This window comes from Carcharodon carcharias, chromosome 4 (genome assembly GCF_017639515.1).
Source record: "Carcharodon carcharias isolate sCarCar2 chromosome 4, sCarCar2.pri, whole genome shotgun sequence".
In the NCBI taxonomy this organism is placed as follows: Eukaryota; Metazoa; Chordata; class Chondrichthyes; order Lamniformes; family Lamnidae; genus Carcharodon; species Carcharodon carcharias.
The window spans coordinates 2,069,510-2,141,598 of NC_054470.1; the positions used below are offsets into that span (position 1 = coordinate 2,069,510).

The window sequence follows — 72,089 nt, forward strand, 5'->3', positions numbered from 1 at the left end:
ATTTAATAGTTTTCACTGGTCACACTGAAGGTTACTTTGCACAATTTTAAAACTGTTATAAAAGTGTTAAACGTATTTTAAAGTTTGGAAGTTTTAAAAAATGTCCTAATTGTTTTAGAGTATTATAAATCATAAACTTACCTGTCACTGAGCTGAAGTGGCATGTATTCAGCTTGTGACGGCAAAATGGGGCATGGCTTCAATGGCAGTAAACCATGTTGAAAGCTCTTGTTGCTGGTCCCTCCCAACAGTACGCCCTGCTGATGAGGGAGCTTTCCCTATAGACTACCAACCAATTAAGTTTCTATTTTTTGTACAGCCTATGGTGTAAGTCACAGCTTGGCTGCTGACAGGACGATCCAGGGCACTATATACTGTAACCCTTTTCTATGATATGGTCCCAACTCCTCAGATACTGAGGCTGTCTATGCCTGCATGCAGCAAGACCTGGACAACAGTTGGCTTGGGCTGAAAAGTGGCAGACTAAAACTATTTCCAAAGAGAGAAGATAACCACCTCCCTCCCCTTGATGTTCAACAGCATTCCCTCACTGAATCCCCCGCCATCAACATCCTGGGGAAGGGGGGTTCTATTGACCAGAAGATAACCAGTCACAAAAATACAGCAGGTTAGAGGCTAGGAATTCTGTGGCGACTAACTCACCTCCTGACTCCACCATCTACAAGGCACAACGCAGGAGCATGATGGATTGGTCTCCAATTGCCTGGATAAATGCAGCTGTAATAATACTCAAAAGGCTCAAAACCATACAGGACAAAGCAGCCCATTTGATTGGCATCCCATCTAGCACCTTAAATATTCAGTCCCTCCACCACTAGCACACAGTGGCAATACAATGCAGCAACTTGCCAAGCTTCCTTCAATAGCACCTTCCAAACCTGTGACCTCTAGCACCCAGAAGGGCAAGGGCAGCAGATGCATGGGACGACCACATCTGCAAGTTCCCCTCCAAGAAACACACCTTCCTGACTTGGAGCTAAACTGTGTCCTTCACAGTCACTGGATCAAAATCCTGGAACTCCCTCCCTAACAGCACTGTGGGTGCACCTGAACCACACGGACTGCAGTGATTCAAGATCAAGCTCATCACCACCTTCTCAAGAGCAATTAGGGATAGGTAACAAATGCTAGCATTACCAATGATGTTCACATCCCATTAACAAATAATATTAATTATTTGTGACAGGAAAAGATAAACATAGCAAATCCAGATAAATAAAGTGGAGTAAATGTGCTTTGTTCCCATAAAGCGGAAGCTATTTGTGGTAGAGATATATGAAGTACAGAGAAAACTCTCAAATAGACTCTCAAATGGACAGAAGACTGGCTGATCTTCCCTCTACTTAGCCCAGGAACACCAAGATCAATGTTAGCACGCCTACTGGTATGTCAACTGAGAATAGCTAGCAATACTGATCAAATTTCAGACTTATCATCTTTTTGGCTTTGTATCAAGTTAGAGAGTAGATTTGCCCTCTAAGAATTTGGCTTGCTTAATTTTTTCCATGAAGAAAAAGTTAGCACAAAATATTTGATCTTACCTGATCCATAATGTGCATTACCTATAAATGTAGTATAACTGTAGCTATGGGAAGATGGTGATGTAACTGTAATGTCACTGGACTAGCAATTTAGAAGCTCAGGCTCTTGCTCTAGGGACATGGGATTATATCCCCACCATAGTGGCTGGTAAAACTTAAATTCAATTTTAAAAATCTGCAATTGAAAGGTAGTCCCTGTAATAGTGACCTCGATACTATTGTCAATTGTCATAAAAACTCATCTGGTTCACTAATATCTTTTAGCAAAGGAAATCTGTTGTCCTTACCTGGTCCGGCCTACATGTGATTTCAGAGCAAGTCACTCAGTTCAAGCACAATTAGGGACGGGCAACAAATGCTGGCCTTGCCAGTGACACCCACATCCCATGAACAAAACAAATAAAAGCACTTTTGAAATTACACTTAATGTTGACTTTGAATATTTATTGAAGAATTCCCACTAAAATAAGCACAAAATCGTGTTACACTTGAGTATATGGGGTATAACAGTAAAGCAGTTGAAGGTCACATTTTCAATAAAACATGTACTTTTATCATAAAGCAATCTGTATACATCTGCAAAGTGCCACTAAAGTACTACTTGGCTAGTTACACAACTAAATTCTAATCAAACATAAATTTAAACACTGTAAATAATGAATACATGCATCAGCATTTAACAATCAGAAACTGGAATAGTTTAGAACAAGCAGGAAGGCCTGCATGGAAGGAAGAGCTATGAAGACATTAAAATATTTCTTAAGGTGGGCTTTCAGACCTTATCAAACACAGCAGCACCTCATACTTGGTGGTAATATATGATTTTATTTTAAAAGGGAGCAAACACAAAATAGCAAACATCCTTTTCTCCCCACTTTTTCCCTCTGTTTGCAATGAGTATTTAGACCTTTCGTTCTTCAGCAAAAATGAAGAATAGTTTCTTTGGGAAAATAAAAACAAATCTGGGGATAAAATCGACACTACGCCACCTTTGTTTCCACAATCAGCTATCCATTCAACTGCATTTACTGTTCAGCTTTATAGTATTTTCCTGTGGGTTGGCAAATGTTCCACGGTCGTTATTGGTACTAAGACTGTGAAGGTGTCAACTAATTTTTTCTTACATGTCGTTTATAACTATAATTGCCTACCTGAGAAAAAGGAAAGCCTCGCAGAGATTGGTATAGGCCTATTTAAGATAAAAAGGTTGGCACCATGAATAATATACTACTGACTTGGTGAGAGTTGCTCTTGGAACTAATAAATCTGGAAAAAAAAAGTTGGCTCTAATTTACTGAATTGTGGCAAGAATGGAACTGATTCTCGTGTAAAAAGAGAGAATTGGGTTCTGTACACCCCACTTTTGGCAATGCATTCTTCTGCGCCATTCACTTGCTGTCAAAGAAAGGGTCTTCTATTGGCAAGTACTTCTTTCTCAGAACATTTATATTTTGTTATATTATATTCTATGGATATAACCCTAATACTTTTCTCCAGTCACATTACTTTCAATCGCCTAGTTTTGAAATTATTGAAACGTAAAATACCTTAAGCTTACTTTATGGTCACATTTAGTGTGTTTTATCCATTAAGGACGTAATTCAAAGCAACAAAATCTCTTGTCTCAACCTGCAGCTGAGTATTTAAAAATGCATTTTTAAAAGATTTCTTATAACTATGAAAGAAGTACCTAAAGGGAAAAAGTAATTTAAAAAGGTAAGGTTGCAATGCTGCAATTGTCCCTTTATCACTCAGGCACTTTCATGCACCCAGGTTACTATAACTCAACTCTTCAGTCAACAGGTACTGCTCCTAGCTTAATAGGTTCAATATGAAAGTCACCACACATTCAGAAACAAGTCAATCCAGTCCAAAAAATGAAAGCAATCAGTAAAGCATCAATACCCTCCCAGAACAGGGAAAATAAAAATAAAAATCCATCAGAGCTACCTTGCCAAGGAGCATGTTTAAAATCCAAAATAGCACCATTCATCAGTGTCTCATATCCTGTGGCAGCACCTCAATCACTTACCACAAGGAAACAATGCATTACATACTATTACAGTATTTCTATACATAAAATTTACATGGCTAAAATATGAGGTTACATAGGCGATTGAAGATTTCAGACATACATTATGAATAACAAGCTTAATACATTAAAATAAAATGTAAGGGACTCTCAGCCTTTGTATTCTATTTGTTAGTAATGAGAAAGTCACATGTAAAAGAGGAAACGCTTTGGTTGTTTACTTCCAATGGAATAATGGAAGACAATGTGGTGCATGGTACGAAGAGGCCTGAAGGCCCACCTGTATTGGTTGTAAACATTGTTGTTCACAGTGTGTATATTTTAGAGTTTCCAGTTTAGTGAAACTGATATTTGTTGTTTTGTGGTAATATTGTCCATGGTACAAATCAGCCAGGTTCAGAGTCCCCTCAATTTGTTTTATCTAAAAATTAAAATAAACACAAACTCTGAAACTGTGCCATCTCATCAAAACCCATACACCAAGTCAATACACATGGAAGAATAATGATTGAAAATAGAGTGACTCCATTTTCTTTTGGCAAAACATGAATCTGCCTCCAGTGAAGGAGTCAGTCCAAGGACTTCGCTCTTCTTGTTCCCCTTCTTGCCGGTATTTTTTCCTGGTGGGAGGCATGAAGCATTCCCTTTAAAGAAAACACAGCATTAAATTCAGCTCAAACCATTTATGTACGGCATAGTTCCTCAAGCAGATTTTTAGATGAGAACATTGTACAAAAAATTATTTATCAGGAATAAATGTAAAGTGTAGCGTTAATTAAAGATGAATCCTTACTTTCACAAAACCATCCAATAATTAATCACTGCCAGTACTAGAAATTTTGTTAAAATAAATTGCACCAACAAATAAGATTTTTTGATGTTTATTATCTTTATCCCAAGAATGTTCCCACCCCTTCAAGTTTAAAATGCAGCGTTTGTATTTATTCCCTGTTAAAATTCCTCATCAAAACCACTACTTTCTCTCACCCTAGTCATTCCAGTGGCATACCTCTCATTTCACTCCCTTAAGTCAAAGGTATGCGGATTTCACAAAATTGTTACAGTTCCGAAGGAGGCCATTCAGCCCACTGTGTCTAACCCGGCTCTCCGAATAAGCATTTACTTAGTGTCATTCTCCAGCCTTTTCCCTACAGCCCTACGTTTTCATGAACGTCTTTAGCGGACAACTGGTTTAGTTATCCATCGCCAGATCTGGTTGGACCACGTAAGCATTATTGGGTCCTGCTCTCCATTACTAAAACTGCTTACCCTTCAAGGATCATCCAGGAATACAAGGATCATTCAGGAATACAAGGGTAACCCCGCCTTCTCTTCACCACAAATTGTCTTCTGAAATCATCTTCCCCTGCCTCCTCCACCCTCACCTCTAACAAATAGTATGAGGAACACATGGACTTTTTTGCCACAAAGATCAAGACCACCTGTTCAGCTCTGTCTTCCCTCCCTGTCCCTAACCCATTGGGCCTAACCTTCCTTTACATTCCCCACTACCCTAGCCCTAATTCATATTTTTCTTTAGATTCTGTTTCCTCTCCTGCTTTGTTCTCTCCAAGTTCATCTTGTCCACGAGACCCACCGCCTGCTCCCTCAATCTTATTCCTACCGAACTGCAACTTCCCTTCCTGGGTCCCATGTTAGCCGACCTCTCCTCAGGTATCATCTGCTGTCATCACCCTCTCCTCAAGACACCCACCCTTGAGCCCTCTGTCCTTTTGTCCATCTCTAACCTCCCCCTCCTCTCCAAACTTCAAAGTGTGGTGTTGTTGCCGTCTCCCAAATCCATGCCCATTTTCCCCACAATTCCATTTTTGTATCCCTCCAATCAGCTTTCTGGCCCTGCCTTGGCAGGGAAGTGACCTTTATCAAAGTCACAAAGACTGTTCTCCGTGAACAGTGCAAGACATCTGCTGCCATTTTTAAATGCTCAAAACATGCAGCAGATAAATCACTCACCAAAAGCCTTGGATCGAAAATATGAACTTCAACTGACCAAATTACTCCAATGTGGTGGTGATGGTGCATTAGATTACTCAGGGAGTCCGAGTTGCTCTGGCAACGTGCACCTTTACATCCCTGTTTAGGCTGGACCTATAGATAGTGATGGTAGAGGCTCCAACATTTTTTCCATCACATGACTGACCAGGAATCTCGCCCGTTCTTACTGCCTGCAATTGGCATGTGTTGGCAGGATAATATTCAACCTATTTGGCTGCATTACGAATATACCTTCCTTGGCAACCAAGTCCTGGGGTGGGACTAGACCCCAGGGCTCCTGGCGCAGAGACCGGGACACTAACCACTGCACCACAAGGCCCCCCAACTCAAACATAGAGACACTGAAATGCTCAAATGTAAGTTAAAGGTAGTAATTTCATCTCAGGACAGGTTCAGAAACTGTTCAAACTTCACTAAGGGCAAAATTTAATCCAGGCGATGGGGGTCTTGCCTGCCGGCTGCAAAGCCAGCAAGAGCCCCACACCACCTCCCTCAGGGGAAGGCCAACTGTCAGTCAGGCACTTAAGTGGCCAATGGAAGGCCATTCCTGGGATCAAAGGGCCCAGGAGTTTGGGGGGGGCGGGGGGGTCATCCCATCCTCCCACCCGAGAGCAGTCGGCCAATCAGAGGCCTTCATTGCAGGCAAAGCCACTGGGTGAGTGGTGGTAGCTGCCCTTCATGCAGCCACCAGAGGCCCAGGATCAACCAGGGACCCAGGAGGCAGGTGGGATGGAAGTTGCACAGAGGGGTCACTGGCTAGAGGGATGGGGACGGTCAGGAGTAAGGACAGGGAGGTGGCTCTTAGCCAATGCATGGTCCCTTGATCAGGCAATGAGTGCTTTTGAACGAGGGCTCCCCCTTGGGAGTACACAACATTTTGAACGTGGCGTGTGGAAACTGTCGCACCCGCTGCTGGCTGAACAACAACAACAGCAGCAGCAGCAGCGGGAAGAGGCCATAAAGTGGGTGTTAACTGACATCGTGGCAGGAAGGCCATCCATGAGCCTTCCTGTTCTGGACTTCTGGTTCCTTAGCCAGCTACCCCTCTACACAACCCCCATACTGTCTGATCCTGGGCCTCTGGTGGCTGCATTAATGGCAGCTACCATCGCTCTCCCAGTGGCGCTGCCTGCAATGATGAGCTGCAGGTCTCTGACTAATCAGGCCAGAGGCAGGAAAGCAGCAGGGTCCCCACGCCACACCCTCTAGCCCGATTAAATGCCCCCAGCCTCCAAACTCACCTCAGAGGAGGTTATTAAATTCCACCCTGAGTTTCAGGTAAGCTAACATCCTTAAATACATTTATTTCTTTTTCAATCCCTCCCTGACATCTAATATTCCAGAAGATATCTATTAAATATTCTTAGCAAATATTAAGTGTTCAGAAGAAAAATAAGTAATAGACACTAAAGTTAACACACATGCTGCATCCTCAAAGTGGTCTGATCTTTCAGACTTTGTCCTGCTGGTCAAGCCACTCAGTCTGTGCTGTGGAATTGCCAAAACTAAACATTACTGCCCCCACCCTATGTATCGCCCACTTCCTGCTAGTCTCCCCACTGAGCACCACGCAGTTTCCCTGGGGCTTACTGCTTTTTATTATAGCTCACACAAGGAGAAAACATTGTTGGCAGAAACACAAGCAGAGTTTTCTTTTCAAGTTTCTAACTCCTTGCTTTAACTCCACCAGCATGGACTACAAATGAAACAAAAACAAAAATTGCTGGAAAAACTCAGCAGGTCTGACAGCATCTGTGGAGAGAAAGACAGAGTTAACGTTTCGAGTCCGAATGACTTCTTCAGAGCTGGACTACAAATGACATCATTTTAACGGAAGGATAGACAGGAGGTTTAAAATGATAGTTGTCATGTTAAATTTTCCTTGTCATAAATTTCAACATGGAGCACAGCAGATGTATATCGGATAGAGTTGAATATCAGAAAGTGAACAATGAACAAAACCTTCAGTTTGTTTCCTAATTCACAGTTCTTGAAGTTTGTAATGTTTCCAGTAGCAAATTACTCTATGTTTTCTGATGAATTTGTTCCCGTTTGCCACTGGATATATCAATACTTCAATTATGTGTAATGAGTATGGTTCACCAGGTAGCAAATTAAAGTGAGTGGTGTAAGCCTTTTACTTCCCTTGCCGCTGAGTCCCACATCCCCCTTTATTTGGACACATTTCAGGGTGGAACTTCCTCCTCCCATGGAAAACACCACTGACCCCAGCTACATTTCCTGCTAACCTAACACCTCACCTCCTACCCCTCCCATATTTCTGATAAGTGGATGATACGTTTGCTATATTTAAATCTGCAGCTGCATGTAATAATTTCATTATATGTCTTGATGGGTTCCATTCGGTGCTCAAATTCACCTTTGTAATGGAGCAGTCAAATAAACTCCCCTCCCTTTATATACTAGGTGAGAAATCTGCCAGGGAGTTCTCTAACACAGTCTACCGCAAGCCTACCTTCACTGGATGATACACGTGTTGAGATTCTTACAGTACCACGTGCTATAAGATTGGCTTAATCGACAACCTCGTAAATAGGGCCCGAACCATTTGTTCACCATGCAAGCTTGATGCTGAAACAGGTCGTGTCAAAGGAATCCTGTAGGATAATGGCTCCCCGGAACAGATCCTTTTACACTGTATATCTCACAAACTCATGGAGAGACCTAAGGCCGTCACTTTCAGCCCTGAAAAGTGCCCAGTCTACCTCAGATTACCATGGAAGGGCAAGGTATGTCAAAACCTTTGAGCAACAGGTGAAGCTAGCTGCTTCACGCTGTGACTATGCAGTAGCAACACGAGTGGTATTCTCCAATAACAGGATGCTGCCGTCAAGCCAAAAAGATGCTCTGGCTGCCACAGGAATAAGCAATGTGGTATGTGAGCTCCAGTGCCAGTGTGATGTTAGATATGTAGGCTGTACGTTCCAAAACCTGGCAGATTGTTATCAAACAGCATATCCCAGCCGCAATTCGCAACGGGCAAGGTACAGACCGAACCCAACCAGCCCGTACTTGCAAAACGCAAAACAGTGTCCAACATTGGATGTGATTCTGCAACTGGACAACATTTGCTAAATAATCCTCAGTGTGCTAAGAATTACACTGACAACCAATGTAAGATTGGCAGTTGGGCTTGCAGTGTGCTGCCTTTGTTTGTATCGGAATCTACATATATTAATCCACAGGGCTCTGTTCTTTGCAGACAGGAAGAACATGTGTACACATTGCATCTGTTTTAGCTAACACAGGCGACAGCCATTTGCTGACTCATTCCTCAGGGCAATGCCTTGACCAATCAGCATCAAGCTGCCTGGTTTAAATTTCAAATGGTTAGCAGTTAATTGTCAGTCACCATCATTGGTGCATTCTCCATGGTAGTGCCTCTACCAGAATCACTTGCCAACTAATCAGCACTCTCTTCACATACAGCATAATTTGTTGTTTTCCCCTTATATTGGTATTCTTGCCAATTGTCCTGATGAGTGCAAGACAAAAAGCTTCGACATATCTCTCTTTTCAGCAATACTCAAGTTCTATACTACCAAACGACTATTCCTGTGCTGTAGACGTTTACACACAGGCATCTCAGCCTTCACTAGAGAGTCATGCCAGTCTAGTGATGAATACTTGCATGATGAATACATGGAGTAAAATAATGTTTCAAAAAGAAGCTTTGACTGCTCTAGGAGTGCTCATGCTCATAGAACCATTGAATAGAATCATAAATGATTACAGCACAGGAGGAGGCCATTTCACCCAACCAGGCCATGGCGACTCCTTGTGAGAGCAACTTAGCTAGTCCGACTCCCAGCCCTCTCCCCATAGCTATACAATTTTCATTTTCCTTCAGGTGCTTATCCAATTCCCCCCTGAAATTCAAGGTTGAATCTGCCTATACTATCCTTTCGGGCATTGCATTCCAGACTGCAACCACTTGCTACATTAAATGAATGCTTTTCTTCAGATGGCTTTTAGCTCTTTTGCCAACTACTTTAAACTTGTCTCTTCTGGTTCTGAACCCTTTAGACAACGGGCGGAATTGTCCATGCCGACTGGCATCAGGTGTGTTGGGGGGGGCAATATGAGTGGACAATATGGTGAGAAGGCCAAAAATTGGTTTCATGACATTGTGAAACTAGTTTGCGATCGTCCACTCAGCCCATTGATAACGAGACACATTTCCCGCCATTGGACACCAGGAACCTCATTGCAACACATCAGCATATCATTATAAAGCTAGCCCGCTGGACTCATCCCCCCCCCCAAGCCCTGGATCACCTGCCCATGTCAGCGTGATTGCAAGCCGACATGTTACACAACAGCAGATAGAACAGCGTGCACTTGGCAGGCTGCACTTTGAGGGGAATTCAGTGGTCAGTGCACAGCGGAGTGGAGTGTCCGTGAGGGACGCCTGTTAGACATCAAGGTTGAGGCACGTTTTGGGGGGGGGGGGGGGAAGTGTCAGCAAAGGCTGCCCTGCGATTGAGGCAAACTTTGTGAGGGGAAGGAGGTGGCAAAGACTGCCCTGCATTTGAAGGTAGCGCACAAGTACCTGCCAGGAGTGGGTGAGGTAAGTGGCCACGCATCAGGGAAACCTTGTATAAAGTGACCATTCCTCTGCAGCTGAGACAGTTCAGACGCAGCCACAATGATATGACTGAAGTCAAGCCTCTAGCTTATCTGCCCACTCAAGCAATGCAGAGCATAAAAAGTGCCACCACATGCTCCAGCGCTTTTCACTCCTTGGACACAGTCTGCAAACTAATGAGCATTCTGGTGAACGACTGGGCACGTTGCACAATCCTGCTAAAGCTGGCCGTGCCGCAGTCACTGGTGGAGGCGCTCACAGCCCCTTGCCATGTCATCATCCCAGCTTAAGAACATAAGAAACAGGAGGAGTAGGCCATTCAGCCCCTCAAGCCTGCCCTACCATTCAAAATGATCATGGCTGATCTGCCCCAGGCCTCAACTCCTCTTTCATGCCAGCTCCTCATAGCCCTCACCTCCCCGATATTTCAAAATCTATCTACCTCCTCTTTAAATACTTTCATTGATCTAGCCCCCATAACTCGTTGGACTAGAGAATTCCAGACATTCACTACCCTCTGGGAGAAGAAATTCCTTCACATCTCAGTTTTAAATGAGTGTCCCCTTATTCTGTAACTATGTCTCCTAGTTCCAGATTCCCCCACTAATGGAAACATCTTCTCAACATCTACCCTGTCAAGCACCCTCAGAATCTTGTACGTTTCAATATGATCACCCTTCATTCTTCTAAACTCTAATGAATAAAGGCTTAACCTGTTTAGCCGTTCTTGATGAGTCAACCCCTTCATCCCAGGAATGAGCCTATTGAATCTCTTTTGTACTGCCTCCAATACCAGTATATTCTTTCTTAAATACAGGGACCAAAACTGTACACAGTGCTCTAGGTACAGCCTCACCAACACCCTGGACAGTTGTAACAAGACTTTCCTATTTTTAAACTCCAACCTCCTAGCAATACAGGCCAAAATTCCATTTGCCTTCTTAATGACTGGCTGCACCTGCATGCTAACTTTGTGTTTCATGCACAAGGACACCCAGATCCCTCTGTGCTGCACTTTTTTGGAGTCTCTCTCCATTTAAATATTTCTACCAAAGTGCCTGACTTCACACTAACCTACATTAAACTCCACCTGCCAAGTTTTTGCCCACCCACTCAACCGATCTATATCTCCTTGCAGATTCCTTATGCTCTCATTACAACATGCCTTCCCACCTATTTTTATATCATCAGCAAATGTGGATACATTAAACTCTGCTCCCTCTTCCAAGTTAATATGGATAGTAAATAATTGAGGCCCTAGGACTGATACTTGAGGCACTCCACTATTTATGTCTTTCCAACCTGAAAAAGACCCATTAATCCCAATGCTCTGTCTGCAGTGTGTTAACCAATCCTCAAACCATGCTAATACACTACCCCAATATCGTGGGCTCCTATCTTGTGCAATAACCTTTTATGTGGCACCTTATTGAATGCCTTCTGGAAATCCTAATCCACTACATCTACCGGTTCCCCTTTATCAACTCTGCTTGTTATATCCTCAAAGAACTCTAGCAAATTTGTTGAACATGATTTCCCTTTCACAAAACCATGTTGACTCTGTTTGATTACGTTACACTTTTCTAAATGTCCTATTTCTTCCTTAATAATTGACTCCAGCATTTTCCTAATGACAGATATTAGGCTGACTGGCCTACAGTTTCCTGCTTTGTCTCCCACCTTTCTTGCACAGGGGCATCACACGAGCAGTTTTCCAATCCGCTGGGACCCTCCCGGAATCCAGTTCATTCTGGAATATTTTGACCAATGCGTCCACTGTCTCTGCAGCCACTTCCTTTAAAACCCTTGGATGTAGACCATCAGGTCCTGGCGACTTGTCTGCATCTAGTCCCATTAGTCTGTCAAATACTTTGTCCATCATGATAGAGACTGTTACAAGAACTTTCCTCCCATTAGCTCCATGCATATTTGATATCTTTGAAGACCGAAGCAAAATATTGGTTTAAATTATCTGTCATTTCCCTGTTCCCCATTATCAATTCTCCAGTTGCATCCTCCAAGGGTCCCACACTCACTTTAGCCACATTCTTTTTATATACCCGTAGAAGCTCTTGCTGTTTGTTTCTGTATTTATTGCCAATTTACTTCCATAATCAATTTTCTCCCTCTTTATTGGCTTTTTAACCATAAAAAATTCCCAAACCTCTGGCCCACCACTAGTTTGTGCCGTCTTGTATGCCTTAGTTTTTGATTGGATACTCTCCTTGACCACCTTTGTTAACCACGGGTGGTTCATCCTTCTCACCGAATCCTTCTTTTTGATCGGGATAAATTTTTTGTTGAGCATTATGAAATATCTGCTTAAATGTCTGGCACTGCTCATCCACTGACCTTCCCCTTAGTCTATTTCCCCAGCCTTTAGACAGCTCTCTCTTCATACCTCTGGAATTGCCCTTTTTAAGTTGACGGTACTGGTTTGAAACCCAAGTTGCTCACCCTCAAACTGAATTTGAAATTCCACCATGTTGTGATCACCACCCCCTTGTGGATCCATAATACGAGATTTCTTAATCTTACCTTATTAAACATTACTAGATCTAAAATAGCCTGTTCCTGGGTAGGTTCTGCGATGTATTGCTCTAATAAACCCCGACACACTCTACAAATTTGTCTTCCATGTTATCCCCGCCAATCTGATTTGTCCAATTAATATGCAGATTCAAATCACCCACAACAACTGTAGCGCCCTTCTTACATGCCTCCATTATTTCCCGGTTTATACTGTGTCCTCCAGTGAGTCAACTCTTCGGGAGCCTATAGACGACTCCCACCCATGACTTATTTCACTTGCTATTCCTAATTTCCACCCAAAGATTCCATATCACGATCTATTGCACCTATATCACTACTCACCACCACACTGATACCTTCCTTTATTAACAAAGCTACCCCACCTCCTTTTCCTTTTTGCCCATTTTTCCAGAACGCCGAATACCCTTGAATATTGAGTTCCCAGTCTTGATCACCCTGAACCAAGTCTCTGTAATAGCCATCAAGTGATATTCATTTATTTCTATTTGTGCCATGAACTCATCTATCTTGTTACAAATGCTGCGTGCATTCAGATAAGGAGCCTTAAGCTTTGACTTTTTACCATTATTATTCATTCTGGTTCTGATTTCTGTTGCACTCTTCTGCTTATATTTTCTGCCCCTTCCTGTTACACTTTGATTATCATTCGCCTCTTCACTACCCTGAACCTCTGCTCTCTCGTTTCTCTTTGATTTTTTTGAAACTTCCCTTCAATTGAACGATGGTTCAAATGAAGCCCTTACCAATGGAACAGCTCGCTCCTTCCCCAGTACTGATGCCAGTGCCCTACGAATCGGAACCCATTTCTCCCACACCAATCTTTGAGCCATGCATTTACCTCCCTAATCTTATTTACCCTACACCAATTTGCACGTGGCTCAGGTAGTAATCCTGAGGTTACCACCTTTGTTGTTCTGCTTTTTAATTTAGCCTTGAGCTACTCCTAGTCCCTCAGCAGATACTCTATCCCAGTCCAGTTCCCCTCCCACTCCAAGTTCCCCTCCAGCCCAGAAGAGATGTCCTTAACCTTGGCACCAGGTAGGCAACACAGACTCTCTGTCTTTGCTGCAGAGAACAGTATCTATTCCCGTAACTATGCTATCCCCTATTACTACTACATTTTTCTTTTCTCCCCCAACTTGAATGGCGTTCTGTACCACGGTGCTGTGGTCAGTTTGCTCATTCTCCCTGCAGTCCTTGCCCTCGTCCACACTGGAAGCAAGAACCTCGTACCTAATGGACAAAGGCACTGGCTGAAGCTCGTCCAAAGCTAAGTTCTGGATCCTCATATCTGCCTCACTCGCAGTCACACCCTCCTGTCCCTGACCACGGTCCAATTTGATGTAATTAATATAAAGGGTGTGACTGTCTCCTGAAACACAGTGCCCTGGTAACTCTCCCCCTTCCTGATGTGTTACAATGTCCTCAGCTCAGCTCTAGCTCATCAACTCTGAGCCAAAGTTCCTCAAGCAGCCAACACTTTCTGAAGATGTGGTCACTGTGATCACACCGGCGTCCACCAGCTCCCACATACCACAGCTGCAACACACCACCTGCCCAGCCATCTCTATTATTTTTGATTAATTTGGGTGTTAAATATTTTAAACGTGAACTTCTTAACTGTACTCTTCAGCTGTAATAATGTCTCCTGATTTAGACCACTTGGCCAACCAAAAGACATGGAAGTGATACTCACCAATTGCCTACCTGTTTTCCTGTGATATCTCACTTTGGCCCTGACAGGTAGAAACAGGTTGAAGGGGCTTTCTGCTGCGGGTTTTTATCTCCTGCCGCTGCTGCCCTTCTCACGCTCTTTTATTCTGTGTCTCCGCTCTCCTCGCGCTTTTATCCTGCGTCTCTGCCACTCTCTTTTATCCTGGTTTCGACCAGTCTCCCCCATGGTTCAAGCTAACAGTGCAGCCTTGCAGTGCGGGTTAGGAGAATGTCTGTGTCTGAGCTGAGAGCACAACATGCAGTCCAATGGGCAAAGCTGCCACCAATTGGTCGTTGGAGTGGGGCGGAGGTGGGTGGGGTTTCAGGCAGCCATGCAGTGCACTACTCTCTGGCTAAGTGGTGACCAACACTCTTCAGAATGCATTAAAGGGCTTCAGGCTTAATCAAGACAGGTTCTTAGCACACCCATGCTAACTAACGCGGCTCTCTTTTTCATCCTGCAGGAGGAGTGCATTAGCATCTTGGAGCCTGGTGAACTAGCTGTATACCTCATGAGGTACAGTGAGTGGAGATAACGGAGAAGAGAGTGACTCAGGCACCTGGCTGTGCAGAGGGAGGAGCAGCATCCTCAGGAAGCAGGGATGGATAGCACTCCCACACACGCTGCTGAAGAGCCACAGCAGGCCATCAGTGGTCGGTGCCTAGAAAGGATCTAAAGACACTGCCTTTCCTTCCTGCCGAAGACCGAGAACCAGTGTCACTGAAAACTGTGCATGTCTAGGGCATCAGTCACTCACATCTGCCACTTACTGCAGGACTTGGCACCAAGGGGACATAGAGGGTATCCACTGCCAGTGGCTGTGAAAGTGACAGCAGTGCTCAATTTCTATGCCAGTGGCTCCTTTCAGGGCTCCACAGGTGACCTCTGTGGGATATCAAGCCTCCACCCACAAATACATCCATGAGGTCACAGATGCCATCTTTGCGAGGGCCACACAACTTTGTGCATTTCAGCCGGGACCAGGGTGCAAGAGTGATTGGATTTGCCCAGATCTCGGGTTTCCCACAGGTGCAGGGTTAACTATGTCAACTGCAAGGGATTCCATTTGCTAAATGTGTAGTTGGTGTGTGACCACCACAAAGGCATCCTGCAGGGCTGCACACAGTTTCCAGAGACTGTGCATGACTCTTACATTCTCAGTTGGTCACTGATCCCTAACTGGTCCAGAGACTGCAGGGATGGCTCCTCGGGGACAAGGGCTACCTGCAGAGAACTTGGCTCATGACATCCATCCGGCAGCCTCAGACTGCAGCAGAGCAAAGGTATAACCAGGCTCATGCTGCAACTCACAGCTGATGGAGCAGACCATCAGGATGCTAAAAATGAGGTTCCGGTGCCTGGACCAGTCTGGAGGAGCCTGGCAATATAGTCCACAGGGGGTATCACACATCTTCATCGCTTGCTGCACCCTTTACATACTGGTGCTACAACAGGGAAGGAGCTGGCTGAGGAGGAGCTGGAGGTCTCCTCCAAGTAGGAGGACGTCAACGGTAATCAGGGTGAGGATGTCCTCGATGATGGTGGGGATGAGGCTCTCGCAGTGGTTAGACGAGGCAGGCACGCTCAGGAGGCCCTCACAGCTGCTAGATTTGTGGAAGATGATGACAACGACAGGCAGTGAGGAGACACCACAGATCTTCACATTGTATCTATGAATGTTTGACTCCAGTCTGGCTCATGGCAGCGCACATACCATCTGTGATAATGCTCCTGTCATGGAGAAGCAGTTGAGGCCCTAATAATCGCTTGATTGCAGGAGGATGATGATGACATGCAGTGAGGACACTCCATAGATCTTCACATTGCCTCTGAGAATATCTGACTCCTGTCTGGCCAAGGACAGCTCTCTTGTGCTCTGCGATCTGGGTCGTATCATAGAGATGCAGCCATGAAACTTTACGTGCATCTGATCCTTTGTCCACCTTCAGCACCTGACCCCTTCAGGAGCACAGCATCACTGCTCACAGATGCTGAAGAGATGGGGGCCAGCCCCACCTTATAGGTGCTGGGAGCACACAGACAGAATGACGGAACTCGGTGATGCCTTCTGGCAGCAATGACCAGCACCATCGAGGTGCAGGTAATGTTTCCGAGGAGCGCAGCAGACATCCCTTCCTGATATTCCCGAGTTTGCCTTTGCAGCTCCAGCAACTGTGACATAACCGAGTCCGGAGGCTTGTCATCTGACTCGGACTCAGCAATGTTCTGGCCTCCATAGTCCTCTGCGTGCCGGGGACCTTGGGAGATCCTGCCTCTGCCTGGTGTGGATCAGACAGTGCAATGTGCTCACTAGATTGTGATCCCGAGGCTACTCTAAAGCTCGGTCCCATCGAAGTGTGGGTGAGTGCTGTGACAAGACTTGAAGGAGGGTACCTTCAGATTCCTCTTCAGAGGTTTCTTCGGGGATTGATTGGAGGCCCTGGGTCATGGACTCTGTTGGCTGTTTCCCAGATGTGTCTGTGAAAGCAAGGGGAGATAATTAGTGCCTGGCAGTGGCCTGTGAAAGAGGACACATCACTCAGGGCATGGTTGTCTGATGGATGTTACACTGCTGGATCCTCACTTGGTAGAGCAGCACCAACCTCACCATCAGCACAGGACAGGTCCAGATCCTCACCGAGCAGCTGGATGGCTCTGTTTTCAAAGTCCGTGAGGACTTTGATTTCAGGCATTCCTCCACCAGTCTGTAACCTCTCCCTGTTGTGTGCCAGCTTGTCCTGCATGAGTAGATATGGACAGAATGTAAGCGGGACGCCTGCTAAGCCAGATGATAGGTATGCCTGATCTGTGTGGGTGGTGAGTGGTCCCATGGACGGGATGAGGACAATGACAGTGTGTGTGTGAGAGTGAATGGTGATGTCCCTTGAACCAGCAGTAAGGGCCCTGTGGATGTGTGATGGGTTTGCGAGTTGAGAATGATGAGAAGAGCGACTTACCCTGGCAGAACAAAAGAGATCATTCATCCTCTTGCAGCGTTGGGTGGCTGTCCACTTTTGCAGGGCATTGGCGCTGTCACCACCTCCCAAGCTGGATTGGTGATGTTGCTGCCCATCTTGCGGCCAGAGCAGGGTTAGAGCAAATCACGGTGAGCTTCCACCACCTCCATAAGGCGCTCGAGGAACCCGTCATTGAAGCTGGTGGCTGCAGTCTTTGTGCTTTTTGGGGCCATCCTGTCTCCCGTGCAGCAGGAGTGGGCTGGAAGCACTGAGAGGTGTGCACACAGCTGGACTTATGACTCCTAGTGTGAAGTGGCGAGGTGATGGCGTGCAAATCTGGGGTGATTCTGCCCGATATTTGAACTGAAAAGAGTTGATCCTACAGCTTGTGCTCCTACTCCAGCAAGATGAAGGAGTCAACCGTTATTTTTTCTCCCCCACAGTATTTCTTTTAACTTCAACAATAGGATTCTGGTAGCAATTCCATTGGTGTCTCTATTTTTTCTTGCTAAGGCCTCTCTGCTGGATAATGGGGTCTAACAGCATTCCTGCAAAGTTTTGCTAGTTTGTATATCGTTATGTGGACAAAACCAGCCCCTGGAAAAGTGCAGAGGCAACTCCACAAGTAGCTAACCACTTCCGCCTGCCCCAGAACAGCTGGAGAGTAGTTTTGGACTCGGGGTTGGGAAGCCTTGACCTCGAATTTCGCCTATGAGTGTATGAGATATTCAGAAATTGCTTAAACTTCAACTCTCAGCGTCAAGTGATCTGAATTTCCTAGATTCACTTACTGCCTTCCTAATACACAATATTATACTACATTTTACTTTTTTTGGGTTACTGTTGATTTAGGAAAGACCACGAAATACGTTGGAGGGAGAGGAACAGCAGAATATAAAATGGGAAACAATTTTCTGGAACTGGTTTCCAAATATTTCATGCTTTTCTAAAAATGCATTTGAAAACTTTCATGCACCAACTGTTCCATTCCTTTTCAACCTCTGTCCTCTGACCATCTCATGACAGCACCCGCATGAGGAAGTAACAAAGAGTGCAATGAAAATGTGTCTATGGAAGAGAGGTCTTGGGTTTGAGGCTAATTTATGACTGAATAATCAAATGATGTTGTGAGAGGCAGGCCAAAGTCTGGGATAATATCCAAGAGGCATTGTGCTGCGCAGTTCCTTTCAGCTGCAAAAACATTTTTGTCTTGAACTTTTTCCATCGTAAAAAGGGTTTAAAAACCCAAATGGTCAGAGATTATAGATTCTTCGGAAGGAGAGGAAGTCCAGCTTATTCATGTGGTACTGTACTAATTTTCAGAATCAGAAAGACAAAGATCGGTTTGTTTAGGAAAGATGCATCTGGAGAAGCCTTGTCCTCAACAGTATACATTTCACATATAGAACAGTCACAGAGTTTGACTGAACTAGCTGTGACCCTTTGTGTCAAAGCACATGAAGAACACAAGTGGGTACCATTGTTGTGCAGGTTCTAAATATCTGTACAAAATGAGTTTTTAATAATCTTAGCATTAAGTTCACCAAAAATAAAACCAACTAAAGGCCATCTAACAGATGCAAAAGTAAATTCCCTCTGCTCTGCCCCAAAAGTGAACAAACTTCTGGGAGAATCTGAAGCATGTGTAAAAAGACAGTTATAAAAAATTGTGTCAGTAAAAAGCCAGGCATCATTTGGTCACTTGTCCCAATATCTTTTTGCTTGGTTCAGCAAGCATTTTTTCTTCCTTCTGCCTCTGTAAAAAGTGCTTGCTGAAGATACCAGAGGTGAATTTCTATGGGTGTTCTCCCGCTCATCGCTATAATAATGGTGGACGAGCTTGGGAAAATGGCATAAGCAACATCTACTGTGTCAGGCATTTTGGTGGTTCCTTCACCCATGTCGATGACAGACAAGTGGAGAATCTCCATGGAGATTCACCCCTTCACAAATCAAGGTGTCGTTACCGCAATATCCTCAATGTTGTTGTTGTTGTTGAGAGGGGACTTCTGAGTTTCTGAACTATGAGGACAGGAAGCATAATTAAGAATGCAGCTGTCCATCTGATGTAATTTTTTTATCCAAGGTCAAAGTCAATAATACTAAGTTAACTGAAGCCTCAGCTGAACAGATAATTTGTTGGCCAACTAGATTGGGTCAAAAAAGCGAACTTGACCACTAACTGAAATAGATCAGTAAATAGGACCCAGGATAGCAAGGATTTTTAAAATGCATTTATTTGTAGTCTGTGGCTCCCTGCACGGGTGTCTAGGCCAAGGTTTGTTAACTTTGGAGCTGGGCCTTGTTTGGCAGCGATGTAACACATCGCTCTGAGTAAACCAATGCCTCCTAAAAAGGTGACAGCTACAATATGTTAACCTCATACTTAAATTTCTTACCAAAGGAATGCCTCCATCCTTGGACCTGGTCTTCAGCAGTCTCGAGGTGACATGAGTGACACCAGGTCAAAACTTTGCCAGACCTTGCAAAAAATCAGGAGAAAAAGACAAACTATTGTTTTCTTAAGCAAATGTCAAAATAATAGCAAAAAGATAAATGTAATCTCTTTTACATGACTGAAAAGAGCAGATATGTATAAAACATTTACTGGATACAATTTGATAACTGCAAAAGTTAAGTGACTGTTACAACACACACAACTAGAGATGCAAGATACATTGGCCAGGATGCCCCGGTGGACATTGTCACAGTGGGACGAGAAAATTTGGACAGCCGTTGACTTTTAACAGCTCTCCAAGTGTCCCCATCCAGCCCATGAAGATGCCCAGTATCAGGGCTAGAAAATCCCACCCATTCTTTGGGATTTGAAGCTTTGCACTGTCAGAATGTTCAGAGTTGTAGGAAACACTTGTGCAAAAATAAATTAAAATCTGGAATGGGATTCTATGAAGGGACAGTGTTTCAAGCCTAACGGAAAACATCAAAAAAAAGGTGTCATAAATTGAGAACAACTCATGATATACCCATTGTTCTGTGGTTTCAAGTAGTGCATTAAGCATTTTACACTTTATTTTGTGAGTTACATCTACGGACACTATCACTGAAGTATTGCTAGCCAATATTTTATGCAATTACCAGTAACTCTGTTAGCTAAAACAGTCCTTTACACCAGGAAAGAGGTCAATACATAACATGACATTTAAGCTGATAAAAGCAAAATACTGCAGATACTGGAAATCTGAAATAAAAACAGAAAATGCTAGAAAAACTCAACAGGTCTGACAGCATCTGTGGAGAGAGAAACAGAGTTAACGTTTCGAGTCTGTAGGGAAAGAAGGGTCATTCAGACTCAAAACGTTAACTCTGTTTCTCTCTCCACAGATGCTGTCAGACTTGCTGAGTTTATTCAGCAGTTTTTGTTTTTATTTTATATTTAAGCTGATAGTTGGAGTAAGCATTAGGCTACAAAAAAATCCCCAGGTGCTTGTCCTCTGGCACCAAGTACAAAGCCTTCGAGTATTTTTACACTTTTAAAAACAAAGGTCAAATTCATAAAATACCCCTCCTCGGTTACCTTGGTGACACTGTTATGCCGCTTCATATAAAAAAGAAATCAAGTCTTCTCATAATGTGCATCCAAAACTTGTGGAATGGAATTAATTCAATAGGCCTACAATTTAGGAATAGTGTACTTAAATGTTTCTTTAAGGAACAGCACATCGCACCTATTGAAATATAAAAAAAAGGACCTCCTGTACTCATTGTGAAGGACTTTACACTCCAGCTGCACTTTGTTGTAAGGGCGTTTGCCTAAACAACTGGCGCTGTGCCAACATAACACATGGAAAAGATGCAACATCTGCAAAAGAATTACATAATAGCAACTTCCTGTTCAAATAAAATGTTAGCTGAACTATATTGTTTTCACATTGAAAAATTAAGCATGCAACACTTATCTCAGTACAGTAGTTAATCTCGAGATGAGAAAAGGTACATTACTGTTCCATAAGGATTCATTCCAGAGTATTAGCTACAGCAGGCCCAGCCAGCTTTCTACAGCAAACTTCACTGATGCAATCCTAAAATTTACTCCAGGCCTGGATGATATCAAGGGAGCACTAAGGAAGTAAAAAGATGTAGCGTGTTGGCATTTTGTTACATGCAGTACAGGGAGAGTACAATAAAGGGAAACAGTACAGCTGCAATAAAAGCCATTCCACGTTAAAAAGGATGTTACAGCAATAGAGTTCTCGGTTTCAGTAACATCATTTGATATAATTTGTAGTCATTTTTATCCCAATCTGTCTGGTTTATTCAGGAATATCAAAGTATACTTCCAAGTTTAAAGCTAGCTTTGCAACATAACTGAAAAGACATCGGTGCATTTATTCAGTTATTACTGTTGCACAATTTAGGTATGTGTAGTTTCCATGGGAAGGAAAGACCAATTTTTAAAAAACAAATACCAACACCATGAACAGTTGGATTTACAAAACAGTATTCAAAGCTGCACCCAATATTGATAGAAAAAGCAAAGCTACGTTTCCACATCAAAAACAACAATTGCTGGAAAGACTCAGCAGGTCTGAGGGCTTCTCTGGAGAGAAAGACAGAGTTAACGTTGAGTCCGAATGACCCTTCTTCAGAAGCAAAAATGTGGTGAAATATATACTGTTTACACCGGCAGGTGAAGCTGGATCGAGGGCCAGTGATAGGTGGAGGCAAAGGAGAGATTGACAAAGATGTCATAAACAAAAGGTGGAAGAGGTGTTGATGGTGATGATACTGACTAAAGGAGGTGCTAATGGTGACATTAAGAGTGGAAAGCAGGATGAGCAAGTGACAGATGGTCTTAGTGGGGGTGGAATTGGGGGAGGGGATGATGTGGGAGAAAAGATCAAAATAGGCTAAAAAGTTGGGGATAAAACAATGAACAGAAATAAATAAATAATTATAAAAGAAAAAAGGCGGGAAAAATATATATATATAAAAAATTTAAAAATATTTGAAAAAAGGGGATCAAAAAGGGACGAGGATGGAGTTCATGATCTGAAGTTGTTGAACTCAATGTTAAGTCCAGAAGGCTGTAAAGTGCCTAGTCGGAAGATGAGGTGCTGTTCCTCCAGTTTACATTGGGCTTCACTGGAACAATGTAGCAGGCCAAGGACAGACATGTGGGCAAGAGAGCAGGGTGGAGTGTTAAAATGGCAAGCGACAGGGAGGTCTGGGTAATGCTTGCGGACAGACTGAAGGTGTTCTGCAAAGCGGTCACCAAGTCTGCGTTTGGTCCCTCCAATGTAGAGACCACATTGGGAGCAGTGAATGCAGTAGACTAAATTGAAGGAAGTGCAAGAGAAATGCTGCTTCAACTGAAAGGAGTGTTTGAGCCCTTGGATGGTGAAGGGAGGGAAGTTAAGGGGTAGGTAGTTGCACCTTCAGGAAATTTCATGGGAAGGTGCCTTGGGAGGGGGTTAAGGTGTGGGGGGGGTTGGAAGAGTGGACCAGGGTGTCCCGGAGGGAACGATCCCTACGGAATGCCGACAGGGGGGGTGAAGGGAAGATGTGTTTGGTAGTGGCATCATGCTGGATTTGGCAGAAATGGTGGAGGATGATCCTTTGAATGCGGAGGCTGGTGGGGTGATAAGTGAGGACAAGGGGAACCCTATCATGGTTCTGGGAGGGGGAGGAAGGTGTGCGGGCAGAGGTGCGGGAGATGGGCTGGACACGGTTGAGGGCCCTGTCAACGACCATGGGTGGGAAACCTCGGTTAAGGAAGAAGGAGGACATGTCAGAGGAACTGTTTTTGAAGGTAACATCATCGGAACAGATGCGACAGAGACGGAGTAACCGAGAGAATGGGATGGAGTCCTTACAGGAAGCGGAGTGTGAGGAGCTGTAGTCGAGGTGGGTGTGGGAGTCGGTAGGCTTGTAATGGATATTGGTGGACAGTCTATCACCAGAAATTGAGACAGAGAGGTCAAGGAAGGGAAGTGTCAGAGATGGACCATCTTAAAGTGATCGGAGGGGTGGAAATTGGAAGCAAAATTAATACATTTTTCCAGGTCCAAATGAGAGCATGTAGCAGCACCGAAACAGTCATCAACGTACCGGAGAAAGAGTTGTGGGAGGGGGCGTGAGTAAGACTGGAACAAGGAATGTTCCACATACCCCATAAAGAGACAGGCATAGCTGGGGCCCAGGCGGGTACCCATAGCCACACCTTTTATTTGGAGAAAGTGAGAGGAGTTTAAGGAGAAATTGTTCAGTGAGAGAACAAGTTCAGCCAGATGGAGGAGAGTAGTGGTGGATGGGGATTATTCGGGGCTCTGTTCAAGGAAGAAGCGGAGAGCATTCAGACCATCCTGGTGGCCCCTTGTCTTCACTTTTCACCCCACCAGCCTCCGCAAAGGATCATCCTCCACCATTTCCGCCAACTCCAGCATGATGCCACCACCAAACACATCTTCCCTTCACAACCCCCTGTTGGCATTCCGCAGGGACCATTCCCTCCGGGACATTCTGGTCCACTCCTCCATCACATCATCCCCTACACCTCAACCCCCTCCCACGGCACCTTCCCATGCAATCGCAGAAGGCGCAACACCTGCCTCTTTACTTCCCCCCTCCTCCCCTCATCGTCCAAGGGCTCAAACACTCCTTTCAAGTGAAGTAGCACTTCACTTGCACTTCCCTCAATTTAGTCTACTACATTCACTGCTCCCAATGTGGTCTCCACTACATTGGAGAGACCAAACGCAGACTGGTGACCACTTTGTGGAACACCTTCAGTCTGTCCGCAAACATGACCCAAACCTTCATGTCGCTTGCCATTTCAACACTCCACCCTGCTCTCATGCTCACATGTCTATCCTTGACCTGCTGCATTGTTCCAGTGAAACCCAACGCAAACTGGAGGAACAGCACCTCATCTTCCGACTAGGCACTTTACAGCCTTCCAGACTTAACATTGAGTTCAACAACTTCTATCATGAACTCTCTCCTCTGTCCCCACCCCTTCTTGATCCCCTTTATTCAAATATTTATTTTTAAAATTTATTTATATATATTTATATAATTTTTTCCCACCTATTTCTTTTATTTTCTATTTATTTATTTCCATTTATTGTTTTATCCCCACTTTTTAAGCCTATTTTGATCTTTTCTCCCACACCATCCCCTCCCCCAACTAGAGCCGTTTGTCACTTGCTCATCCTGCTTTCCACTCTTAATGTCACCATTAGCACCTCCTTTATTCACTATCACCACCGTCAACACCCCTTCCACCTTTTGTTAATGACACCTTTGTCAATCTCTCCTTTGCCTCCACCTATCACTGGCCCTCGATCCAGCTTCACCTGCAGCCCCCCCCCACCGCCCCTTAAACAGTATATATTTCACCACATTTTTGCTTATCTTTCATTCTGAAGAAGTCACACGGATTCGAAACGTTAACTCTGTCTTTCTCTCCACAGATGCTCTCAGACCTGCTGAGTTTTTCCAGCAATTTTTGTTTTTGTTTCAGATTTCCAGCATCCGCAGTATTTTGTTTTTATCCTAGATTTATACAAGTCTGGGCATCAGAAGCTTACATATGGATATGGCATCCAAGTACAAGAGAACTCAAAGTAAGTAAGAAACTTGGGGAGAGATGCTGTCAGGCCGGACAGAGAGGGCCAAGACTGTGGAGGGAGGGGTTACACAGAATGTGCAGCACTGTAACAGATTATTTATGCTCCATACAAGCCCCCTTCTGCCCCACTACGGCTAACCAACTCAACATATCCTTCCATTCCTTTATCCCTCATGTGTTTATGTAACATCTCCTTAAATGCATCTATACTGTTTGCCTCAGCTACCCCATGTAGTGATGAGTTGTAGATTCTCACCACTCTGGGTAAAGAAGGGCAGGATTTCCCTGGTCCAGTGGAGGCAGGTTGGGAGGTGGAGGGTGACAGTCGAGGGGTGTTTTTGTGACTGGATGCCTGTGTCCAGTGGCGTTCCACAGGGATCGGTGGTGGGTCCCTTGCTGTCTGTGGTATATATAAACGATTTAGACTTGAACTTAGGAGGGTTGATCAGTAAGTTCACAGATGACATGAAAATTGGTGGGGTGGTAAATAGTGAGGAGGATAGCCTTAGATTACAGGAGGATATAGACGGGCTGGTCAGATGGGCTGATCAGTGGCAAATGGAATTTAACCCAGATAAGTGTGAAGTGATGCACTTGGGCAGGACAAACAAGGCATGGGAATACACGATGAATGGTAGGACCCTGGGAAGTACCGACGATCAGAGGGACCTTGGTGTGCATGTCCACCGGTCCCTTAAGGTAGCGGGACAGGTAGATAAGGTGGTTAGAAAGACATATGGGATACTTGCCTTTATTTGCCAAGGCGTAGAATATAAAAGCTGGGAGGTTATGCTGGAACTGTATAAAACGCTGGTTAGGCCACAGCTAGAGTATTGCATGCAGTTCTGGAATCCGCATTATAGGAAGGATGTGATTGCACTAGAGAGAGTGCAGAGGGATTTACCAGGATGTTGCCTGGGCTGGAAAGTTTTAGTTATGAGAGATTCGATAGACTGGGGTTATTTTCCCTGGAGCAGAGGAGGTTGAGGGGGGACGTGATTGAGGTGTGTAAAATTATGAGGGGCATAGATAGAAAGGAACTTTTCCCCTTGATGGAAGGATCAATAACCAGAGGGCATAGATTTATGGTAACGGGCAGGAGGTTTAGAGGGGATGTGAGGAAGAATTTTTTCACCCAGAGAATGGTGGGAATCTGGAACTCACTGCCTGAAAGGGTGGTAGAGGCAGAAACACTCATAACATTTAAGAAATATTTGGATGTGTGCTTGCGATACCATGACATACAAGGCTATGGGCCTAGTGCTGGAAAATGGGATTAGAATAGTTAAGTACTTGCTTGACCTATGGGCCAAAGAGCCTTTTTTTGTGCTGTAGACCCCAAGACTCTGACTCTATAACTGGCAGGATGTTGGGGGCAGGTATCAAGAGGGGAGCCTGACATCTACCCGCCACCATGGCATATTGCCAGCCTTAGGAACCTTCGCAGCGCAGTTGCCCACCAGGGAGCCAACTGAACCACTTAATAGCCAATTAATACCGAAGATGCGGGGAGAAGCCTCCTTCATGGGCATTCCATGGTACAGAGGGGGGACAATGACACCACCACTGTAACAGCTATCATCCCTGATCGCTGGGACCTTTATGCCTGGCCCTGGCCTCTCCAAAGACACTTAAATAAACCGCTCAGACACCCACATTCTGCAGCTGCAACCTCAGCAATGGCTACCACTAGTGATGGCAATGCTGAGGGGTGACAACCCTTGGGGGCGAGTCACCATCCTTAAAACGGATGGCAACCCCAGCGGTGGCCTGTTAATTGGCTGTCTCCGGTAAAAATATCACCCCAAGATCCCGCTGAGCAAGGTTGACTCCCACTTTCAACCCAGCAGTGGGACATCCAGCTCCTCAGAAAACTCAGCCTGAAGTTTCTCCCACCTTCCCTACTGGATTTATTAGTGTCTATTATTTACAGCAGCTGAAATTTAATTCAGACAAAAGTGGAGTGTTACACCTTGGCAGGAACAACGAGGAGAGGTGATATAAAGAATATAATTGTGAAAGGGATGCAAGAAAAGAGAGACCAGGGTGGGGTACATGTGCACAAATCATTGAAGGTGGCAGGACAGGTTGAGAAATATTTTAAAGAGACCAATGGGATCCTGAGCTTCATAAACAGAGGCATAGGCCAGAATTTCAAGTGTTAGTTTCAGGCCCGTGGCCAACCTGGAGAAAGGGTAAATCACGTGTGACGATGTAGGCGTACACCCCGACATCATTGTGCACTTGGCAGCGTGCCCACCAACGAGTCAGCCACTTAAGGCAATTAAAAGGGCAGCTGACAGGATGTTGCCGGGAAGTTTTTCAGTCAGAGCACAGGCAGCCGTCCTGTTCTTTCACTTTTCTCATCCAATGACCAGATTAAAAGGGGGGGGGGGGGGGGTAGGGTAAGGAGCTGCAGGGTACCTGGCACAGACTTGCAGAATCTGGGTCCTGTGGTCACATACTATCTGCATGTACATGGAGTGGTAACCTTTACTATTCACAAAGGCATCCGGCTGACCCGCTGGCACCTTGATGGGCACACGAGTGCAGTCCATGGCATCCTAGATATAGGGGAAGCCAGCAATAGCTGTGAAACCTCTGGCTTGCTCAGCCTGGCTAGTTTGGTCTGTCTAGTAATGAATGAATGTGAGGACTTGTCTGATCAGAGCATCAGTGACGAGCCTGACAACTGTGGACAGATGATTGGGACACTCCACACAGATCCCCCAGTGACCCCTGGAAAGATCTGGGTGCATAAAAATTGAGGGCTACTGTGACCTTCAGAGCCACTGGCATTGGGTGCCCACCCACACAGTTAGAGGGCATTTCCAGATCAATCATCTGACATATGGTGTCACGATGTCCCTAGAGAGGCAGGGCCTCCTGTGGCACTGGACCTTGGACATGTTGAGGTCGCTGGATTGCTGCCTGTACACTCTGGCAGCAGGATTGTGGCATCTGCTGTGATCCTGTCCACCTTGCTGGCCCTGCACCCCCTGTGCCTGCGCCTCTCCTCCCACAGATCCTTCCTTGCGACACTGCCTGCGGACAGCTACCCTCCTCTCCTTGCTGCCCCTCTCTTCCTCAGAGGAGGTGCTGCAAGTGGAGTACACAATCCCCATCTGCTGAAAGGCAGGTGGCACTGCCACATGCACTGAAGGCTGTACTGGGCAGAAATGCTCCAACAGAGCTGACAGGAGTCCTCAGAACAAGGCTAACAAAGCAAATACTTACATCAGGGGAAAGAAAGAGGGAAAGAGCTGAAATATCAACAGCAAAGTCTAATCTGAACTCCTAACAATGCACACAGCCAATGCTCCTGTCCCGTGTTATGGATGAGAAAAGTGAAAGAACAGGACGGCTGCCTGAGGACTGAGCAAAAATCTTCCCGGCAACATCCAGTCAGCTGCCCTTTTAATTGCCTTAAGCGGCTGATTAGTTGTTGGTGGGCACACTGCCAAGCGCACAATGACGCCTGCGTCATCACACTTCCCTGCATACATCCCGCAGCATTCCCAGATGCCGAGGATGGATGGTTGCTGGGTGACAAAGGGTATCTGTTGAAAAGGTGGCTCATGACGCCCAAGGACAGGGGCAGAAGGGAGGTACAATCGGACTCATGGCTCCACAAGGGCGGTGGCTGAGAGGACAATAGGGCGACTGAAGATGAGATTCTGCTGCCTGGAATGTTCCGGGGTTTCCTGCAATATCCTCAAGAGCACGTGTCCCTTATAGGCATTGTCCACTTCTGTCTGCTGCACTCTGCACAATCCGGCACTGGCAACAGGGTGACCCACTTGAGGATAATTGCGAGACAGGTCCACACGCTTTAGTCACAGACTCCACAGATGGACCTGATGATGGGCCTGGGCCTTGGGAGGTAGGTTTGATCATCAATCTTCAGGGAGGCTCAATTCAAGGCACCTTCAGCAATGCTGCCAAAGCTTGGCTTCCATCTCACTGCAAGGGCACTGCCTCCTTACCACACATTCCTGAGATGGCATTGCCATGACCCCAATGTCACCTCACAACCTCCGTCATAAAGTTTGCTGCTCCTGCTGTCTATCAAAGCACTGATGAGGCCTGGAAAACATGAGGGACACTCAGGGCATTGAAACAAAATCTAGATTTTAACCTTCACCAGATTTGCAAACGAGGAACAAAACATAATATGGTTGCCAAAGTCACACAAAAACAATACGTAGCACTAATGAAATGTCACCCATCCTGTGCTCACGGTGCCTCAAACGTAAGCCTGCGAGCGCTATGTCTTGGGCCCTCCCACTCGCTGGCAGCGCATTGGAGGCGGATTGCTGATTCTGCTGGCGTGTCGGCCGATTACCTTGGTGGGCATCCTCTGGCGAGCGGAACCTGAGCAGGCACCACCCGGGAGGGTGCAACCAACTGAGCACTCCTCCGTCATCATGGCCTCACAAGGTGCCACGGGCACTGGCAGGGGGGCTGCTGCCCTCATCCGAAGCTCCCTGAGAGGAGCCAACAGGGACAACAGACAGCTCACCCACCAGCCTGAAATATGTCTGGACATCTCTGCTCACCAGTGATGGATGGGCGGTGCCTCGTCCATCTCTCACACTGGCAGTGACCACCTGAGCTCATTGCCTGTGTGTGGTCTTGCAGGTCCAAATGCAACCCCAGGAACCTCTCCATGAGAGTCACCACTCTCTCAATGGAGGAGGAAGCGCGCTCATGCTCAGGGTCAACGTAGTGCTCATGCTCTGCATGGACTCCTCCATGATGGAGACCATGGCACACAGACACCCAGGTATATCCGCCAGATCTTCCCGCACTTTCTGCTGGACGTCCAGCATCTGCTACCTGCTGGATAGCTCCAGAGGCTCGTCATCTGCATAGTCCAGGTCTCCAACAGTCCTCCAACTGCTGACACCCTGGACACTCTGCCTTCGCCTGCTCCTCATGTGAGTGTGATGTACCCTCACCACTGTGCACCACAAACTGAGCTAATGTGCTATTGCCCTCCGACATGCCTGTATCTGCACTGGTGCTTGGTGCAGAGAGTGGATGTCACACGGGTACATCACTCGGCGATTCCTCCTCGGGTGTCAAGGGGGGCTTCTCAGGGTCAGTGACACGTCATGATGATGATGATGCTTCTGAGGGAGGAACAGAATATGTCAGTTAGGAACATCATGAAAGATGGCTGCTTGTCACAACAGAGAACTGCCTCACTGAGGCACTGTGATTGGACAAACAATGGGTACTCTGGATTTGAATTTCTCATTGGAGGTCCCATGACTCTACCTTTCTTGCACACTCCCCCGGTCTTTCATCTGCCCACTGGACTCTCACTGTCCTCCAAGACCCCTGCCTCTCCAAGGCCTGTGGACCTTGCTCCTCGCTCAGATTCCATATCCGGTTCATCCATCTCAAACCCGGAGAGGATCAGGACGTTGGACATCCCACCACCTGTCTGTGTGCGCTCCAGCGTGTTATGGCTTCTCTTCTCCTGTATGGACACAAGTGCATTCATTAGAACGTCATCTATCTGCAACACCATTCCAGCCTTACAGCCCACCCTCCAGCAGAGCCCCTTTGAGGTGCCCATCACATTGGCACTCCTCACCCTTCCATATAAACAAGCTAAGTGGCAACATTTCCCACCGTTGGAAGGTGCAGGGATGTGTGCCATTTAGCACTATGCATCTCACCTGAGTGCTGGGACTTAAGGCCACTCTCCGACACGTCTATACTCAGTTCCGTGCTAAATCGATAATCATCCTAATGAAGCACAGATCACTAAACCGTTCCCCACACTTGGATCCAGGTGCAGCACACCACATCATGCCCACTCACCTGGGCAGCCAACCCCGTCCAGGCCTTCTTCCTCTCGTAGGGTGTCCTTCTCTTGCCATCCCGCGTCATGAGTATTTCACACCCAGCACCCAATGCCTCCACTAGGGTGCGCAGGCTGTTGTCTGAGGGTTGTGGGGCAGAGTGCCCACCTGGCGTGCCCACCGGGTGCTGAGGGCATCACTTATGCCCGATTTTCCAGTCTCTCATTGACAGGCTCCTCCCAAACTCCTGGCAGCCATCAGGGAACTACCTGAGCTCGTTTTATACCCCTCTCTGGGTCACCATGCCACCCAGCGCCCGCCACACTCCCCCAGCCGGCACCAATGTCTGGGCGCGTTGCCCTTAATTGGTCAGTCAGCATGAAATCATGTGGCTCTGACAGTGCGGACACCACAGCTGTTTCCAGGTCCACCAATCACGTGCACCCGACCAGCGTGAAATTCGGGCCACAGAGTACAAAAGCAAGCAAGTTATAGGAACGCTTTTTAAAACAATACTCCAGTTGAGGCCGATGCAATGTGTCCAATTCTAGGCACCAGCCTTTAGGAAGGATGTGAAGACTTCAGAGATGGTGCAGAAAAGATTGGTGGTTATGGTTCCAGGGCTGAAGGACTTCAGTTACAAGAATGGATTGGAGAAGCTAGGGCTGTTCTCATTACAGAACAGAGAGGATTTGATAGAGATGTTCAACATCATAAAAGGTCTAGACAGACCAGAGAGGGGGAGGGAGAAACTGTTCCCATTAGCAGAGGGTTCGAGAATCAGTGGACACTGGTTTAAGGTGATTGGCAAAAGAACAACATGTAGAAAAGGCCAATGTATAATGCATTGGGTGTTCAGCCACAGAACTGGACTTGAAGTTCTTCCATCACCTTCAAGTTTTTCAGTGTTTGGCTCGAAGTCTCCATTTTCTGAAGTAGGCTTCCAGAGAACATAGATCTTCAGTGAATGTTTTCTTAACGTCCTGAAGTTCTTTAGCCTGGAAAGCCAAGGCAAAGTCATCAGCATATGTGATGAGCTGTGACTCTGTGGGAGGGACCTCACTGGTATATATGTGGAAATGAGTTGGTGTGAGGGCTGATCCCTGTGTAAACCTGTTACTGGTTATGTGTGGGCAGCTAATCTGATCTCCAAGGTGCTCACAGAGCTGTTGGATGCGGATTAGTTTGTAGGGTTTTTAAGTAGCAGATGATTGTGGAGATGTCCGTGTGCCATCCTGATCATAGGCACAGGATAAGTCAACAAGGGCAAATCCTTTCTTCAGCCCTTTCTGGAAAGTGGCCTCAATGTGGGAGGTCAGTGTCAGGATGTGCTCAGAGCAGGTGCAGCCTGTGTGAAAACCTGCCTGTTTGGGGTGGAGGGGGACGGGCATTTCTGCTTCCAGGGTGGGATTCAGTCCATTTAGCAGGAGGTGTTCCAGGACCTTACATGTTACTAAATACAGGATAATGGGCGGTAGCTGCCTGTGCCATTGAGTGGGTTGCCCCAGCTCGGCAGCAGCCACCATCTTGGAGTGGCACCAGATTTTGGAATGGTGCTTGTGCTGAAGCTGTTGGTAAACAGCTTTGCTAGCCATTTCCTTCCCTATGATTGAAAGTTCTTCAGGAATTCTGGGTAAATCCCATTGACTCCTGCTGCTTTGCTTGATTTGGTTGCCATCAGTGGACTGTCTACTTCATCTCAGGATCATTGTGAAGAGACCGGGAGGAGTGGGAAGAGACCAGGGGAAGTATGAAGCAGGTCAGGATCATTGTGGAGTTTAGGAAAAAAGAGAAAAAAAAATCAAACAGTGACATCAAAGTAAAGCCGTGAGTTGATTGGCTGGTGAGTATTGCTGCTGCTTTACCTTCAGGATTGAATCTAGCCAACTGGGAGATGAAGATCATGACATTCAGTTAACTTCCCTATATTTAAGCGATGTAACAGAAGGAAAGGGAGTAGCTCATGTGTCTTTTTATTTTTAAGTTTGCTAATATTTTTCAGCAATTTAATAGTAGAATTTTTTTCTAAGGGTCACACATCTTTGGAACTCCCTTCCCCAGAGAGCAGTGAAGGCAGGGTCACTGAATATTTTTAAGGTAGAAGGCTCTTGACTAACAAGGGAGTCAAAAGTTATCGGGATAGGCAGGAAAACGTAGTTTAGGGCACAATCAGGTCAGCCAGGATTTTTTGAATAGCTGAACAGGCTCGAAGGGCTGAATGGCCTACTCCTAATTTGTACGTTCATATTAGTGAGGTTTATTATTAATCCTAGAAGGTTAATTAGTAGGAACAAGATTTATTACCTAATATGTAGAGGAGTGGCAGCTCTGCTCGAACCTCCACAGTGCACATCCTGTGCTACGTGGGATCTCCAGGACACTTCCTATGTTCTGGATAACCACATGTGCAGGAAATGTCAGTTGTGGCAGCTCGAGTTCTGTTTCAAAGCTTGTACAGCAACTGGCATCACTGCAGTGCATCTGTGGGGTCAAGAGCTTCGTGGGTAGCATGTTTATAGATGTGCTCACCCTGCAACTTAAAAGTATGAATGGAGAGAGGGATTGGGTGACATCCAGCCAGTCAAGAAGAAACAAGCAGGTAGTGCAGGAGTCCCCTGAGCGTGTCACACTCTCCAACCAGTGTTCAGTCTTGAATACTGATGAGAGTGATGGGTCATCTGGGGAGTGTAGCCAGAGCCAAGTCCATGGCAACACAAGTGGCTCAGCTGTACAGGAGCAGGGGGATGGGGGACACAAAGAAAACTGGAAGAGCAATAGTGATAGGAGATTCAACAGGATAGGGGATTAGGCATTTCTGTGGCTGCAGACATGAATTCAGGATGGTAAACTGCCTGTAATAAAAACAGAAAATGCTGGAAACACTCAGCAGCATTTGTGGAGAGAGAAACAGAGTTGACATTTCAAGTCCAATATGACCTTTCTTCAGAACTGGAGAGGTAGAAATGTGATGGGTTTTATGCTGTTGAAAAGCTGGGGATGGCAGGTCAAGCAAAATAGAAAGCCAGGGATAGGTTGGAGGACAGAAGCGACTAAATGACAAAAGATGACCTGGAACACAAGACAAAGGGAGTGGTAGTGATAGTATTAAAGATGAAAGCTTTGGCCCAGAGTAGGTGTTAATATCAAAATTAAGGTCAGCTCCATCTGAAAGCAAATTAGCATAATATGTTAATAGCGGAGAGGTCAACGCTGTCTTAAAACAAAAGCATGAGAACAAGATAAACAGACTGGCACTGGTGGAAAATACATTTAAATGGAGGACAGAGTTCATGATCTGAAGAGTTCATTGTTGAACTCAATGTTGAGTCCAGAAGGCTGTAAAGTGCCTAATGGGAAGACGAGGTGCTGCTACTCCAGCTCGTGTTGGACTTCACTGGAACAATCGTAGCGGGTCGAGAATAGAAAAGCGGGTATGAAAACAAGACAGTGAACTGAAATGGCGAGTAACAGGAAGGTTGCCTCCCTGGTACCAGGGTCAAGGATGTCACTAAGCAGCTGCAGAGCACTCTGGGGGTTGGGGGGTGAACAGCCAGTGGTTACAGTCCAAGACTAATGAGTTACAGAAGCAGATGATGTTATGGCTATAACAGAGACTTCACTCAGAAGGGTAGGATTGGGTATTAAACATTCCTGGGTACAAGGTGCTCAGGAAAGATAGAAAAGGAAGGAGAGGGGTAGGGATGGCAGTATTGATTAAGGAGAACATTGCAACATTGGAGAGAGAGGATGTCCCAGAGGGGACAATGACAGAATCTATTTGGCCAGAGATAAGGAACAAAAAAGATGCAATTACATTGCTTGGTGTAGTCTATAGACCACCAACTAGTGGGAAGAATGTAGAGGAACGAATTTAAAGGAAATTGCAGAGAGGTTCAATAATTTTAGAGTATAGAATTTTGGTAGTACAGAACTCCAGTTATCACTGAAAAAAAAGACATACTGTTGAATTTTTGTCTTGCACTCATCAGGACAGTTCACAGGAATACTAACAGTAAAGGAAACAATAATTTATACTGCATGAGAAGACAGTGCTATTTGGTTGGCAAGTGGACTCTTGATTGGTGGGGATGTCGCCAGAGAATGCAACAGGGAAGCTTGTGTTCAAATTCAAACCAGTCAGGTGAACTTGATTGGTTAAGGTGTTTCCATGGGGAATGAACCAGGAAATGGCTGTCTCCCAAGCTTTAGTTTAGTTGAAAAGGACACAATGCATGGACATACTCCTTCTGTCTGTAAAGGTCAGGGCCGTGTGTGAATGCATGCAGCTTCTAGCATACATTAAGTAAGCCACACCACAAACCCAGCTACTAATCTTAAATTAGTTTTCAGAGTAATTCTTAGCACAATCAGGGTTGTTTAGCAAGTGTCCAATCATGAAATCACATCTAATGTTGGACATTATGTTTTGAGCTTTGCAAGCACGGGCTGGTTGGGTACGGTCTGTACTTGGCTTGTTGCAAACAGCCGAAGGGTCGTGCTGTTTGATATGATCCACCAACCATTGGGATATAGGGCCTACATACCTGGCATCACACCAGCATTGAAATTGATATAGCACATTACTGATTGTGTGATAGGCAGAAACCTCTTTCTCGTCTCTTTTGTTCATTTACACTTCAGAATTGAAGGAGGGTAGAGATGTGATGGTTATAAGTCATCAAAAGGAGAGAGGGAGATGAAGAATAAAAAGCGAAGTCTGGGATAGGATTGAGGGTGGGAGAGATTAAATGATAAAGCTGTCATGGAACAAAAGGCAAATGTCTGTTATGTCTGTAGTAAGGAAACAAATCTTGTCCACAGTAAGTGTGAATGCCAGAGTAGTAAGCAGCTCTGTCCGGAAGCAAAAACATGAAAATTATTATTCAAAACAATTATCTCAAACTTGTATAGGGCAGTGGTTCAACTTCAACTGGTATATGGTTTCCAGTTCTAGGCATCACACTTATGAAAGATGTGACAACAATTCAGAGTACAGAAAAGATTCACAAGGTGGGTTCCAAGGATGAGGAGGTTCAGTTACACAGACATATGAGAGAGACTGGGGCTATTTTCCTTGGAGAAGATTGACAGGAGATTTGATAGATGTATTCAAAATCATGACAGGTCTGGACACAGATAGGAGAAAAACTGTCCCCACTGGTGGATCAAGAACCAAAAGGCACAGGGTTAAGGTAATTGGCAAAAGAAGCAATGGAGACATGGGGAAAAACTAATTCATGCAGTGAGTGGTTGGGATCTGGAATGCACTGCCTGAGAGTGTGGTGGAGGCAAGTTCAACTGAGGCATTTAAGAGGGAATTGGATTATTATCTGAAAGGGAAAAATGTGTGCAGGACTATGAGGATAAAGTTGTGAAGTGGCACTAGGTAAACTGCTCCTCCAGAGGGCCAGTGCAGGCACAATGGGCTGAATGGCCTTCTTCTGAGTTGTGACCATTCTGTGACTCTTGTGTGTAAGGGTTTGAGAAGTCTGTCTGCTCTGGGGAAGTGTTGACAGACAGCACAGGGCTATTTTTACTGACTACTTATCTTCCCTGGGAGTAAGACAGCAACCTTCACATGGTCCTCCTGTTAAAGTACGTTTTCCAACCTGAAAACTTGTGCTCTAATGCTGTCAAGGACAGGGATTTTAAAGTTGAGGTCTTGGGGGGTACAGGAGTCGATGCAGGTCATTGACAGGTATTACAGGTGAGCGTGATTTTATTTATGGAGGGTGGGGTATGGGAGGCCAACCAAGAAAGCATTGAAGTATTTGGTCTGGAGGTGACAAAGGCAATTGTTTTAGTGGCAGATGGCAGAAGTTGGCAATATTATGGAACTGGGCAGTCTTTGTGATCGAAAAGGTAAAGGCTCCAATATACAGGGGGAGCGCAGATAAGGCTGAAAACAGTTGAAGCACCCGGTTAGGACAGTCAGGAGGAGGCCAGGATTGGCATCCGTTGACTTTGTGCCTCCACTGGTATTTTATGTTTTTAGGTACCCTGGCAGCCCCTGCTTGGGGAGGGGTCCTCCTGATTGGGCCAGAGAGTACCCATGGAGGACATCCCCTAGCAGCAGGGGCCATCCTTGCTGAAAGACAGCACCCCCCACCCCCCCACCTCCCTCATGGCCGACCCCAAGCCCTGCATTGGAGCCTGCCTAGTAGGCCCCAGAGAGCTCAACCTGATATACTTCCAATCTGGGGCCTCCTCCATCCTGGCTGGTCCTGGATGGGACCCCCAGGGATGGACCCTGGTAATTGGGATTAGGGGCAGGGCCAAAGCTGGTATCTAGTGCAAGAGGGTTGCTGCCAATGGAGCATGAAGAGGCAAGCAATCGGGGCTTGGTAGTAGCGTAGGATGGAGGGAGATGGCAGCGATCCTGTGGCTGAGGCAATCATGAGGGAGGAGAGAGAGAGAGAGAGAGAGAACATGAACAACAGAGGAGAGGCACTTTCTGACTCTTCTGACTTAAAATAACTGCTAAAAAAATGCACCTAACCCTTCGAGCCAACAGCTCCCACCTCCCTTTCACTGGCCCCTGGGAAATCTAGACAGCATCTGTAAAATTGAAATTGAAATGTGGAAGCCGATTTAAACATGTCAATGAGGTGTCCCAATTCTCCATGGAACTTGGCAGCATAAAGACTTAAGCAGTAAGTTAGGGATCCCCATTTATGCATTTTTAACCAAACCTTTCTTGTTTTTGGGGGTGGGGTTTGGAGGAGGAGGTTCAATATCAGAACCATGGTGTCAAAAACTCAACTCAGGGTCAAAAGGTATGTTAAGTTTGCAAACAGGGTGAATCAAACAGGAAATTTGGGGAGGGCTGGGATGTGACAACTGGTTCAAAGACCTTAGAGAGGAAATACAAGTTGGAAATGGGGCAGTAATTAGTTAGAACAAAAGGGCTGAAGGTGTTTTTTGAGAGGGGCAGTTTTGATTAGATGGGAGGCAGTGCACATGGAGAAAGAACTATTTACATCAGCAACTGACATGGTGCCGAAGACCATAAGACCATATGACATAGGAGCAGAAATTAGGCCATTCAGCCCATCGAGTCTGCTCCGCCATTCAATCATGGCTGATAAGTTTCTCAACCCCATTCTCCCACCTTCTCCCTGTAACCTTTGATCCCCTTACCAATCAAGAACCTATCTATCTCTGTCTTAAATGCACTCAATGACCTGGCCTCCACAGCCTTCTGTGGCAATGAATTCCATAGATTCACCACTCTCTGGCTAAAAAAGTTTCTCCTCATCTCTGTTCTAAAAGGTCTTCCCTTTACTCTGAGGCTGTGCCCTCGGGTCCTAGTCTCTCCTACTAATGGAAACATCTTCCCCACGTCCACTCTATCCAGGCCTTTCAGTATTCTGTAAGTTTCAATCAGATCCCCCCTCATCCTTCTAAACTCCATCGATTATAGACCCAGAGTCCTCAAACGTTCCTCATATGTTAAGCCTTTCATTCCTGGGATTGTTCTTGTGAACCTCCTCTGGACCCTCTCCAGGGCCAGAACATCCTTCCTGAGATACGGGGCCCAAAATTGCTCACAATATTCCAAATATGGTCTGACCAGAGCCTTATAAAGCCTTAACAGCACACCCCTGCTTTTATATTCTAGTCCTCTCGAAATAAATGCCAACATTGCATTTGCCTTCCTAACTACCGACTCAACCTGCAAGTTAACCCTAAGAGAATCCTGGACTAGGACTCCCAAGTCCCTTTGCACTCCAGATTTCTAAATTCTATCCCCATTTAGAAAATAGTCTATGCCTCTATTCTTTCTACCAAAAGTGCATGACCTCACACTTGCCCACGTTGTATTCCATCTGCCACTTCTTTGCCCGTTCTCCTAACCTGTCCAAATCCTTCTGCAGCCTCCCCACCTCCTCAATACTACCTGTCCCTCCACCTATCTTTGTATCATCTGCAAACTTAGCCAGAATGCCCTCGGTTCCTTCATCTAGATCATTAATGTATAAAGTGAAAAGTTGTGATCCCAACACTGACCCGTGCAGAACTCCACTAGTCACCGGCCACCATCCTGAGAAGGACCCCCTTATCCCCATTCTCTGCCTCCTGCCAGGCAGCCAATCTTCTATCCATGCTAGTACCTTGCCTCTAACACCATGGGCTCTTATCTTACTGAGCAGCCTCCTGTGCAGCACCTTGTCAGAGGTCTTCTGGAAGTCCAAGTAGATAACATCCATTGGCTCTCCTTTGTCTAACCTACTCGTTACCTCCTCAAAGAATTCTAACAGATTTGTCAGGCATGACCTCCCCTTGATGAAACCATGCTGACTTTGCCCGATTTTACCATGCACTTACAAGTATTCTGAAATCTTATCCTTAATAATGGACTCTAAAATCTTACCAACGACCGAGGTCAGGCTAATCGGCCTGTAATTTCCCGTCTTTTGCCTCACTCCCTTCCTAAACAGGGGGTTACATTAGTGATTTTCCAGTCCTCTGGGACCCTCCCTGACTCCAGTGATTCCTGAAAGATCACCAATAACGCCTCCACTATCTCTTCAGCTATCTCCTTCAGAACTCTGGGGTGTAATCCATCTGCTCCAGGTGAATTATCCACCTTCAGACCTTTCAGTTTTCCTAGCACCTTCTCCTTGGTAATGGCCACCACACTCACCTCTGACCCCTGACTCTCTTGAACTTTGGGGATGTTATTTGTGTCTTCCACCATGAAGACTGACGCAAAGTACCTATTCAGTTCCTCCACCATTTCTTTGTTCCCCACTACTCCTTCTCCAGCGTCATTTTCCAGCGGCCCAATGACTACTTTTGCCTCTCTCTTACCGTTTATATATCTAAAAAAACTCTTGCAATCTTCTTTTATATTACTGGCTAGTTTACCCTCATATTTAATCTTCTCCCTCCTTATTTCTTTTTTAGTTGTCCTCTCTTGGTCTTTGTAGGCTTCCCAATCCCCTGGTTTCCCACTGCTCTTCGCTGCATTGTATGCTTTCTCTTTAGCTTTTATGCTGTCCCTGAGTTCCCTTGTCAGCCATGGTTGCCTCGTCCTCCCTTTAGTATGCTTCTTCTTCCTAGGGATGAATTTTTGCTGTGTCTCCCAAATTACTCCCAGAAACTCCTGCCATTGCTGTTCCACTGTCTTTCCTGCTAGGCTCATCTCCCAGTCAGTTCTGGCCAGCTCCTCCCTCATGCCTCTGTAGTTGCCTTTATTCAACTGTAATACCATTACATCTGATTCCAGCTTTTTCCTCTCAAATTGCAGGGTAAATTCTATCATATTATGGTCACTTCCTCCTAAGGGTTCCTTCACCTTAAGCTCCCCTCTGCCAACCTGCCTATCTTTTCGATAGGGTGTATACCCTTGGATATTTAGCTCCCAGTCCTGATCCCCTTGCAGCCATGTCTCCATGATGCCCACCACATCATACCTGCCAATTTCAATCTGCACCACAAGCACATTTACCTTATTTCGTATACTGCGTGCATTCAGATACAACACCTTCAGTCCTGTATTTCTCATCCCCTTTCTCATTGTCGTCCCTTTATCTGATGTGCTTGAAGTTAGATTCCCAGCCCTTTCCAAATACTCTGTCCTATTTTGTGTTCTGGGGACTTTAATAGCCTCTCCTGGGCTCTCCTTCCTTTTCAGTTTTTTCATAATTTTCCATGAATTTGAATTCACCCCTCCCCCCCACACGCTAACCTGCTGCTTTGTTTTCCATTAGTCATACTTCTTGGAGTTTTACCCTTCCCTCCCCCCCACTTTCTAGTTTAAAGTCCTGTTGACCACCCTATTTATCCTTTTTGCTAGAACATTGGTCCCAGATCGGTTCAGGTGGAGACCGTCCCAGTGGTACAGATCCCTCCTGTTCCAATACTGATACCAGTGCCCCACGAAATGGAACCCCTCTTTCCCACACCACTCCTTTAGCCACGTGTTTACTTCCCTCATTCTCACGTCCCTATGCCAATTTGCACGTGGCTCAGGTAGTAATCCGGAGATTATAACCCTTGAGGACCTGTTCTTTAATTTAGTTCCTAGTTCCTGATAATCCCCAAACAGGTCCTCTTTCTTAGTGTTACCTATGTTATTTGTCCCAACATGGACCACAACAACTGGATCCTCCCCCTCCCTCTCCAATATCAGAGATGTCCCTCACCCCGGCACCGGGCAGGCAACATACCATGCGGGACTCTCGATCCTGCTTACAAAGGAAGCTATCAATTCCCCTAATTATAGAATCCCCTACAACTACCACTTGCCTTTTTGCTCCCCCCTCTTGAATGGCCTCCTGTGCTACGGTGCTGTGGTCAGCTGGCTCATCCTCCCTACAGCCCTCTTCCTCATCCACACAGGGAGCAAGTACCTCGTACCTGTTGGACAAGGTCAGGAGCTGAGGTCGTCTGTTCCTGAACACAGGATCCCTCTACCTGCCTCACTTGCAGTCACACCCTGCTGACCCTGACCACTGACAGAACTTGAGGTACTTAATCTACCGGGTGTGACCGCGTCCTGATACAAAGCGTCCAGGTAACTCTCCCCCTCCCGGATGTACTGCAGGGTCCGGAGCTCGGACTCCAGCTCATCAATTCTGAGCCAGAGTTCCTCCAGCAACCAGCACTTGCTGCAGATGTGGTCAGAAGAGAAAGGTTGGGTGTCAGCTTCACTGTACAAGAGGAACTTGGAAAGGGCACGTGGGAAAACGAGGAAAACCTCGAGAGTTCATGGCTAGGATAGGGGGAGATTTGGCTTGATAAGCAAGGGGAAGGTAGTGGGGCGGCAGAGAAGCAGAATGGACGATCTCTATCTTATTAACAAAGTGAAATCCATGGACAAAAACTTACCTGTATTGGGCGGGGGTGGGCTCGAAGCCGATCGCCACCCACAATCAGCTGTGCACCGCCATTTTACATGGGTAGGCCAATTAAGGTCCGTCCAATGTGATGCACAGGCGGTAGTGCCCAGCGCTACCTGTGCAAGCGGGGGGAGGAGGGAGAGTCTTTGACGCATGCGTACAAAAGAGCGCAGAAATCATGCCTCAGGGGGATTAAGAACGTAATAAAAAGTTTATAAATCATGAAGTTAAAAAATATTTAGACATGTCCCCTCATGTGACAGTGTCAGATGAGCTGGGACATGTTTATGAATCATGCAAAAATTAATAATTTTATAAAACCTTCAGGAAACCTCGTCCCACCCATGGATGAGTTTCCTGAAAAACGTGAAGGCTGCTTGGGCTCTTCACCTGCCACCAGATTGGAAAGCATAAAGTCTTACCTATTACTTTGCATTACAATTAAATAAGCCATTGGTATTCAGAGTGGAAGGGCTGTCTGTTACAATGGATATTAACCCGCCCCCATCCTTAAGGTTGGATAGGCAGCGCCGTTAATTATCTAAATTACTTCCCTAATGGCCTGAACAGGCCTTTGACGGTTTGGTGGGTGTGCTCTGTGCACAATGATGTCAGGACGCACGCCCAATGTCATCTCGCATCATTTTGCACGTCAGCACATCAGGCCCAGCCCCAAACGCTGACGGCAATATTCAGGCCCATATGTTCCTTGCATTAGTGCTGACAATGAGGGTCAAAGGGAAAGACAGGGGGGTTAATGAGGTAGCTGGTAGTGGGGAAAAGGAACTTGGGGGTTATCTTTACCATCTGGGGTGTTCCTGGAGTCAGGGCAGTTTTAGCAGACGAGAGCAAGGCCCAATGGAGCTTGATATGCTTCAGCCAGGTGTAACAACGGATGACTAAGTCAGTTGCATGCCATTGATCAGGCTCCCGGCTGAACTGTGGGTGCCTGATTTAATTATTATAATACTGTCATGCCTCTCTATAGCAGTGCACAAAAGTGCCACACAACCCACCGCTGGAAAATTGGTGGCAGACACATATGCTATGGGCTGGGTGGTGTTTTGCAGTTTTTCATATCCACACTGCCTGAGCCTCTCCTGTATAAAACGGAGGGAACGTGGGGGTTAATACCAATCAGTTTGGATCCCTGACGGCAAACTGAAAATAATATTTAAGTTTATTGCTATTCCAGGGCCTCTGGCCTTCCACATTGGAGCAGTGTGTTACAGAACCCCCTCCAGTTTTCCAAAACTTCATCTGGGGATGAGGTGCCCATCCTGGATTTGAGGTCAGGGTTAATATCCACTGTAACAGACAGCCCTTCCACTGCAATTCCTGATCACAGAGCAAGGACACTAGCATTTCAGAGCACAGCAGCCTTCATTTGACTCTGAATACCAATGACTTATTTAATTGTAATGCAAAGTAATAGGGAAAACTTTATGCTTTCCAATCTGGTGCTGTGGCATTATCACCTTTACTTCCACAGAAATGCTAAATAATAATTCAACTAGAAAGGATATTTACGTTATAGGTATAAAGGACATTCAACCTGAAATTCTGCTGGGTTTCTCCAGGGGGAGAAGTTCCTTTCTGTTGGAGTGGATGTGGGAGGGGCTCGAAGCTGATTGGCGCCCCCTGATTGGCTGGGTGCTGCCATTGTGTGTGGGAGGACCAATGAAGGCCCGCCCAGTGTGACACACGCCCATAAGCGCTGAGTGCTCCCTGTGTAGGCCGGGGAGGGGGGTGGTCCCTGAGTCCGGAGTGTGCTCTTTCACGCATGTGCGAGGCAGAGTGCAGCAATCTCCCTGGGACACAGAGGTGCCTCAGGGAGATTAGTTTCACTTATAAAAAATTGAATAAAGGGAGAAAGAAAATTTTAAGAACATGTCCCCTCATGTGAAACTGTCACATGAGCTGGGACATGTCCATTAAATGTTAATAAAAATGTTTCCAACACTTTAAAAAGGTTCATGAGCCCTCGTCCTGCCCATGGATGAGGTTCCATGAAGAATTCAAAGGCCGCCTGTGCTCTTCGCCTGCCCAGCAAACTTAAGGTCAATGGTTTCACTGATTGTTAAATGCTCTTAAATCAGTCTCTGACAGTTCAGCGGGCAGGCAGCTAAAATCAGAATGGCGCGCTGTGATGTCAAGACGCACGCCCGACATCACCCCACATCATTTTACACCTCGGCAAGCGGACCCCACCCCCACACGCCAAGCCAAAGATTGTAGCCCAGGTTTCTCACACATAACTCAGCCAGAAACCACCAGAGAAACAACGCAACCTGGGGGTTCTGACTAGTCTTTCACCTAAATGGTGGTAGGATATACTTGGGGGTGGGGGGGGCATCCCCCCCCACCCCACTCACCACAAAATGACAGGTCCATATTTTTCCATAACCTTAGCAACAATGTAATATACTGCTCCTTTAATATTACACAAAAAACTGTCATAAAGAATCCCCAGGCCTTTTACTGTTAGGATATTGGGAGCTTGCTGCAGATGGATCTGGGGTTTAGCCATTTCACATTCTTTTTATATTCAGGAATTTGTATAAATGGATCTGTTGCTATTACTTGATTCAATGTGCCTAAAGATGGGAACACAAATGAGTTTCTAGCATCATAATAATGCCAGCTTTTTCCATTAGCATCAATGAACAGAAAAAAAGTCACTAAGTTCATCTCCTTCAAATCAATGATTTAGTAAATTGTGGCTCCAGTTCACGAGCAGTACTAAACAACATGTATTGCTTCAGATCATAAGTTTTGTGGTTTTAAAGCAGTAGTCCGCTGGCTTTTGCATTAAAATGTGGAATTAATCAGTCCCTGAATAGATGCTTTATTTTATTCAAATTTTGCCATTTAGCAGCTTGCCATTTAGGAATACGTAAAGAATTAACAGATTTAAAGTGACTATTGGCGGCGCACTGCTATAAGGTTAAGAAAAATCTGAAACATTGAGTTGCATTAATAAAAGGTTTCCACGTTTCAGAAAAATAAAGCTTCTTCACATATTATTACCCAAAATAATCAAGAACCAATACATTATTTTTGCAGAGCAAATGTAATCACATAAAAAGAATGTTGCACATCATATTTGGCCTCTCCTCATTCTTGCCTGGGGCACAAAGAATGTACATTTTTTTTTTGCACAGCACTCCTTTCAAAGGGCTGTCTATCAACTTCTGGGATCATTTAAGGATAAGTACAAGCACAGACATGAATCTATCCAATGTACCTAAGCACCATGGGTAGTGTTTTCAGGCTGCAGGTGATAGGGAACATTCAGATGCAACTCTTGTATCTGGCTTAGTGCCAAGATTGTAGGCCTGCCAGAAGTTCAGGTGCATTTCTGTTTTCCTGTTAGGAAAAGCTTTTTTGAATTTACATGAAGTACAGTTTACTTGTGAAGTACCATGAGCAGTTAGTCACTTTATTATATGGCCTGTCCTTCAAGGGCGTATGTTCTCAGCAGACAATTGTCTAGGTATTCATGATCAATTGCTCTGTTCAATTACATAGCACCCGTTTTTCAGAGGCCAAACAGCCTACCAAGTCCACAAGATGGAAAGCTTTGTCTTCATGGTAAGTGAGACATTGTCTAGCCACGCCCTGTCTCAAACAGGCATTAGGCCTTTTGCGCATACAAATAAGGTGTCTAGCACTCAAGGCTCCCACTGCAAGATGGATCTGGCTTGAGGCAGCAAGCTGCACAAAGGTAAACCATGCCACTTCTTACTAACAAAATACACTTTTGAAATATACTTACCTGAATGTAGAGCCAGGAGGAGTAAAGTGCTCTGAGCCCACATTTAAAGAATGTGAATTTCCACTGCTCACACCACTCGAATCACAGCCACTTCCCCTGAACCGGCTTCTGATCTTCTTCCCAATCTAGCCACTGATCTCTCTTTCCAGCCTCTGATTTCTCAAGATAAAAGCAAAAAACTGCAGATGCTGGAAATCCAAAACAAAAAAAGCTGGAAAAACTCAGCAGGTCTGGCAGCATCTGCAGAGAGGAACACAGTTAACATTTCCAGTCCAAATGATCCTTCAACAGAACTAAGTAAAAATAGAAAAGAGGTGAAATATAATCTGGTTTAAGGGGGGTGGGACAGGTAGAGCTGGATAGAGGGCCAGTGATAGGTGGAGACAACCAAAAGATGTCACAGACAAAAGGACAAAGAGGTGTTGAAGGTGGTGATATTATCTAAGGAATGTGCTAATTAAGGGTAGAAAGCAGGACAAGCAAGGTACAGATAGCTCTAGTGGGGGTGGGGTGGGGTGAAGAAATCGAAAAAGGCTAAAAGGTGGAGATAAAACAATGGATGGAAATACACTTAAAAAAAAGTGGAAATAGGTGGGAAAAGAAAAATCTATACAAATTATTGGAAAAACAAAAACGAGGGGGAAAATCGGAAAAGGGGGTGGGGATGAAGGAGAGAGTTCACAATCTAAAATTGTTGAACTCAATAGTCAGTCCAGAAGGCTGTAAAGTGCCTGGTCGGAAGATGAGGTGCTGTTCCTCGAGTTTGCGTTGAGCTTCACTGGAACAACGCAGCAAGCCAAGGACGGACATGTGGGCAAGAGAGCAGGGTGGGGTGTTGAAATGGCAAGCGACAGGGAGGTCAGGTCATTCTTGCGGACAGACCGCAGGTGTCCTGCAAAGCGGTCACCAAGTCTGCATTCGGTCTCTCCAGTGTAGAGGAGACCACATTGGGAGCAGTGAATACAGTAGACTAAATTGAGGGAAGTGCAAGTGAAATGCTGCTTCACTTGAAAAGAGTGTTTGGGTCCTTGGACTGTGAGGAGAGAGGAAGTAAAGGGGCAGGTGTTGCATCTTCTGCCGTTGCATGGGAAGGTGCCGTAGGAGGGGGTTGAGGAGTAGGGGGTGATGGAGGAGTGGACCAGGGTGTCCCGGAGGGAACGATCCCTACGGAATGCCGACGGGGGGGGGTGAAGGGAAGATGTGCTTGGTAGTGGCATCATGCTGGAGTTGGTGGAAATGGTGGAGGATGATCCTTTGAATGCAGAGGCTGGTGGGGTGATAAGTGAGGACAAGGGGGACCCTATCATGTTTCTGGGAGGGAGGAGAAGGCGTGAGGGCGGATGCGCGGGAGATGGGCCGGACACGGTTGAGGGCCCTGTCAACGACCGTGGGTGGAAAACCTTGATTAAGGAAGAAGGAGGACATGCCAGAGGAACTGTTTTTGAAGGTAGCATCATCGGAACAGATGCGACGGAGGCGAAGGAACTGAGAGAATGGGATGGAGTCCTTACAGGAAGCAGGGTGTGAGGAGCTGTAGTCGAGGTAGCTGTGGGAGTCGGTAAGTTTGTAATGGATATTGGTGGACAGTCTATCACCAGAGATTGAGACAGAGAGGTCAAGGAAGGGAAGGGAAGTGTCAGAGATGGACCACGTGAAAATGATGGAGGGGTGGAGATTGGAAGCAAAATTAATAAATTTTTCCAGGTCCCGATGAGAACATGAAGCAGCATCGAAGTAATCATCGATGTACCGGAGAAAGAGTTGTGGAAGGGGGCCGGAGTAGGACTGGAACAAGGAATGTTCCACCTACCCCATAAAGAGACAGGCATAGCTGGGGCCCAGGCGGGTACCCATAGCCACACCTTTTATTTGGAGGAAGTGAGAGGAGTTGAAGGAGAAATTGTTCAGCGTGAGAACAAGTTCAGCCAGACGGAGGAGAGTAGTGGTGGATGGGGATTGTTTGGGCCTCTGTTCGAGGAAGAAGCGGAGGGCTCTCAGACCATTCCCAATCTGGTCTCCAACTGGAGGAAGCACTGAGGGCTGCAAGGGCAGTTTGTGTACTCTGGGAGGGGCACTTCAATATCTATCACCAAGAGTGGCTCAGTAGCATTTGTAGACCGAGCTGGTAGAATCCTGAAGGACATAACCACCAGATTGGGCTGGCAGCAGATGGTAAGAGAACCAACAAGGAGGAAAAATCTACTTGCCCCCCCCCTCCCCCTTTCACCAATCTACCATTCACAGTTACCTTTCCAGGACAGTATTGGTAGGAGTGGCCACCACACAATCTTTGTGGAATTGAAGCCCCATATTCACACTGAGGCTTCCCTCCATCTTGTTGTCTGGCACTATCACCATGCTACATAGAATAGGTTCGGAACAGATCTAGAAGCTCAAAACTGGACATCCATGAGGTGCTGTGGATCATTAACAGTAGCAGAATTGTATTCAACTACAATATGTAACCTCATGGTCTGGCATATCCCTGACTCTGCCATGGGACCATCAAGCCAGTGGCCTAGCCCTGCTTGTATGAAGTGTGCAGGTAATGCAAGCAGCAGCACCAGGCATACCTAAAAATAAAAGGTGCCAACCTGGTGAAGCTACAACAAAGGATAAACAGCATGTGATAGACAAAGCTAAGTGATCCCAGAACCAACAGATCAGATCTAAGCTCTGCAGTCCTGCAACATCCACTTGTGAATGGTGGTGGACAATTAAACAACTAACCAGAAGGGAAGGCTCCAGAGATATCTCCAACCTCAATGATGGGAGAGCCCAGCACATCAATGCAAAGGACAAGTCTGAAGGAGTTGCAACCATCTTCAGACAGACGTGCTAAGTGGATGATCCATCGTGGCTTCCTCCTGTGGTCCCCAGCATCACTGATGCCAGTCTTCAGTCAATTCAGTTCACTCCACACTATATCAAAAACAGCTTAAGGCACTGGACACAGCAGAGACTAAGAGCCCTGACAATATTCCAGCAATAGTACTGACAACTTCTGCTCCAGAATTAGCCACACCCCAAGCCAAACTGTTCCAATACAGCAAAACACAGGCACCTACCCAACAATGTGGAAAATTGCCCAGGTGTGTCCTGTCTACAAAAGCAGGACAAATCCAATCCAGTCAATTACCATCCCATCAGTCTACTCTCGATTATCAGAAAACTGAAGGATGATGTCATCAACAGTACTAACAAGAAGCACTTACACAGCAATAACCTGCTTATCGATGCTGAGTTTTGGTTTTGCAGGGCCACTTGGTTCCAGGCTTTATTACAGCCTTGGTCTAATGGTGCACAAAAGAGCTGAATTCAAGAGGGGAGGTGAGAGTGCTCCTCTCACTCTCAAGACAGCATTTGACTAGTGTGGCATCAAACAGCCCTAGCAAAACTGGAATCAATGGAAATCAAAGGCAAACTCTCCAATGGTTGGAGTCATACCTAGCACAAAGGAAGACAGTTGTGGTTGTTGGAAGTCAATCATCTCAGCTCCAGGGCATCACTGCAGGAGCTCCTGAGGGTAGCGTCCCAGGCCCAACCATCTTCAGCTGCTTCATTAATGACCTCCCTGCCATCATAAGGTCAGAAGTGGAGACGTTCGCATGATGTTCAGCACCATTCGTGACTCCTCAGACACTGCAACAGTCCATGTCTACAAGCAGCAAGACCTCAACAACATTCAGGCTTGGGTTGAAAGGTAGCACGTAACATTCAAGCCACACAAATAGCAGAGATCTCTCTACAACAAGAGGGAACCTAACTCCTCTCCTTGATGTTCGCTGGCATTATCATCACTGAATCCCCCACCATTGACTGGAAAATTAACTGGACTAGCCATATAAATACTGTGGCTACAAGAGCAGGTCAGAAGCTGTGAATTCTGTGGTGAGTAACTCACCTGACTCCCCAAAGCCTGTCCACCATCTACAAGGCACAAATCAGGAGTGTGATGGAATACTCTCTGCTTGCCTGGGTAAGTGCAACTCCAACTACATTCAAAACAAAAACAGAATTACCTGGAAAAACTCAGCAGGTCTGGCAGTATCGGCGGAGAAGAAAAGAGTTGACGTTTCAAGTCCTCATGACTCTTCGACAGAACTTGAGTTTGAGTCCAAGAAAGAGTTGAAATATAAGCTGGTTTAAGGTGTGTGTGTGGGGGGCGGAGAGAGAGAGAGAGAGAGAGAAAGAGAGAGAGAGAGAGGTGGAGGGGGGGTGTGGTTGTAGGGACAAACAAGCAGTGATAGAAGCAGATCATCAAAAGATGTCAACAACAATAGAACAAAAGAACACATAGGTGTTAAAGTTGGTGATATTATTTAAACGAATGTGCTAATTAAAAATGGATGGTAGGGCACTCAAGGTATAGCTCTAGTGGGGGTGGGGAGAGCATAAAAGATTGTAAAATATTTAAAAATAATGGAAATAGGTGGGAAAAGAAAAATCTATATAATTTATTGGAAAAAAAAGGAAGGGGGAAACAGAAAGGGGGTGGGGATGGGGGAGGGAGCTCACGACCTAAAGTTGTTGAATTCAATATTCAGTCCGGAAGGCTGTAAAAGTGCCTAGTCGGAAGATGAGGTGTTGTTCCTCCAGTTTGCGTTGTGCTTCACTGGAACAATGCAGCAAGCCAAGGACAGACATGTGGGCAAGAGAGCAGGGTGGGGTGTTAAAATGGCAAGCGACAGGAAGGTTTGGGTCATTCTTGCGGACAGACCGCAGGTGTTCTGCAAAGCGGTCGCCCAGTTTATGTTTGGTCTCTCCAATGTAGAGGAGACCACATTGGGAGCAACGAATGCAGTAGACTAAGTTGGGGCAAATGCAAGTGAAATGCTGCTTCACTTGAAAGGAGTGTTTGGGCCCTTGGACAGTGAGGAGAGAGGAAGTGAAGGGGCAGGTGTTGCATCTTTTGCGTGGGCATGGGGTGGTGCCATAGGAGGCGGTTGAGGAGTAGGGGGTGATGGAGTGGACCAGGGTGTCCCGGAGGGAGCGATCCCTACGGAATGCTGACAAGGCGGGGGGGGTGAAGGGAAGATGTGTTTGGTGGTGGCATCATGCTGGAGTTGGCGGAAATGGTGGAGGATGATCCTTTGAATGCGGAGGCTGGTGGGGTGATAAGTGAGGACAAGGGGGACCCTATCATGTTTCTGGGAGGGAGGAGAAGGCGTGAGGGCGGATGCGCGGGAGATAGGCCGGACACGGTTGAGGGCCCTGTCAACGACCGTGGGTGAAAACCTCGGTTAAGGAAGAAGGAGGACATGTCAGAGGAACTGTTTTTGAAGGTAGCATCATCAGAACAGATGCGACAGAGGCGAAGGAACTGAGAGAATGGGATGGAGTCCTTACAGGAAGCGGGGTGTGAGGAGCTGTAGTCGAGGTAGCTGTGGGAGTCGGTGGGTTTGTAATGGATATTGGTGGACAGTCTATCACCAGAGATTGAGACAGAGAGGTCAAGGAACGGAAGGGAAGTGTCAGAGATGGACCACGTGAAAATGATGGAGGGGTGGAGATTGGAAGCAAAATTAATAAATTTTTCCAAGTCCCGATGAGAGCATGAAGCGGCACCGAAATAATCATCGATGTACCGGAGAAAGAGTTGTGGAAGGGGGCCGGAGTAGGACTGCAACAAGGAATGTTCCACATACCCCATAAAGAGACAGGCATAGCTGGGGCCCATGCGGGTACCCATAGCCACACCTTTTATTTGAAGGAAGTGAGAGGAGTTGAAGGAGAAATTGTTCAGCATGAGAACAAGTTCAGCCAGACGGAGGAGAGTAGTGGTGGATGTGATTGTTCGGGCCTCTGTTCGAGGAAGAAGCTAAGGGCCCTCAGACCATCCTGGTGGGGGATGGACGTGTAGAGGGATTGGACGTCCATGGTGAAGAGGAAGCGGTTGGGGCCAGGGAACTGGAAATTGTTGATGTGACGTAAGGTGTCAGAGGAATCACGGATGTAGGTGGGAAGGGACTGGACAAGGGGAGAGAGAAGGGAGTCAAGATAACGAGAAATGAGTTCCGTGGGGCAGGAGCAAGCTGAGACGATCGGTCTACCGGGGCAGCTCTGTTTGTGGATTTTGGGTAGGAGATAGAAGCGGGCCGTCTGAGGTTGGGCGACTATCAGGTTGGAAGCTGTGGGAGGGAGATCCCCAGAGGAGATGAGGTCAGTGACAGTCCTGGAAACAATGGCTTGATGTTCAGTGGTGGGGTCATGGTCCAGGGAGAGGTAGGAGGAAGTGTCTGCGAGTTGACGCTCAGCCTCCGCGAGGTAGAGGTAGAGGTCAGTGCGCCAGACAACAACAGCACCACCCTTGTCAGCGGGTTTGATGACAATGTCAGGGTTGGACCTGAGAGAATGGAGTGCAGTAAGTTCAGAGAGAGACAGGTTAGAATGGGTGAGAGGAGCAGAGAAATTGAGACGACTAATGTCGCGCCGACAGTTCTCAATGAAAAGATCAAGAGAAGGTAAGAATCCAGAGGGAGGGGTCCAGGTGGAGGGAGAATATTGGAGATGGGTAAAAGGATCCGTTGAACTGGGAGAGGACTCCTGCCCAAAGAAGTGAGCCCGGAGACGAAGACGGTGGAAGAAGAGTTCAGCATCATGCCGAGCCCGAAATTCATTGAGGTGAGGGCGTAAGGGTATGAAACTAAGTCCTTTGCTGAGCACTGAACGTTCAGCATCGGAGAGGGGAAGGTCAGGGGGTACAGCATCTGCAGTTTTTTTGTTTTTATCCAACTACATTCAACCAGTTCAATATTATCAAGGAAAAAGCTGCCCACCTGATTGACACCCCATCCAACACCTTAAACATCTACTCCCTTCGTAACCAACACATAGTGGTAGCAGTGTGTATCATATGCAAAAGGCATTTCAGCAATTTACAAAGCCTCTTTTGACAGCATCTTCCAAAACTGTGACCTCATCACTTAGAAGGACAAGGGCAGCAGACATATGGGTACACCACTACCTGCAAGTTTCCCACCTAGCCAGACATCATCCTGACTTGGAACTGTATCACTGTGGCTGGGTCAAAAAACCTGGAACTCTTTCTAACAGCACTGTGGGTGTACCTAAACCACATGGACTGCAGTGGTTCAAGCTTACCACCACCTTCTCAAGGGCAATTAGGGGTGAGTAATAAATGCTAGCAATGTTCACATACCACGAACAAAAAAAAAAGCCCCCACTTGGCCTCCAATCTCCCTCCCACCCTGCATTCTCTCCCCTCCCTTGACAACCATAACAACCGATCAAGCTGCTCAAGCCACATTGGCTCCACCGAAATGAGACCCATGGACTATTATGAGGGTTACCTTGTACTTTTTAATTTCAGTGCAGGAAATGTACCTTCCCCATTCCCTGCACTACCCACAAGGACACGTTTCCTGCGATTTCTATGGCTTTCCATGTTGGTTACAAGGAAGTATGCATTCTTAGTTCCCTAGAACCTCCCCAGTCCTCTTCACATATAAATACCTTCTTAACTTTCTTCCAAGAAGCCTTATTGATGGTGAAAGTGGCGTACAGCTGAAAGCCATTGGACAGAAACATTAAGAGGTGGGATGGTCAATATACTAACTGAGCCTTCTTGCGTGAGGATTGTCAGTGGGTATCAATTAGATCCAGGGCTTGAATATCCTTGCACAACTATTGTAAGGATAGCTAAAGGAAGCAGCCTTGGTTTCAAAGTCTACAACCATGGTGGCTATCTTCAGTCGTGCTCACCTATGCAACAATAGGCCTGTTTGACAGGTCAGTTGCCTAGGGCATCACAAATTATGCATAGTTGCAATTTGCTTTTCTGTATAACATCTTCAACAATACAGTTATGAGATATTTTTTGAGCTATTAGCCCATTGAAAAGCTGATCTATTTAGTAATACATTTGCTTATCCCAGTACAATTGGTACTTAAGGGTGATGGTGGGAGTTCTCAAGTACCTTTAATCAAATTCTGCACTTGACAGCATTGAGACTTTTTTTTATTAATTCACAGGATGTGGGCTTCATTGGCTGGACCAGCATTTACTGCCCATCCCTAATTACCCTTGAGAAGGTGGTGGTGAGCTGTCTTCTTGAACCGCTGCAGTCCATGTGGTGTAGGTACACCAACAGTGCTGTTAAGGAGAGAGTTCCAGGATTTTGACCCAGTGACAGTGAAGGAACGGCGATATATTTCCAAGTCAGGATGATGAGTGACTTGGAGGGGAACTTCCAGGTGGTGGTGTTCCCATCTATCTGCTGACCTTGTCCTTCTAGATGGTAGTGGTCATGGGTTTGGAAAGTGCTGTCAAAGGAACTTTGAATTGAGGGATCAAGTTCTAGGATATCTGATGAGATACTTACCATTTAGTACAAGTTGCTATTGTCATTCTCTATCCCATAGGAACAGGACCTCAGGAAAGCTGTGTCTGGAAGATTTCTTGTAGTTATTAACAGCAACACCTCCTGCATATTGCAAGTTATTCAATATTACCACTTTTGGCATTAAAACTATCCTGGTATGAAACTCAAAGAAGATTTGCCTGGGATCATGGCTAAAAAGCATCAACTGAGGTTCTAATGTAAAGAAAATTATTTTTTGCCTTTTGCAGTATGTTTCCCTGAGATTCTGAGTTATAGATGTTAGACTAAGATCTTTGCCTTGGTTCACTAAAATGTAATAGATACAAAAAGTAATCAAAAAGGCTGATGGAATGTTGGCCTTTATTCAAGCTCTCAATATATAAATGAAAGTTTTGTTTTTGGTCAAAGCCCTGGTTAGACCACATCTGAAATATTGTCAACAGTTCTGGGCACAGCACCTTAGAAAATATAACGGACCTCAGAAGAGGCGTAGCAGAGATTCATCAGAATATTACCAGGGGTCCAAGGTTAACTTGTGAGGAGAGATTACATAAACTAATCTTGTATTTGATGGAATATAGAAGGTTCTGGGGTGAGTTGATTGAAGTATAGGGGATTTTGAAAGGAATTCGTCAGCCAGAGAGAGAGAAACTTTGTCCACTGGTGGGGGAATCTAGAACAAGAGGACATAATGAGACTTATTCATGAGGGTGGGTCCAGGGATGAGGAATTTCAGTTACGAACTCAGATTGAAGTTAGGACTACTTTCCTTTGAGAAAAGGCTGAGATTTGATAGAGGTACTGTATTCAAAATCATGAAGGGTCTCGACAGAGTAGATAGGGTAACATTGTTCCCACCTGTGAAAGGATCAAGAACGAGAGGGCAAAGATTTAAAGTATTTGGCAAAAGAAGTAAAAGCATTATGAGAAAAAAAACTTTTTCATGCAGCAAGTGATTATGTTTGGAACACACTGCTTGAGAGTGTGGTGGAGGCGGGTTCAATCGAAGCGTTCAAAAGGGAATTAGACTCTTATCTGAAAAGGAAGAATGTGCAGAGTTATAGAGAGAAGTGGGGAGAATGGCACTTGGGAACTGCTCATTCGGAGAGCTGGTGCAGACACAAGGGGCCAAATGGCCTCCTTCTGCACTGTAAAAACTGTGATTCATAACCTGAAAATTAGAGCCAGACCATTCAGGAGAGAAGGTAGGAAACACTTATGCAAAAGATGGTAAAAATGTGGAACTTTCACAGAAAACAGTAGATGTTCCCATATGGTCATGCATACTTTTACTCCAGCTGTATTGAAAACATGGGAACGCTATCCGTGCAACTGATGAAGATTAAGTAATGCACATTACAACATTAAATGAATTTCAAAGGAGATTTTACTCAATTTACTATTGAGGATTGAAGAGGAAACTCTGTTTTTCCTTCCTGAGCCATAAATTTAGCATGAGGACAAGTTTCTTTTTCATTATGTAGTCTTGCATAAGTTTATGCCTTTGAAGCTTAAGTATTAGGAAACCGAGGGAAAAAATTGCTAAGTGCATCAAGTCGTTTTCTCCAGATGTGTGTTTTTTCTTCTTGCAGTACTAGGGAAATTGAAGGGGTTGAGAACCTTTGAATGCTTCTTGAACTGGACCCAATGACAGATATCCATGAAAACTCTTGATTTTATTTGCTGTAGAAGTCACTGGGGCCTTTTCTATTTGATTTTCTGGAAGAATCTGAAAAATTGCAGTCAGGCATAAAAGATTCCATGGTACTATTTGAAAAGCTGCAAGGAAGCTCTCCCATTATCCTGGCCAACATTTATCCCTTAACCAACATCAATAAAACAGATTATCCGGTCATTTATCTCATTGCTGTTTATAGACACTTGTTGTGCACTAATTGGCTGGCATGCCTCCTACATTCCAAGTCACTTTGAAAGTACTTCATTGGTTGTAAAGTGCTTTCAAATGTTCTGAGATCCCTCTTTATAATGCAGAAACGAAAAAATATGAAAACAAAATATTTACAGCTTTTACACATCAAATGTTTCAATAGATAACAATTTATGAACTATCATAAGCTATCAAAAAACATTAATCTGCAGAGACATCAATAATATTCTGTAAAACGTCACAAATAAGGTGTTTTATAAAAAAAGGGATTTGACATTTTCATTAGCTTTCGTGTATTGTTATGGTATGTTCAATGTGCTTAATTTTGTTGAATGAAGTTTATTACCAACATCTACTCATGTCACTTTTTCAGAAACAAGTGCTTTACAAAAGCAAGATTCATTGTCACACTGCCTCCAAGAACATCTTAAACAAGGATGGAGACCAACATCGAAACAGAAACAGTAGATGGCATTTCTATTGAGAAAATGGAGACACAGACCAATTGATATTCTCCAAATTCATTCTCTCTCGCCAGATTTACAGAGTTAACATGAATTACACAATGCTGCCACACATCATTGGGTACAGGTACAGGAGAAGCCAAGTAATCATGGCAATGGAGTGGTTATGTTACTAGAGTAATAATCCAGAGGCCTAAAGGTAATTTTTGTTGTTAAAACCCAACTAGTTGAATAATGTCCACTGGGGGAGGAAACCTGTTGTCCTTATCCAGGCTGGTCTATATGTAACAACTGACATCAATACAAGCAAAAAAAAAGTTTATCTGAAATGCCATTTAGTTTATAATGGCAGTTTAATCAAAGACTGCTTCTTTAACTTTACGCAAGAGAAAAAGATATAAATAAACAGCTTCACCTCTTGGAGTAACATTATTAACATCAGGTCTGACTGAAGAATAATATCACCCTTTCCAAATTACTTCAAAATTGAGACAAATATCACCTACCTGTTCCAATGCAATGAGAATCAACTAGCAGTTCCTGAAAATATCAAGTAGTGAACAATCTCTTGACTTTCTCTTTTAATCTGTTTTCATTATTTATATTGCAACCCTTGGCAAACAGGAGCTAAGAATCCATTTATAAGGAAATTTTAAAAAATAGATTTCTTCAATAGTTTGCACAATGCACCTTTTTCCTAAGACATTACACATGAAGAAAATATGTGCCACTGGATTTAAGCTACTCTACTGTTTGTAATTCCACTGCCAAAGTTCCTTCAAGTCCAAAGACCTAAGACATAAGAATATCTAGCATAGAACTAATCTAGTTATTCATTATTAGTCTATTTGGACCACATCAAGCATTATCAAGCCTCACTCTCCATTGCCAAAACTACTAGTCATCTTCCTTGCCCTCTCAACCCTCACCACCAAGTGCAAGGTGCTCATGGACTTCTTCGTCATTAAAATTCAGACCAACCTGGTCACCTGCCACTGCTACTTGCCCCCCACCCCACCCCCCCCCACAACAACCCCCCCCCCACCCCCCACAACCCCCCACCACCCCCGCACCCACATTTCCCACCATGCTAAAGATCCTCCTCCAGCTCCTGCCTATCTTAGCCCTGACTTATGTTTTTTCTCATTTCTCTCCCAAGTCCCCTTATGACTTCTCCAAGCTCCTCTTACCCATGAGATCCAACTGCTGTTCCCTTGACCTCATTCCTACTAAAATGCTGCTCACCCAACTTGCCTTCCTGGCCCACATTTTAAATGATATCAAAATTGGTTCCCTCTCCCTTTCAAAGCCACCATCATCACTTCTTCCTTTAAAGCACCACAACCTTTGTCCCTTAAAATTACTATCCTATCTCTAACCTCTCCAAAAGTTCTTGAAAGCACTGCAGTCAGTCAAGTCCATGTGAATATTTCCCACCACTCCATGTCTGAATCTCTCCAACCACATTAAGCATTGGGAAGACTGAAACCATTGTGTTTGGTCCCTGCCACAAATACTTTTCCCTCGCCATTGATTTCTTCTCTGCCCCAGCCACTAACTCAGACTGAACCAAACACTTGGCAACCATAGTGTTCTATTTATTCACAAGGTGAATTTCTGATCCCATATCCTCTCTGCCATAAACCACCTACTTCTTCTGTAGCATTGCCTGCCTCCACCCCATCTCAATCATTTCTGCCTTTGTCACTTCCAGATCTTCCAACACTCGCCTGGCCAGCCTCATGAGCTTCTGTACCCTTTAACCCATTCAAAACTCTGCTGCTAAATATTCTATTACACACCAAGTCCCACTCACCTATCACTCTGTCCTTTTGATCTACATTGGCTTCAGATCATCGAATTTAAAATTTCCATGTTGGCTGTCAACAAATGCTGCATACAGAATTGGCTGCAGTAAATTCAAATCATTCACAAATACAGCCACCTGTTGGCATCAACTTCCAGTTACCTCTGGTCCCACGTGTCTCTTTGGCAGAGTGAATATGACCCAGGGCAAGTACTATCTTAATTGGGTGAGAATTAATTAAGTTAATTTATGAAAACGATGGTCCATTTCAAGAGAGACTGTATGTTTAAGAGTAAAAAGCAGCATGGATTTGCACTCTGCATAAACTTTTGTTTACAAGCAAAACTACATTGGCAACCATGCCTTCAGCTGCCAAGACTCTCAACTCTGGAATTCCCTCCCTAAACGTCTCCACTTCTCTTTCCTCCTTTAAGACATACCTTTGTACTAGCCCTTATATCACTTGTCAAATTTTGTATAACACTCTGAAGTAACTTGGAATGTTTTACTCCATCAAAGATGCTTTATAGATGCAAGTTGTTGTTGCATTCATAATTCAGAGTAACAAAGCAATTTCCACCCAGAAATATAGATTTTGATTTTAAAGGAAACAAATACAGTTTCTTGGATTCCATTAGTGAATTGAACTAATTTAGAATCTGTGAAAGGACACCAAGCAAGTTCAATATATTACAGAGGAATTACGTAAATTAATGATTTTCAGTTTATTTAATCATTAGTCATAAGACTTTACTTACACTTCACAAATTGATATATAAATTGAAAGTTTAAAAATAATTTAATACTATACTGGTTTATTCAAAGTAACAGAATTTTGTTCTGAAAATGGAATATGAAAACTCAAAAAAAGTGATTCAGACAGCAGCTTTTAACTGTAAATAAGAACCTGATCAAGGGAATTTAGAAAAGGTATGCTGAAAGGCTGAGATGAGGCAGATTGAATGGGAAGAGACTCATGTGGAGTATAATCTCCAAAACAGAATCATTGGGCTGTGATTTATATTTTAAATTACATAAAATATACAAGAGCTAATGTAAGAATAAAGCCTCTACTGATTAGAAACACTGCATATGGCATTTACACCATTCTAAGGTCCAAAATCCATAATATTTCATTAAATACATACATCAAATTACTGGAATATAACCTAATGGGTCAATTAATTTGGAAAATGCAATGATATATTTGTTGAATTAGAAATGTAGATTCTTAAAAAAAAAATCAACATGTCTAGCTTCAGAAAACACAAATTAATACTACATGTATTGAGCTCTTCGTTTGAAATAATATCTATATTCTTAAGGAGTTTAGACAATGAGCCAAAAACTGCATATGCATATATTGAACTATAATTGATAAACGCGATTAAACATAAACATTTTTCCACGAAAATAAACAATCATTGGTTTGCACTATGTACAAATAGGCATGTTACTCGTTTTGGTGATTTATTAACCACGAACTGTCTAAATCATAAGTACACATTTTTGTCTAAGACAGTCAATCCTTCCTTACCCTTATCTGCATGTTTTTCTGGCAGAGGCGGGACTTGCAGGCAGGTCTCCCCGGTTCCTAAAGGGGAACAAACTAGAAGGGAAAGAAGAATATGTACAGCTTTTATTTATAATTATTTGCAATGTACGTAACAACGATCTGTTCAAGCACATATTGTTAACTTCACGATTATAATATCTGCAATACCCCCTCCCCCAAAAAAAACAGTTGTAATTTAAGACAACCTATAAATGTCCCAGTACCCAAGATAAAAAAACCACGTTCTAAATCTGCGATGGTTGAAAGAAAAGCAAATCGGAGTGTGGGGGTCGAAGAGAGAAAGAACAAAAGAATGTTTATAAGGATAGCTCAGCTCAGCGCTTACCACGCCAGCAAACACAGACCGAGCTGACCAGAGGAAAAAGAAATCGATATTCCTGAATAAAAAGGCATGTCTTTAAAACACAAACTGCAGAACAGATTGGCTTTCACGGTACAATACTTACAGACAAAGCCCTCTTGCCCCGCTCCACCTTCTACCCTACATAGAGATCTGCATTGGTTCTCCCGGTATAGGGAGCATTCTTTGTCATCAAAGCAGTAATTACTGCCCTCCCAAAAATGAAGCACAGCCGGCGTCTGAGAAACTCCCCCCGACCCCCGCCCCCAACCCCAATCCAACCCCCGCCCCCAACCCACCACCCAACCCCAACCCCAATCCAACCCAACGCACCACCCCCCACCCAACCCAACCCCAATCCAACCCCAACCCCAACCCCAACCGCAACTCAACCCCAACCCCAACCCACCACCCCCCACCCAACCCAACCCCAACCCCAACCCCAACCCAACCCCAACCCCTCCCCACCCACCACCCCCGAAAAAAAAAGCTGCTTTACTGTCTACCCCAGTGCCCCTAGTTGGAGCGTATAGAACAATGAGCTAATTCTGTAGCTGGCTGGCGTTAATCCAAACATCCAGCCCCTGGTAGTGGTGCTGCTGCAAAGCCAGACTGCTTACTCTGCATTAATAATCAACTCAGAGTCCCCCCCCCCCCCCCCCCACTGTCTGGGACCGCCAGCCAATCAGCGCGCACACCGCCCCTGGGAGCCGCCTCTCAACCGAACCTGCTGCTTCTGCGCGGGCGTCCTCCACCTCCCCCCCCCCTCCCTCTCTCTCTCCCCCTCCCTCCCCGCCTCCCATTGGTCCGATGACGTCACCGGGATTCTATTTTGGAACGTTGCTAGCCTTGAAGGGGCGTCGCGCGCGGGCGCGCAGCGCAGCGCAGCGCCGGCTGTCAATCAGGCGGCGGGAGGCTCCAGCAGGCTAGGCTGCGCGGCGCTTGTCTCTCTGCCAGAGACACTCCAACTGGGAGTCACGGAGCCCCCCGTGTTATATAAGGTGATGGAGCAGCGGGGGCGGGGGCGGGGGCGGGGCCGGGGGCCGGGGGCGGGGCAGGGGGCGGGGCCGGGGGCCGGGGGCCGGGGGGGGCCGGGGGGGGCCGGGGGCGGGGCCGGGGGGGCCGGGGGCCGGGGCGGGGCCGGGGCGGGGCCGGGGGCGGGGGGGCCGGGGGGCCGGGGGCGGGGCCGGGGCCGGGGGGCAGGGGGCGTGGCCGGGGGCAGGGGGCGTGGCCGGGGGCGGGGCCGGGGGCGGGGCCGGGGGCGTGGCCGGGGGGCCGGGGGCGTGGCCGGGGGGCCGGGGGCGTGGCCGGGGGCGGGTCCGGGGGGCGGGGCCGGGGGGCAGGGGGCGTGGCCGGGGGCGGGGCCGGGGGGCAGGGGGCGGGGCAGGGGGCGGGGCCGGGGGTGCAGATCATCCCAAATCCACTGAGCTCCCAGCATTATTCCGAACACAGAAACTTGTGCAAAGTCAGGCGCAGCAAAAAAGAAAAGGAAACGTCCCAATTTTAACATTGAAAACATCAACCTGACTACCCACATCAATGTTTTGCCTTTTCTTAAAAAAAAAACTTCACGTATAATTTGTGTGTAAAAGAATATAAAATAAACGGCGTGCCCCGGGCAAGAATAACCGCGCAAGGTGGCGGACTTGTCGCCGGTACTGAAGCTGCTTCGAAAATTTCAATTTATTTTATTGTTTCACAAACCAAACAAGAAACGCCGGAATCTGCGCTGAGCGCCTTAAACTGACCTCAACCCCTTTATTCTGCCCAAGTAGCTGCTGTTCCCTGGACGGGGTACAGGCCGGCTTTATAATGGTGTAATCGGGACGTGCGGTGCAAGCGCAAGTGGCGCAAATTTCCTGGATGTTTTTTTTTTAACCATCTGGAGTTTTAATAATGCTGGTGGGACAATCTTTTAGATCCAGACCCTGCCCTTTGAGACTGGAGATATTCACGCGTCCAGACAGACACGTCCTTCCATATGGGTCTCAGCTGCCGCGGAACATTCACGTAAACAACAACAAGCAAAATGCTACGGGTGTTAGAAATGTGACAAATAAAAATGTGAAATAAATGCTGGAAATACTCAAGCAGGACAGGCAGCCTCTGTGGAAGGAGATTCACAGTTCGAGTGCCGGATTTTGCCGGGAGGGGTGGGGACGTGGGTGTTAAAGCCCAACTATCAGCGTTCGCCGTGAAACTGTCCCCAAATTCGGGATGCTGGGCATGTTCAGCGCGGAATCCTCAAATTGCGAGCTGTCACTCAGTGAGTACCCCGACAGGCTCCGCCGTCCCCAGCACATCCAGAGGTGCCAATCACTGAATCAGTGAGAATTTCAACTTCCCCACTTGCACATCGTTAGTAGAAACCCCATAAAAAGGTACGCATTGTTCAGACAGGTACAACTGGGTTTTTAATGGCGACGTGAATAATAACATTTGATGAACAACAGAACTGACTCCGAAAACGAATTTTATAACCGTAGACCGCTGTTGTGATTTATTAGTGGATGTTTAAAGTTAATTTTTTAATAATAGACTTCAAAGAAGATTTTTTCCCCAGAAATTAGCTTCTACAATCACTCAGACAAATGTGAATTAATTGAGGAAAGCCAGCACGGATTTGTTAAAGGTAAAAAGTATTTAACTTGGTTGAGGTTTTGATGAGGTAACAGAAGTTTGATGAGGGTAATGTAGTTGATGTAGAGTACATGGACTTCCAAAAGGCCTTTAATCAAATGCCATTTAAAAGGCTTGTCAGCAAAGTTAAAGTTGACAGAATAAAGGGGTCAGGGGCAGTATGGATACAAAGTTGGGTGAGTGATTAGAAACAGAGTAGTGATGGACGATTGTTTTGCGAACTGGAAGGTATATATTGGGATTCCCCAGGGAATTAAGGCCACTAGCACAATTTAAAACGTTGAAAATGACAAAACTTGAAATTATTGTGAACCTTGAGGAGGTTAGTAATAGACTTCAAAAGGACAGAGACAGGCTGGTGGAATAGGCAGATATGTGACAAAATTTAATGCAGACAAGACTGAGGTGATACATTTAGTATGGAAGAACAAGAGGCAATATAAAATAAAGGATACAATTCTAAAATGATGCAAGAACAGGAGGGCCTGTGGATATATGTGCACAAATTGTTGATGATGGCAGGGCAGGTTGAGAAAGTGGTTCAAATGGCATACAGGATGCTGAGCTTCATAAATAGAGACATAAGAGTACAAAAACAATGAGGTTATGATAAACCTTTATAAAATACAAGTTCAGCCTCAATGGGAGTATTGTGTCCAATTCTGGCTACCGCATTTTAGGAGGGATTTGAAGGCATAAGAAAGGGTGCAGTAAAGATTTCCAAGAATGGCTCCAGGGATGAGGAACTTCAGTTATAAGGATAGATGTAAGAGGCTGGGGCTGTACTCCTGCAAGAAGAGAAGGTTGAGAGGAGATTTGATGAAATCATGAGGAATCTGGACAAAATGGATAGCAAGAAACTGTTCCCATTGGTGGAGAACCAGAGGACATAGGTTTAAAGTGATGGCAAAAGAAAGCTTTTTTTACACATTGAGTGGTTAGAATATGGAATGAACTGCCTGAGAGTGTGGCAGAGACTGACTCACAGAATCACAGAATTGTTACAGCAAAGGAGGAGACCATTCAGCCCGTTACGTCTGCTCTGGCCCTCTGAAGGTGCAATTTACCTAGTTCTGCTCCCGGTAGCCCTGCACATTCTTCATTTTCAGCTAATAATCCAATTCCCTCTTGAATGCCCTGATTGAACCTGCCTCCACCACACTCTCAGGCAGTGTGAAAGCATTTCTCCTCATGTCTCTATTGCTTCTTTTGCGAATTATCTTAAATCTGTGCCCCATTGTTCTCAATCCTTCCACAAATGGGAACAGTTTTTCCCTATCTACTCTGTCCAGATCACTCATGATCATGAACACCATGATCAAATCCATTCTTATATCTTTCAAAAAGACATTGGATAATTATTTGAAGAGAAAACGTTTGCAGAGCTACAAGGAAAAGACAGGGAGTGGGACTAGCTGAGTTGTTCTTGCAGTAACTAGGCACAGACATGACGGGCTGAACAGTCTCCTTCTGTGCATAACCATTCTATAATTCTATATGATTCAGAAACAAATTTTGCTCTACAATGCTCCTGCGAAGCACATTGTGGCATTTTGAACTGAATTTAATGGCCGTGCTGGAGCCCTCATCCACAGAAAGCCCCACCATAACTATTTCCAGGAACTCAGATGGGATTAAATCTCAATCAGGCACTTAGCTGCATGATGTCAATGTTCCCAGGCCTTTGGAGGCAAGTATCTCAACTCCAAGAATTACCGACCAATCAGAGGCTGGCAACTCTTCAATCTCAGCAGCGCCATGGGGAGCAGTGGTCATTGGTGGTACTGCAGGTGGCGGGGTTGCCGGCAGTGAGCAGAAGTAAGTCAGACAGGCCTTGATGAGGGAAAGGGAATATTTGATATCGAGGGTGGGCAGGAGATGGGGGCTTTCTGTGGCGGACCTTGCTGCCATTAGGGCCCTCCGGGGAGCACAGTGTGCCTGATCAGGTGGGCCCACTATCTCTGAGTCCACATGCAGGCTGTTTTTTTTGCATTCATGGGATGTGGGTGTCGCTGGCTGGGCCAGTATTTATTGCCCATCACTAGTTGCCCTTGAGAAGGTGATTGTGAGCTGCCTTCTTGAACCGCTGCAGTCCACATGGTGTAGATACACTCACAGTCCTGTTAGGTAGGGAATTCCAGGATTTTGACCCAGTGGTTGTGAAAGAACGATGATACATTTCCAAGTCAAGATGATGAGTGAGTGACTTGGAGGGGAACTTGCAGGTGGTGGTGTTCCCATCTGTCTGCTGCCCTTGTCCTTCTAGATAGTAGTGGTTGTGGGTTTGGAAGGTGCTGCCTAAGGAACCTGGGTGAGTTCTTGCTGTGCATCTTGTAGCTGGTACACACTGCTGCCCAGTGGTGGTGGCCTGTCCATGTGGCGTAGGCCCTCACCACTACTGGTAGAATACAAGCAGCAGCAGGATGAGGCCCTTAAGTGGCCTTTAATTGGCATTTCAGTGCCTTAATTAGCCTGGGGTGAGAAGGCCGAACTTGACCTTCCCCACCCTGGACTTCATCAGGGATGCAGAGGAGAGAGGTGGAAAGTCAGCAAGCTCTCCATCCCATATCTACCTGCCTTATTAATACCTCCCCATTCCTCCCAGCCCACCCATGGGACAAAACAGTTAATTCTGCCCTTTATTATGTTAAAAACATTATATAAATATAGGTGTTTATTGTCTAATTTTAACGTTCTCCATAATGTAATTAATGGAATATTGGATGTGGCTCCTGTACATGTTTTATTCTTTCACAGGATGTGTGTGTCGCTGGCTGGGCCAGCATTAGTTGACCATCTCTAGTTGCCCTTGAGAAGGTGAGCTGCCTTCTTGAACCACCGCAGCCCATGTGGTGTAGGTGCACCCACAGTGCTGTTAGGAAGGGAGTTCCAGGATTTTGCTCCAGTGACAGTGAAGGAACGGTGATATACTTCAAACTCAGGATGGTGTGAAGTTTGGAAGTGAACTTGCAGGAGGTGGTGTTCCCATGTATCTGCTGCCCTTGTACTACTACGTGGTAGAGGTCGCGGGTTTGGAAGGTGCATGTTTCGAAGGAAGCTCGATGAATTGCTGCAGTGCATCTTGTATTTGGTACACACTACTGTCCCAGGCTCAGTGTTGGAGGGACTGAATATTTATTGTTGGATGTGGTGCCAATCAAGTGGGCTGTTTTGTCCTGGATGGTATTAAGCTTCTTGAGTGTTGTTGGAGCTGCATTCATCCAGGCAAGTGAGGAGTATTCCATCAGATTCCTGATTTGTGCCTTGTAGATGATAGACAGACTTTGGAGAGTCAAGAGATGAGTTACTTGATGAACTATTACCTGCTCTTTTAGCCACAGTATTTATTTTGCTGGTCCAGTTAACTTTCTGGTCAGTGGTAATCCACAGAATCTTGGTAGTGGGGGATTCAGCAATGGTAATGCCTTTGAATGTCAAGAGAAGATGGTTAGATTCTCTCTTGTTGGAGATAGTCATTGCTTGGCACTTGCATGGCATGAATGCTACTTGCCATTTATTAGCCCATATCTGAATGTTGTCCAGGTTGTGGTGCATTTGGACACAGGCTGCTTCAGTATCTGAGGAGGCATGAATGGCATGGAATATTGTGCAATCATCAGCGAACATCCCCACTCTGACCTTATGATGGAGGGAAGGTCATTCATGAAGCAGCTGGAGATGGTTGGGCTGAGGACACTACCCTGAGGAACTCCTGGAGTGATATCCTGGGATTGAGATGACAGACTTCAAGAACACACCATTTTGCTTTGTACTAGGTATGATTCCAACCAGTAGAGAGATTTTCCCCTGATTCCCTTTGTCTCCAGTTTTTTTAGGGCTCCTGAATACCACACTGGGAAAATGCTGCCTTGATGTCAGCGGAAGTCAATTTCACCTCACCTCACAATTCTCAAGTCAGGAGCGTGATGAAATACTCTCCACTTTCCTGAATGAATGCAGCTCCTATAACATTCAAAAAGCTTGACACCATCCAGGTCAAAACAGCCTGCTTGATTGACATCCCTTCCAACATTAAACATTCACTCCCTCCACCACTGATGCATGAGGCAGCAGTGTGTACAATATACACAACACACTGAGGCTATTCGTCAAGCTTCCTTCAAAACCCACACATTTCAAACCCACAACATCTATCACCTAGTCGGGCAAGTGGCAGCAGATACATGGGAACCATCTGAGTTCAACTCTTTAGTCCATATTTGGACTAAGGCTGCAATGAGGTTGCCCTGGTGAAACACAAACAGTGAGCAGGTTATTGCTGTCCAAGTTAGCTTGATAACACTGTCAACAACACCTTCCATCACTTTGCTGATGATTGAGAGTATTCTGATAGGGCAGTAATTGGTCTGGTTGGGTTTGTCCTTTTTATGGACAGGACATACCTGGGCAATTTTCAACATTGTTGGGTAGATGCCAGTGATGTAGCTGTACTGGAACAGTTTAGCTAGAGGCATGTCTCGTTCTGGAGCACAAGTCTTTAGTGTTATTGCAGATATGTTGTCAGGGCCCATAGCCTTTGTAGTGCTTTCAGCCATTTCTTGAAATCAGATAGAGTGAATCAAATTGGCTGAAGACTGGCATCTGTGATGCTGGGAACCTCAGGAGGAGGCCAAGATGGATAATCCACTGGGCTTTTCTGGCTGAAGATTGTTGCAAATGCTTCAGCTTTGTCTTTTGCACTGATGTGCTGTGCTCACCCATCATTGAGGATGGGGATATTTGTGGAGCCCCCTCCTCCAGTGAGTTGTGGATGTGGCAGTACTGCACAGCTTTGATATGATGCATTGGTTGTGGAGTCACTTTGTTCTGTCTATTGTGTGCTGCTTCCACTGTTTAGCAACTAAGTAGTCCTGTGTTGTAGCTTCACCAGGTTGGCACCTCATTTTTTGGTGTGTCTGCTACTCCTGACAGGCATACCTACACTCTGCATTGCATCAGGATTGATCTCCTGGCTTGATGGTAAAGGCAGAATGAGGAATATACTTGGCAATTAAGTTATGGATTATGGTTGAATACAATTCTGTTGTTGCTGATGCCCTCATGGTTGCCAAATTTTGAGTTGCTAGATCTTTTCTAAATATACCTCATTTAGCATGGTAGTAGTGCCACATAATATGATGGAGCGTATCCTCAATGTGAAAATAGGATTTTAACTCCACAAGGATGGGTGGTCACTCCTACCAATACTGTCATGGACAGATGCATTTGCGACAGCGAGATTGGTGAGGATGAGGTCAAGTAGGTTTTTCCCTCTTGTTGGTGCCCTCACCACCAGCCACAGGGCAGGATTTTATGGCCTGGCCCCGCCCACCATCAGGATCACCCAGTCCTGCCGAAATGGACTTTTGGCTGAGCCTCCAAATCTCCCACAGCAGGTCCTGCGATGATGGGGCTGGAAAATCCCAGCCCCAGTCTAGCAGCTAAGTCCGTCAGGACTCAGTCAGCAATGGTGGTACTAAACCACTCTTGGTGATAGACATTGAAGTTCCCTCATCCTGGGTACATTGCCTTGTCACACTCAATGCTTCTTCCATTTGGTGGTCAACATGGAGGAGCACTGATTCATCGGCTGTCGGAGGAGATCGTGGTAGGTGGTAATCAGCAGGAGGTTTCCTTGCCCATGTTTGACCTGATGCGTGAAATTTCACAGGGTCCATTGAGTCAAAGTTGAGAACTCCAAGGGCAATCCCCTTCCGACTGTATACCACCGTGCCCGGCACCTCTAGTGGGTCTGTCCTGTCACTGGGATCAGATAGACCGAGGGATGGTGATGGAGGTGTCTGGGACATTGGGTGGAATTTTATGGCAGCAGGATTTTACGTTCCAGCCAAAGCCAATGGAGTTTAGAATGGCTCGCCCCATCCCCACTGTGGTGGGGCTATAAAATTCAGGCCATTGTCTGCAAGGTATGATTCAGTGAGTATGAGAGAGCTGTCCCACAAACTATTCAAGCAACAGTTTGTGGGACAGCTCTCTCAATTTTGGCACTGACGTTAGTGAGGAGGACTATGCAGGATCAACAGTGCCATTGTCATTTCCAGTGCCTAGGCTGATGCTGGGTGGTCCATCCGGTTTCATTCCTTTTTGACTTTTCTGTGTAACTGTTTGGTACAACTGAGTAGCTTGCTAGACCATTTCAGAGTAAATTTAAGAGTCAACCATATTTCTTTGGGTCTGGTGTCACCTGTAGGCCAGACTCAGATGAGCTCAGAATGACAGATTTTCATCCCTAAGAGGGCAGTAGTGAATCAGATAGGTTTTTATGACAACTGATGATAGTTTCATGGTCATCATTATTGGGACTTTTTTTTAAAAATTCCGGATTTTTATTAATCACATTTAAATTCCTCCAGCAGCCTGTGGTGGTATTTTGACAGAGCACTACCCTGGGCCTTTGGATTACCAATCCAGTGACATTACTATCATGCCAGCCTCCCCTTCCATGTAAGTGTAAGTCATGATAATTTTGATGTTTGATTGTAATTACTTATTGTATATCTTACATCAGACCATTGGGTTTCAGTATTCGTAGTATAACAAATTAGTTTACATAATATGATACTAAAACGCTATTACAAGTCGTGAAATGCACTGTAATAAAACCAATTTAACATATCCAGTTGCCTGAAGCATGCTTTGGCTTTATTAAGGCTTATTTTAAGTTTGATGCATTTTTATTATGGTTTTTTTGGAGCTGGGCGACAGCCCTTCTGTGTTTTAAAGACTGAGAGATATACTTCCTTCCTTCTCCCTTATTAAAGGTGATATTTCAGGGGGTAGGATGTGCGATCTGACCTTTATGGAGCGGATTATTGCCTGGCATGTAGCAGAAGTTGCGGTTCTTTGGAAATTGACAGCCCGGGCGGGGCTCTGATACTAATGATTATAATAATTAGCAGTGATAATGATGAATTTTACACCATATTCCAAAAAGTGCTCTAAAAGGTATGTGTCTTGTTTGTGCGCGTGCGTGCTTGCATGTGGGAGGGGTTCTGAATTAATAATGATGGAATGAAATGACCATCTTTACATCTTTAACTAATGGAACGTGGGCCACCTGTGTGGTTGGTTGGAATCACAAATTAACAATGTAAAGCCACTTCAAGTGTTCAGAAAAGGACTTGCAAAGTCATCCTTAGCCCCCATTACCGTAGTTACCCAGATGCCTAACGCGGTTGCTGGCTGGAGATACTCCACAGGTGCGATCGACTCTGCCTTTCTTCCGCGGGACCGCAGCCGAACTCCCAACCTCACTCACTTGTTATCTGCAGACAGATCTCACAATGGCTAACAGCGACAGAAATCAAAATAACCAGTCGAATTACGATGTAAAAAGACAATGATTTAAGAATAGTCCAATGCCATATCTCATCTGCACAATAAACAAACTATAATGACCGTTAAACTTTGAAGTCTGATAACATGAAGACCTTAACCTGATGATCAACGTTATTTTACTCTGCTCTTCTTACCATTTTTTGTATTTTATATTTTACTTGCAACTCTTGATTGTAAAACTTGCTTCAATTCAGCTCTTGGCATGATGGAAGTTGATTTTTAATTAAATGAATCTTTGAAGATTGCAGAGAAAGACATTCAGACACAAGGGGTGGTTAGAATAACCCTGTTTTACTTTGCTGTACTGAAAATTAAAAACAATAATGTTTACAGAAAGGTTAACTTGTTTTCTTGGTGGCAAAGTCAGAGCATGCCTTTCCTTAGGCTATAACATTATAGGATTGTTTATTTTTCCAAATAATTTCATGTTATTATCAAATGCTGAAGATCAAGGACTGCTGCACAGTGTTGCCAGACCCCAGACCCCTAGCACCATCCCGATGTTGCTGAACCCAGGGTAACCCTTAATCAAATCCATCTCCACCTCATGATCTTTTACCTAGTGCTGCCATACCTCAGGACCAATCACCGTTGGGATTTCAAGTTCCAACCAGATGCAAGTGGGCAGAGTGAAAATCAGGAAATTGCATTTCACAGCCTGTGACTTTCTATAAGTTTAAGGGACAGAACATAATAGGAGGAGAAGTAGGCTATATGCCCAGTTGAGCTGCTTTGCCATTCAATTAGATTGTGGATGAATTTCCGAATTAATTCCATTTTCCTGGCCTATCTCCATATCCATTGATTCCCTTTAGTGCCCAAAAATTAATTTTTTAAAATGTATTCTTTCATGGGATGTGGACATCGCTGGCTCAGCCAGCATCTATTGCTCATCCCTAATTTCCCTTGAGAAAGTAGTGGTGAGCTGCCTTCTCGCATTGCAGTCCATGTGGTGTAGGTACATCCACAGTGCTGTTAGGAAGGGAGATCTAGGATTTTAATCCAGCAACAGTGAAGGGACAGCAATAGATTTCCAAGTCAGGATGGTATGTGGTTTGGAGGACAACTTGCAGGTGGTGGTGTTCCCATGTATCTGCTGCTCTTGTCCTTCGAGATGGTAGCAGCTGTGGGTTTGGAAGGTGCTGTCGAAGGAGCCTTAGCAAGTTACTGCAGTGCATCTTGTAGATGGTGCACACTGCTGCTACTGTGCATTGGTGGTGGAGGGAGTGAATGTTTGTGGTTGTGGTGCCAGTCAAGCGGGTTGCCTTGTCCTGGATGGTATCTAGCTCCTTGAGTGTTTTGGGAGCTGCATTCATCCAGGCAAGTGGGGAGTATTCTGTCACACTCCTGACTTGAGCCTTGTAGGTGGTGGTCAGGCTTTGGGGAGTCAGAAGGTGAATTAATCATTGCACGATTCCTAGCCTCTGACTGCTCTTGTAGCCACAGTATTTATATGGCTAGTCCAGTTCAGTTTCTGGTCAATGGTAACCACCAGGACGTTGATAGTGGGGGATTCAGTGATGGTAATGCCATTGGATGTCAAGGGGTGATAGTTAGATTCGCTCTTGTTGGAGATGGTTATTGCCTTGTGTGGTATGAATGTTACTTGCCACTTCTCAGTCCAAGCCTGGATGTTGTCCAGATCTTGCTGTATTTGGGTATGGACTGCTTCAGTATCTGAGGAGTCACGAATGATGCGGAATATTGTGCAATCATCAGTGAACATCCCTACTTCTGACCTTAGGATGGAGGGAGGGTCATTGATGAAGCAGCTGAAGACAGTTGAGCCGTGGACACTACCCTGAGGAACTCCTGCAATGATGTCCTGGAACTGAGATGACTGACCTCCAACAACCACAACCATCTTCCTCTGTGTGAGGTATGACTCCAACCAGCGGAGAGTTTTCCCCCTGATTTCCATTGATTCCAGTTTTGATAGGTCTCCTTGATGCCATACTCGGTCAAATGCAGCCTTGATGTCAAGGACAGTCACTCTCACCTCACCTGGCACAAGTGGCACACAACGGCAGTTCTGTTTTCTGTTTGCTACATGAGCTGGGTTCTGTTTGAATTCTAGAGCACCCATTCTATAAAACAGGATCTATAATGCCTGGCAAGAAGTAACCAGGCTATATATAGTATCTGCTGGAACCAGAAAGCAATGCAAAACAATATGGGAAGATAATACTACCTAA

At 45.5% G+C, this 72,089-nt stretch overlaps 1 long non-coding RNA gene across 5 annotated transcripts; it reads right to left on the reverse strand.

Moving 5' to 3' along the window:
• Positions 1-1,985: 1,985 nt before the first annotated feature.
• LOC121277280 lies at positions 1,986-60,537 on the reverse strand. 5 transcript variants are annotated; one of them, XR_005942847.1, is made up of 6 exons: positions 60,402-60,537; positions 59,517-59,588; positions 53,821-53,922; positions 21,404-21,522; positions 19,843-19,925; positions 1,986-4,238 (listed from the first exon to the last, which is right to left on the reverse strand). It is a non-coding gene; the product is annotated as an uncharacterized LOC121277280 (long non-coding RNA). The 5 variants fall into 5 exon arrangements; XR_005942848.1 differs by lacking the exon at positions 60,402-60,537 and adding an exon at positions 60,002-60,149; XR_005942844.1 differs by lacking the exon at positions 53,821-53,922.
• Between the last annotated feature and the right edge of the window lie 11,552 nt (positions 60,538-72,089).